We start from the raw sequence: 72,089 nt of genomic DNA on the forward strand, positions 1-72,089 counted from the left end.
GAAAATATTTCTGCTGGTTGGGGATTCTAGGATTGTGGGCATAGACTAAAAATTAGAGCCAGATCTTTCAGAAACGAAATTAGGAAGCACTTCTAGACACAAAGGGTGGTAGAAGTTTGGAACTCGCTTCTGCAAACTGTAATTGATGCTAGATCAATTGTTCATTTTAAATTGGAGATTGATAGCTTTTTGTTAAATAAAGGTATTAAGGGATATGGGCCAAAGGTATGTATATGAAGTTAGGTCGCAGATCAGCCATGATCTCATTGAATGGTGGAGGGATGCAATGGCCTACTTATGTTCCTATGTTCCTTGCCACCTATACGGTAAGTGGAGTATCAGAAGACATTTGCCTGATAATTATCATCACAGTTATGCCATGCTCCACCTCACAGTCAACAAGCTCCCCGCTGGAGTGGAACTAAACTACAGAACCAGTGGGAACCTGTTCAACCTGTGCCGTCTCCAGTCCAAAACCACCCCAACCTCTGTCGTCGAGCTACAGTACGTGGACGGCGCCTGCGTCTGCGCACATACAGAGGCTGAACTCCAGGACATAGTCGACGTATTTACTGAGGCATACGAAAGCATGGGCCTTACACTAAACATCTGTAAGACAAAGGTCCTCCACCAGCCTGTCCTCACTGCACAGCACTGCCTAGCTTGAGGCCTTGTTGCACTACAGTCTTTCAAAAGTATTTTTGCCCATGATGGACTGGCTCGCGCCCGTGTCCAGCTCCATTGACACCGGGAGTCCATTTAGTTCAACATTCAGCATTATCGGGGGACAATTCATGGTGAATGTGTGCACCCCATGTACCTCTGCCTCCTCAGTCTGAGGTTCTGGTTCGTCATGGTCCTCCGTGGATCTGTCCTCCTCTGCAACATGGTGGCTTGCAGATTTAGCCGGATTTGCAGCTCACCTGCACATACGTTGGAGGTGTCCCATTGTTCCATAGCTCTTGCAAACATACTCTTTGAATCGGCATGAATGGAAATGATGATCACCCCCGCAGCACCAACAAGGTGTTAATGGCCATGATGGTGGACTCTGAGACATCTGCGGACATGCAGCTGCAGGTATGTGTGACCTGCCCTGTACGTTACGTTCGAAAACAACATCACTTTGTTCACAGTACTTGTAGCAGCACTTGTGTGCTGAGAGATTTGCTTCGGATTGTCATTGGTGGCAATGAATGCCTGGGCTATCACTATGGCCTTACTCAAGGTTGGGGTCTCTACAGTCAAAAGTTTGCGAAGTATGGTTTCATGGCCAATGCCAAGTATGAAAAAGTCTCTGAGCATGTGCTCCAAATATCCTTCAAATTCGCAATGTCCTGCAAGGCGTCTTAGCTCGGCGACATAACTCGCCACTTCCTGGCCTTAAGACACCTTTTGTAGGTGTAGAACCGGTACCTCGGCATCAGAACGCTTTCCTTCGGGTTCAAATGCTCTTGGACCAGTGTGCATAAATCGTTGTATGATTTCTCCGTGGGTTTCGCTGGAGTGAGCAGATTCTTCATAAGGCTATACGTTGGTGCCCCACAGACGGTGAGGAGGATCGCCCTTCGTTTGGCAGCGTTCTCTTCCCCATCTCACTCATTGGCCATGAAGTATTGGTCGAGTCATCTCCCTCCAAGAATTTTTCCAGGATGCCCATTGTTCCCTGTATCTTTGGGTTTGCTATCTGTATCTCGTCACCAGTTGTTACGCATGGACAAAGAGTCAGACTGAACACTGTGAGCTCAACGTAAAATGTGACCTTAGTCTTTTATTGCAGGTCTCCAGAGTGCATCTCCAACCTGTGAGGCCTGCTTAAGTACCTGTGCTCCCAAGGGATTATGGGATCCCTTGGGATTCCAGGGGATGAGCCCTCTTGTGACTGTACAGAGTAAATACAAGTTTACACATATAACACAAAGGTTCTCCACCAGCCTGTCCTCACTGCACAGCACTCCCCCCTTGCCCCTGCCAGTCATCAAATCCCACGGCGCGGCCCTGGACACCGTGGACCACTTCCCATATCTTGGGAGCCTCCTATCAGCAAGAGCAGGCATCGGCAAGAGCCAACAGCGCCTGCAGTGCAGCCTTTGGCCGCCTGAGGAAAACAGTGTTTGAAGACCAGGCCCTCAAAACTGCCACCAAGTTCATAGACTACAGGGCTGTAGTAATATCTGCCCTCCTGTATGGCTCAGAGACATGGACCATGTACAGCAGACACTTCAAGTTGTTGGAGAAATATCACCAACGATGTCTCCACAAGATCCTACAAATAACCTGGGAGGACAGACGCACCAACATCAGCGTCCTCACCCAGGCTAACATCCCCAGCATTGAAGCACTGACCATACTCGATCAGCTCCGCTGGGCAGGCCACATAGTTTACATGCCAGAGACAAGACTCCCAAAGCAAGTGCTCTACTCGGAGCTCCTTCACAGCAAACAAGCCAAAGGTGGGCAGCAGAAACGCTACAAGGACACCCTCAAAGCCTCCCTGATAAAGTGCAACATTCCCACTGACACCTGGAAGTCCTTGGCCCAAGACCGCCCTAAGTGGAGGAAGTACATCCAATAGGGCGCTGAGCACCTCGAGTCTCAACGCCGAGACCATGTAGAAATCAAGTGTAGGCAGCGGAAAGAGCGTGCGGCAAACCAGGCCCACCCACCCCTTCCCTCAACAACTATCTGTCCCACTTGTGACAGAGTCTGTGGCTCTCATAGTGGATTGTTCGGCCACCAAAGTGTCATGTATCTTACATTATTATATATAACCGTATCCTAACATGCTATACATGACTGTAATAAGATATGACCTGTAACCACCAGCATACCTTACCACCGGGGGTGCACTTGCAAGACACAGGTATATAAGGACAGGTCTCAGGCAAGTGCAGCATTCCAGAGCTGTGAAATAAAGGTGCAGGTCCAGAGTGACCTTGACTTCACTACATGCCTCGTGTGAATCTGTACTGAGGGGACAGGACTTTACAGTGGCGACGAGTTACGGGATTGCAGAATCCACAGAATGGCGAACAACGGATCAGATGAAAAGTACAATGCAGGAGACAATTGGGAGGTCTTTATAGAAAGGCTCCAGCAAAGCTTTGTAACCAAAGACTGGTTAGGCGACGATAAGGCAGACAAGAGAAGAGCCCATCTCTTGACCAGCTGTGGCTCGAAAACATACGCTTTAATGAAGGATCTGCTGGCACCCGAGAAACCAGCAAGCAAGTCGTTTGAAGAATTAAGCACACTGGTAAGAGACCACCTGAAGCCAGCGAGCAGCCTACACATGGCTAGACACAGGTTCTACAACTACAGACACTGTGTGGGCCAGAGCATACCCGACTTAGTGGCGGAACTTCGGAGGTTGGCTAGTTTATGTGAGTTCTCCGATGAACTGAGGAGAGAAATGCTGAGAGACTTTTTCATTGAAGGAATAGGCCACGGAGGCATATTCCGAAAGCTCATAGAGACCAAGAACCTGACCTTAGAGGCAGCAGCACTGGTTGCACAGACATTCTTAGTCGGGGAAGAAGAAACGAGGTTGATTTACAATGCAGGTACGACAACTAACGAAATATCGGAACAAGAAGTTCACAGCACTAAACAAGCTGCTACCCCCACACACAGACAAAACCGGCAGAACAGGCTCTCGACAGCAGGCAGTGGCGCCAGAAGCCATCAAGGGCCACAGGAACGGCCGTTCACACCTCATCAACCCACAATGCGAGCAATCAACTACAAACTGAGAGAAGCTCAAGAGAGATCAGCTAGACGCAGCTCATTCTTTGGGAACACTTTGAACAATGGAACCGGTCTGTGCTGGAGGTGTGGGGGTGGGCACTCGTCAAGGGGATGTCGATTTCAGCAGGCTGTTTGCAGGAACTGTGAATATACAGGGCATTTGGCCCGCATGTGCAAAAAAAACGGCAGCTCGGCTAGTATACGAATCTTATGGGTTGGAAAGCGGACCAGAAGATGATGGGGACAGTACCCGGGACACCGATGTACAGCGGGTCAACACAATCAATGGCCGCTGCTCCTACAACAGGACGCCTCCTATAATGATGAGGGTCCTACTCAACGGGATACCTGTCAACATGGAGCTGGATACGGGAGCGAGTCAATCTCTCATGGGCACTCAACAATTTGAACAACTGTGGCCGCATAAAAGAGACAGACCAAAAGTCACAAGGGTCGACACCAAACTATGGACCTATACCAAAGAAATCGTACCAGTCCTCGGCAGCGCCATACTCTCTGTCACACACAAAGGGACAGTGAACCGACTTCTCCTGTGGATTGTCCCTGGAGACCCCCCAGCACTGCTGGGGAGAAGCTGGCTGGCAAAACTAAACTGGAAATGGGATGATGTCCATGCCATGTCATTAGAGGAACGGACCTCCTGCTCAACAGTTATAAAGCAATTTGAACATCTCTTTCAGCCAGGTGTGGACACTTTCAAAGGGGCCAAAGTCAAAATCTACATCACACAGGATGCTAGACCGGTCCATCACAAGGCCAGAACTGTACCCTATGTGATGAGGGAAAAGATTGAACATGAACTAGACAGGTTCTGCGGGAAGGCATTATATCACCTGTGGAATTTAGCGACTGGGCAAGTCCCATCGTCCCAGTCATGAAGCCTGATGGATCCGTACGAATCTGTGGGAACTACAAATCTACCATAAACAGAGTCTCCCGACAGGACCAGTACCCACTGCCCAGAGCAGAGGACTTATTTGCCACATTGGCTGGAGGTAAACTTTTTTCAAAACTAGACCTCACATCTGCGTACATGACGCAAGAATTGACCGAGGAATCCAAGCTACTCACCACCATCAACACACATCGAGGCCTTTTCATGTACAATCGATGCCCATTCGGCATCAGGTCGGCAGCTGCCATATTCCAGTGCAACATGGAGAGTCTGCTCAAGTCCATCCCGGGGACGGTTGTATTTCAAGACAATATACTTATCACGGGCAGGGACACTGACTCCCATCTCCGTAATTTGGAGGAAGTACTAAAGCGGTTGGATCGGGTAGGCCTACGAGTCAAGAAATCCAAGTGCCTGTTTCTCGCACCCGAGGTTGAATTTTTGGGCTGATGGAATCCGCCCAACAGAGTCCAAAACAGAAGCAATTCGCCTGGCACCCAGGCCCCGAAATGTCTCAGCACTGCGCGCCTTTCTCGGGCTACTCAATTACTTTGGGAACTTTATGCAGAACTTAAGCACGCTGCTGGAGCCTCTCCACGTGCTACTCAGGAAGGGGTGCGATTGGTTTTGGGGGGACGCCCAAGAACGCGCCTTCAATAAGGCACACAACCTTCTGTGTTCTTACAGTGTTTTGACTTTCTTTGATCCAGGTAAAAAGCTAGTTCTCTCATGCGATGCGTCAGCGTATGGGGTCGGGTGCGTTTTGCAACATGTCAATAGTGCGGACAAATTACAACCCATAGCTTATGCCTCCAGGTCACTTTCGCGGGCGGAGCGCGGGTACGGATGGTAGAGAAGGAGGCGTTCGCGTGCGTATACGGTGTCAAAAAGATACACCAATAACTTTTCGGGGCCAAGTTCGCGTTAGAAACCGACCTCAAGCCCCTCACGTCCCTCCTATCCGAGAGCAAGGCAATAAATGCCAAAGCCTCGGCGCGAATTCAACGGTGGGCACTCATGCTGGCGTCCTACGTCTATACCATAAGGCACAGACCAGGCACAGACAACTGTGCCGACGCGCTCAGCAGGCTACCCCTGGCGACCACGGAAGGGTCTGACGAACAGGACTGTGAGATAGTCATGGTAATCAATGCCTTTGAGTCCACAGGTTCGCCCATGACGGCTCGCCAAATCAGAGCTTGGACGGCCAGCAACCCCACGTTATCCTTAGTAAAAAGATGTGTCCTAACCGGTGACTGGGCAGAGGCTCGCGATGCCTGCCCCGAGGAATTAAAATCCTTTCACAGGTGCATGCATGAGCTATCACTACAAGCAGACTGCCTGATGTGGGGCAGCCGAGTAGTCATGCCTCTGCGAGGCAGAGAGGCATTTGTCCGGGAGCTCCACCGCGAGCACCCGGGAATCGTTCTCATGAAGGCCATAGCCAGATCCCACGTCTGGTGGCCTGGTATTGACACGGACTTGGAGCTCTGTGTCCGAAGGTGCACCATTTGTGCCCAACTCAGCAATGCCCCCAGGGAGGCTCCCCTGAGCCCCTGGCCCTGGCCTACCAAACCGTGGTCGCGGGTGCACATAGACTATGCGGGCCCATTCATGGGAAAAATGTTCCTCGTAGTTGTAGATGCATTTTCAAAGTGGAATGAATGCACCATTTTAAACTCGAGCACAACCTCCACCACTGTGGAGAGCCTCGCAACCATGTTTGCAACGCACGGAATCCCTGACATATTGGTCAGTGACAATGGTCCGTGCTTCATCAGCGCAGAATTCCAAGACGTTATAATTGAACACGGCATGAATCATGTCAAGACGGCACCGTTCAAGCCGGCCTCCAACGGCCAGGTGGAGAGAGCAGTGCAAATCATTGAACAAGGCATGCTTAAAATCCAAGGTCCCAACGCTGCAGGGTCACCTGCCGCGACTGCTGCTGGCATACAGATCTCGTCCACACTCATTGACTGGGATCCCCCCCGCGCAACTGTTGATGAAAAGGATTTAAAAACAAGGCTCTCATTAATCCTCCCAGACATGCACGAAATCGTTGAGGCAAAGCACCGTAAGCTGACTGAGTACCATGACAGAAATTCGAGGGGGTGATGGAATGAGATAGGGGACAAAGCGTTTGTACTAAACTATGGCAGGGGTCCCAAATGGCTTGCAGAGACCGTAACGGGCAAGGAAGGAAACAGGCTACAAATGGACAATGGCAAAACCTGCCGGAGGCATGTAGACCAAGTCAAAAGCAGATTTACCAACAACACTGCGGAACCAGAGGCAGACTACAATGTGGAACTCGCACCACACCTGGTGGACAGACAGAGGGAACAACCTGAGGAAAGGGCAATCCCAACAGACAGCCCAGGCGAGTCAACGACAATCACACCAATCGAAACAGACAGCCCAGGCAAGATACCAGCAACCATACCCAAGGAAAAACAGACACCAAGGCAAACAACTGAACCACAACTCAGACGCTCCATGCGAGAGTGTAGACCACCTGAGAGACTGAACATATAAAGACAAAAAGACCTTGGGGGAGGGTGATGTCATGTATCTTACATTATTACATATAACTGTATCCCAACATGCTATACATGACTGTAATAAGATATGACCTGTAACCACCAGCATACCTTACCACCAGGGGTACACTTGCAAGATACAGGTATATAAGGACAGGTCTCAGGCAAGTGCAGCATTCCAGAGCAGTGAAATAAAGGTGCAGGTCCAGAGTGACCTTGACTTCATGACATGCCTCATGTGAATCTGTACTGAGGGGACAGGACTTTACACAAATAACTCACTTCAGGAGTGGAAGCAAGTTTTCCTCGATTCCGAGGGACTGCCTATGATGATGATGATGATGATGATATGATGACAATTATATTGGAATTTTTACTTTGATCAATCCCTTCACTGTATAATGTTGATCATTCGCCCCTTTTAACCAAAGCTAAAACAGATTTACATAATTCCCGATTGCGTGCGAGAAGGCTGTTAGAGGAATTTCTGGGCCATGTGTTTACAAGATGTGCAATCAAATGAATTCATTGTATGCAACATTTATTAATCTGTTACATGGCCTGTGGAGAGAAATGTTGCTGCTTTGTAGGGAAGAGGCCATTGAAAATGTTATCACAGTCTAATTTACAGTGTTCCTCAGATCACCCACCCCCAGAGATTGTGCAAATGTGTGAAATTGCTCAACAAAAAGGTTTTCTGATCACCAATGTTAACAAGATACAAGCACCTGGAAATCCCATCGGGACATTCATGCCTTTCTCAATGATCGATAGAATTTTGTTGGGTAAAGGTATCAAGGGATTTGGAGCAAAGATGGGTTAATGGAGTTGAGGTACAGATCAGCCATGATCTAATTGAATGGTGGAGCAGGCTGAGGGGCTGAATGGCCAACTCTTGTTCCTATAGTCAATGGGTTTACAATCTCACTTTTGTTTGGTAATGCGTGCTCATTCTCGGAAGGGCCTTCCCTTGACATCTCTGCGGTGATCTCCATTACCATAACAAACAGTGACAGTTCATTTGTGGCACAGCTGTAACTCTATGTACTGGAAAAATAATCAATAGCTGATGGTAATAATGAAGGACATTTGTTTGCACTCGTGTGTGCTTAACATTGTCTGCGAATGGAAAACTAAATTGATCTTTGCAACCGAATTAGTCAAACATTGTGGGTTTGTTTGCATGAATCATACAATTTAATATCCTCCAGTGCTTCTACAATTCCAAGCAAGGAAAGTTCCAGTGCATAAGAACTGAAATGTTTTATTGATAAGGAATCAGTGTTGTCAGCATTGCTCAGTGATGGTACTCTGTCCTCTGAGACTGAAGGTTTAAGCCTCGCTATTGGACTTCAGCCCATAATTTAGGCCGAAACTCCGACAAAATACCAAGGAGGTGCTGCATTGCCAGAGGGGCTTGCCGGCAATTTCCTCGGGGGGCCCTCCCAATTGGCTGCTGTAACTTTGGCAGAGAATTGGCGGAAACCCTGGATAGACTAGCTTCTGCTGATCTTCCATCGCAGTTACAGTGTCCGACCAGGAAAACTTCTGAGGAAATTCCAGGCAGCTATCTTTCAGATGGAATGTTAATGATCCCATGGCAGTCCTCCTTCATGCTGGGTAACATTTCTTCCTTAACTAACACCACCACCAAAAAACAGATATTAGCTGGTCATTTATCCCAGAGATTGGCTGCTGAGGTTGCCTACGGAAGCACAGTGACCACACTTCAAAGTCGTTCCCTGTGAAACAGTTGGAGACGTTTCTGAGAGCTGTGGTAAGGTTGACTGTCAGTGTGAAATGGATTAAGAACCATTGTTTAAAAGGGGAGAAAGGGATAGACCGAGTAATTACAGGCCAGTCAGCCTAACCTGGATGGTGGGAAAATTATGGGGAAAAAATTTTTAGGGTCAGGATAAATCTTCATTTAGAAAGACATAGATTAATCAAGTACAGTCAAGTCAGCATGAACTTGTTAAGGGAAGGTTATGTCTGACAAACTTGATTGAATTTTTGAGGAGATAACGGGGAGGGTTGATGAGGGTAATGCATTTGATGTAGTGTATATGGATTTTAGCAAGGCTGTTGATAAAGTTCCACATGGCAGGTTTTTAGGACTTTGAAAGGAATTGATAGGGAAGATAAAAACTTTGTCTACTTTGTGGGGGAAGTCTAGGAGAAGAGGGACATCACCTTAAAGTCAGAGCCAGGCATTCAGGAGAGATTAGGAAATACTTCTTCACACAAAGGTTGGTAGAAATGTGGAACTCTCTCCCACAAAAACCTATAGATGCCAGCTCAACTAATAATTTCAAATCTGTGACTGATAGATCTTTGTCGACAAAGGTGTTGGGGGATATGGAACCAAGGCGGGCGGATGGAATGAAGATAGAAATCGGCCATGATCTCATTGAGGGGCTAAATAGCCTCCTCCTGTTCCTATGAGTGAAGCTTAAACACTGTCCCAACAACGCGCCTTAAACCGAAGTTCTTAAGAGCACCCAGACTGTGACATTTCCAAGTCGCACAATTGAAGGGTGTTACAGAGCTTGGGGCCCAGGCAACAGAAGACATGGCCACCAATGGTTGAGCATTTATTATCAGGGATGCTCAAGAGGGCAGAGTTAGAGGAGCGCAAACAGCACTGTGGGAGCACCTTCACCACACGGACTGCAGCAATTCAAGGCGGCGGCTCACCACCACCTTCTCGAGGGATAATTAAGGATGGGCAATAAATGCCAGTCTTGTTAATGACGCCTACATCTCGGGGTGTAGACATCTCAGGGGGATTGTGGGGCAGGAGATTACAGAGATAGGGAGGGGCGAGGGCCATGAAGGGATTTGAAAACAACCATGAGAATTTTGAAATCGAGGTGTTGCTTAACCGGGAGCCAATGTAGGTCAGCGAGCACAGGAGGTGATTGGCGAGCGGGACTTGGTGCCAATTAGGACAATCAATTCCCCCCTTAAACTCTATATTGGAGGGAGCATCATGCGGTGGCCCGGCCCGGAAATTGGCGCGGTCCCGGCCTGCAAGACCATCAGCAGGCCGGGGCCATTGGAGGGAGCAGCGTGCAGCGGCATACCACTGCAGGGAGCAGAACATGCTGCTGCAGGAGGGCGACGGCTATGAAGCCAGGTCTCTGATTGCAGTGCGGGCAGACACAGCAGGAGGGGCGAAGGAGCGGCGAGAATCCGTAGAGGGAAGTGACCGGGTCCAGGAGAGGCATGAATCTGGGGCCCAGAAGAGGCGAGGGCCCAGGGGCAGCATGGGCCAGCCCACACTGCGATATGTCTGCGTGCTCAGTCTGTCCAGCAGAGCTGGTCTCCAGTCGTCTTGGTTAATCCTTGCCATTGGACCAAGACCTAGCTCTGTCAAGCTTGTGTGGTGGCTGGTGTCATCACACGTTAAAAAAAATCCACGCACAGGCATCTTCCACCACTCAGGATGTAGTTCGAGATCTGGAATATTATTGAAACATGTGAACTCATCCCTTTTTGGCGTGGAAGCAAGTCATCTTCGATACGAGGGACTGCCTATGATGATGGCATGGCAGACTGGTCACGAAAGTAAAAGCCCATGCAATCCAAGGCAAAATGGCAATTTGGATCCAAAATTGGCTCAGAGGCAGGAAACAAAGGATACGATCGATGGGTGTTTTTTGTGACTGGAAGGCTGTTTCCAGTGGGGTTCCGCAGCGCTCAGTACTAGTTCCCTTGCTTTTTGTGGTATATATCAATGATTTAGACTTGAATGTGGGGGTATGTTAAAAAAGTTTACAGATGATACAAAAATTGGCCATGTGATTGATAATGAAGAAAGCATACTGTAGACTGCAGGAAGATATCCATGAAATGGTCAGATGGGCAGAACAGTGGCAAATGGAATTCAGTCCTGAGAAGTGTGAGATAATGCATTTGGGGAGGGCTAACAAGGCAAGGGAATACACAATAAATGGTAGGACACTGAGACATGCAGAGGAACAAAGGGACCTTGGAGTGCATGTCTACAGATCCCTGAAGGCAGCAGACGAGGTAGATAAGGTGGTTAAGAAGGCATACGGAATACTTATCTTTATTAGCTGAGGCATAGAATACAAGAGCAGGGAGGTTATGCTTGAACTGCATAAAACACTAGTTAGGCCACAGCTAGAGTACTGCGTGCAGTTCTGGTCACCACATTACAAGAAAGAGGATGTTGCCTGGACTGGAGAATTTTAACTATGAGGAAAGATTGGATAGGCTGGGGTTGTTTTCTTTGGAACAGAGGAGGCTGAGGGGAGACCTTATCGAGGTGTATAAAATTATGAGGAGCCTAGATAGGGTGGATAGGAAGGAATAATTTCCCTTAGCAGAGAGATGAATAACCAGGGGGCATAGGTTTAAAGTAGCTGGTAGGAGGTTTAGAGGGGAATTGTTTTCAGCCAGAGGGTTGTGGGGGTCTGGAACTCATTGCATGAAAGGGTGGTAGAAGCAGAAACCCTCACCACATTTAAAAAGTACCTGGATATGTACTTTGAAATGCCGTAACCTACAAGGCTTAGGACCAGTGTATGAGCTGGAATGTGGGATTAGGTTAGATAGCTCTTTGTTGGCCGGCATGGGACAATGGGCCGAAATGGTCTCCTTCTGTTCTGTAAATTTCTATGATTCTATGATTCTATGATTCTACGAGAACCAAAGTATTAACTTTATTAAAGATGGTGTAGCTCAACTATTTGGTGTGTATACATGTCAGAAATAATCAACTGCTTTTACAGTGTCAGCTATGGCTCGATGGGTAGATCTCTCACCCTTGAGTCAGAAGGTTGTGAGTTCAAGTCCCATTCCAGAGAACTGAGCACAAAATCTAGGCTGAACTCCGATGCTGTACTGAGGGAGTGCTGCACTGTCAGAGATGCCTTTTTCAGATGAGACATTGAACCAAGACTTTGTTTGCTAATCTGTACCTAAGCTCTATTTACCGGCCTTTGCTCCCTTGATAGATTTATCTATCAAACTTGTCCTCGCCAAGCTGATACCATGATCATTGAGTCCAAATGGGTCACTGTGGAGAGATGTGAGGGCCAGACTGTTCCACCTTCCCTGGAGACCATTGTTACTTGTGAGGAGAAAGGGAAAATACCCTGATCCGCCTGGCTCCACATTCAGGTAAGTATTTATAACAAACTCAGGGGGTGAAATTGCCCTGCGCCCCGATTGGGGGCGGTAACCTGCTCAGGGCAGGACTTCCTGCGCCCAGCGTGGAAGTCCCACCCCGGCCGCTGAATTGGGCACACCACCCCTCAAAGGAAGTGGATCCCTTACGCGCCGCACTTCCTGATGGGGCGGGACCAGCAGTGCAAATGGTGCGCGATCGAGAGCGCTGCGCGAATTCTGCTGATGCTCTTCAACACTCCTCAACTTCACTTAAAGGGGAGGGCCGCTGCGCACTCTACACGGCCTCTGATGGCCTCCACTGGGCCACCAGAGCAGCGAGCGACCAGGCCTATAGCCCGGCACTCAAAACAGAGAGCCGACTGCACGATGGTGGCCCCGACCACACTACGGAGCCATTCTGGGAGATGACCGGAGAGTTGCCGAAACTTGGTGAGGCCACACCTGGAGTATTGTGTACAGTTTTGGTCTCCTAACTTGAGGAAGGACATTCTTGCTATTGAGGGAGTGCAGCGAAGGTTCACCAGACTGATTCCCGGGATGGCGGGACTGACCTATCAAGAAAGATTGGATCAACTGGGCTTGTATTCACTGGAGTTCAGAAGAATGAGAGGGGACCTCATAGAAACGTTTAAAATTCTGACGGGTTTAGACAGGTTAGATGCAGAAAGAATGTTCCCAATGTTGGGGAAGTCCAGAACCAGGGGTCACAGTCTGAGGATAAGGGGTAAGCCATTTAGGACCGAGATGAGGAGAAACTTCTTCACCCAGAGAGTGGTGAACCTGTGGAATTCTCTACCACAGAAAGTAGTTGAGGCCAATTCACTAAATATATTCAAAAGGGAGTTAGATGAAGTCCTTACTACTCGGGGGATCAAGGGTTATGGCGAGAAAGCAGGAAGGGGGTACTGAAGTTTCATGTTCAGCCATGAACTCATTGAATGGCGGTGCAGGCTAGAAGGGCTGAATGGCCTGCTCCTGCACCTATTTTCTATGTTTCTATGTTTCTATGTTTAAAGATGGCGGTGCGGGATGCTGGTGATCTCCCCTTTAACTTGTGCTCTGAGAGCGGATGTCAGCCAGCTTCTGCTGACACCCGCTCGCGTCAGCGGAAAGGGGTCACCACACACGGCAATGACATCATCAATGGTTGCGCTGCGTCCCGGGGCACTGGCTCCGCAAACTCTCAGCCAATTTCCCAGGAGCCCCAGCCCCCCCCCCCCCCCCCCCCGCTGGATGAAAAATATTTTGTGCCCCGTTAGCGCCCCCCAGAGGCAATAACAGGCGTCGCATAAAGAGGCAATTTTGCCCCCTTTTTTGGTGGTGGCCTTATAAGGATTGTCTGTGAGGCCACACGCAGACCTGATTTTCCTGAATGCAGCCGGCACTGGCTGTCTCAAGGCAAACCAATATTGCAGAGGACTCCTCAAATATGCGTTAGGCCCCTTATTTGTATATGCAAAGGGTTTAATGCCTGTTTCAGGCCCTGGATGCCTAATTTTCTACCTATACCCATGTGACACATGGCACACTTTCAGCTTGTAATGAGTGCGTACTTACTGCTCGCCATATTGGAGGCTTAGCTGCCTATTTTGTGCCTGAACAACAGGCATGGCGTGTTCACATTCCTAGGCCAGAGTGTCTGAGAGCCTTGGCATGGAAGTTATAAAGAAAGAGAGTGAAATATATGGGGAGAAAGAGAATGAGAGCGAAAGTGTGTGAAAGGTGGAGAGAGTGAGAAATATACAGAACAGAAAAGAAGCACAGTAATTAATGAGAAACATGAGATCACTATGGTTTTGCCGTTAAAGTCCATTCAACAAAAAATATCTTTATATATACTGTACTTTATTGTGAATTCTGTGTTCATTATGAGGGACGTTCATGCTGGGAACACTTGTGGGGGCCCAAGTAGTCCTGGATCAGGGGTAGCAGTTTGATATGGTGTGAAGGCTCCCTCTACTCTATCTAACAAGGTGCCTCTGTTGCAGCTGCACGAGAGCATTCCCTCCTACACCATGTGACATTTCTGCACTATTCACACTTCCGGCCTCACTGGGGGAGATGGATGAGTGCATTCTCAAATAAAACATTCCAGGTGCTGTTATATTGTTGCAATATTGTCTGTGTGTGCTGATATATATTGCCCATGGTGCAGGCACGTTTTCCAATAATCCTGTTTGGAAACTCTATATAATCTTCCTACTTCATGTAATACATCACAGGGAGGGAAGCCCTTGTCGCCCGTAGAGGTTATGGGGTAGAAATTCAGGTCCGCCCAAAACGGGTCGCACCTACCGTTTTTGAAGTGTTTTTCCCGCCGTGGTGGATGGGGTGGACTCTTTTGTGAAATTCAACACTTTGTCATTTTTTTTCAGGTGGACCGGAAGTCGGTCATAATGGGGGCGGTAGTGCAGCTGTGAGCACTCCAGGGGGGCGAAAATGGAGGCGGGACGGAGTCTCCGCCACTGTCAGTCATCAGCCTGGCGCTGATGATGTCATGACACGTGTGCGTCACCACTTCCCTCCCCTTCACTTAAAGGGGAGAGCCGCTGCGAGCTCTGCGAAGATTTTAGTTCGATCCACCAGGCCACCAGGGAGGGTTTCAGCCGGGCCAGTGGCCTGGCACCCAAGAGGGGGTGCTAGGCTGCCTGTTGGCGGCCCGCCCGAACCCCAGGGGCATAATTGTCGGGTCGATCTGGAAGTCGACCGGCAGAAAAGTAAAATGGCGGCTGCGGCGGTGTGCCCTCCCCATGAATGGCCGTCACGCGGCCAAGTCCCACACACAGACAACAAGGTGCACCGACAGAAAAAGCTGTCGGGAACACTGCTCGGCGGCCCGAAGATTTTTTGTGCTGAATATCGATTGAAGTGCAGGAGATCGGCGGTGTTCCCTTTGATGACGCACTTAGGAGGGATCGGCAGCAGCCGGGAAGGAGAGGGGACCGCCGGAAAAATCACCGAGGAGAATTTCGCTAATGGCGGCCATTCGACTCCGCCACGTGGCTGCTGCTTTCCGGCGGTAAACGGCCTTTACAGGAGGCTGAATTTCGGCCCCAATATGTCTTCGTAGCTGCATATGAATAATAGGGGGTAATTTTAACACCAAAAAATGGGTGGGTTGGGGTCGGGTGGGAGGTTAAAACGTTAAAAATTGAATCTCGACCCTAACCCGCCTACTTCCGGTTTTATCGGAGGATGGGCAGCCAAACTGCCCCCAGAAAGGGGAGGCTCGGCAATTTAAATATTATAATGAGGTTAGCATGCCTCAGATTTAACCAGAATTTCAAATTTAATGTGGCTGGTCAGGTTTCTCAGGCCTCGGGGAATCTGCCAACTAAAGTAAGGCAAGGAATGCTGACCACACACCGCCCCCCGCGTCCCCTAGGCCCCAATCAATCCCTCCCTCCTCTCCATCTTTCTAGCTGCGGGTGGGAAACCAAGGTTTGAAATGCAAATCGGTTTCCCGACCAATTCTTAGCCCCCCCACCCCTCACCCCTGCTCCTAACCCACCTCCCGATTAAAATGTTGTCCACTGTGTTTCACGTATACTAGATAGAATATCCACACAGTGACAGCACTGGAATAGTTCACAACACACAGGCTAATGCAAGTCTGGTTTAAAATGTATACAAGTCCGGTCTAAAATTTCCTACATTACAACAGTGACTACACTTCAGAAGTAATTTACTGGCTTTGCAACATTCTGAGATCGTGAAAGGCCCTCGACAAAATGTAAGTCATTTACATAAAATACTCCAATACACAAGCGGAAAAGCTATTTTTTTTCTTCCAGAATTCCTTCACTCATTAATTGGGATGTTCTTGTTTTTTTTTGCCCTTCTCCATTTGCAGAACTGTTCTGTCTGAGATTAGAGTTGAAATGCATTGTTGGCAGAGGGATGGGTATCAGCCCACGGAGTATTTACTCAGCCTGAACTATCTGACTTGCTAGCGTCAGGACCTTGAAAGCTCTGCTTGTCCCCAGTGAGATCCTCTCAGACTGAGAGGGAGCAGCAAAAAATGAGATCGAGTTTTGTCCTCTCCCTGGTCTTGGTGGCTCTCTCGATCCAGTTGTCGGCATCCGATTCAACAGCACTTTGGCTCATCAACGTTTTGTTTCCACCGATAGGTCCTGAAGATGCAAACTTAATACAGAGCGAACTCCCACCCCTGGTCATCGGTAAGCAGAACTAATGGGGCATGGGCAGGGGATCAAATATTGTCAATTGTGTGATATAGTATTGGAGTGGCTGGTGTGCACCATGTTAAAAGAATCCATGCACAGGCATCTTCCACCCTTTAGTATGTAGTTCGGGACCTAGATTGTCAGGTCCCTCATTGAAACACCTGTGAACTAATCTATTTTTGGTGTGGAAGCAAGTCATCCTCGATACGAGGGACTGCCTAATACTATATATATTTTTGGAGAGACTGTACAGACACTTGCTGGCATTCAGTCAGAGGAAACTACAAACCCAACAAATCCATCTATTCGGCCCCAGGACGAGCAGGTCAGCTCCAGCCTTGCTGCTTCTTCGCTGTTAGCATTTCCGAAGTGCCAGTAAGGCCCATTCCTGCACGATTTCAGAAGGGAGGGTGTAGCAAGAGTTTTGAAAGAGGCTTACAGTTCTGAGTTATCCCACGTATTGCTTTTTGGCACTTAAACCAAAAAAACGGAATACCCTACGGGAGATGTGATGCGAAAAAATAACTCGGTAGCAGTGACCTTGTCAACTTGCCGCTGGATCGACGCGGTTTTCATTTCAATTGAAATCATGGAGTGCTGTCTATAATGGGCAGCAGTAGTTTTAGGGCTGGGCAACAAATTGAAAGTCTAGCCCACGCGTGTGTGTCGGGCATATGCCACACTCACTCGTTTTAGTGGAATTCGTGCCCTTTGTTAAGTTATAATTTATTTGGATGGTAATATTGGAATGTGGAAATTCCACAAAACTCCTGAACGGTGGCAAATGTGCAGCAGAGCAGGACTCACACCCTCCGCTTTGGCCTTCCCACGATCCCTTCTCAAATTGTGGGGACAAGTTCATGAGACAACTGAGGTATTTGCCCAGCTCCCATCGAGGCGCAGCAGTGGCACCTGCCTAATGTGCCACCGAACAGCCGGAGCCACTCCAAGAGCCTCTCTTGCCCCTGTGTAAGACTGCTAGTGTGAGGCTGGCATGAGCGGCACCTATCCTGGTGACAGAGGCCTTTCCCCATACTCCTGATTGATAAACCATGCTGTTTATAGTGAATAGATTATCCAAATTTAATTTGCTCGATTATTGGATTTGATTGTAGCAATCCCATTGTAAAGCAATCTCACATTGCTTGTCCTGATTGTGAAATGTTCAGCTGTGTAACATTTAACAATGTGGCTGAGGGAAAGTACAGTTTTTTTTAATAAAAAATTATTTTCATCATCGTGCATGTTAAGTTTTAGAGTAGAGCAATAGAGTTTTCGTGTCAGCTGTGGCTCAGTGGATAGCAACTCACCTCTGAGTCAGAAAGTTGTGGGTTCAAGTCCCACTCCAGGGACTTGAGCACATAAATCTTGGCTGATAGTCCAGTGTGCTACTGAGGGAGTGCTGCACTGTCTGAGGTGCCGTCTTTCAGATGAGATGTTAAACTGAAGCCCCGTCTGCCCTCTCAGGTGGATGTAAAAGATCCCATCGCACTATTTTGAAGAAGAGTATGGGAGTTATCCCCAGTGTCAATATTTATCCCTCAATCAACATAACAAACAAACTGATTATCTGGTCATTATCACATTACTGTTTGTGGGAGCTTGCTGTGTGCAAGTTGGTTGACATGTTCCTCACATTACGACAGTGACTACATTCCAAAAGTACTTAATTAGCTGTAAAGTGCTTTGAAATGTCCGGTAGTCGGGAAAGGCACTATATAAATATAAGTGGTTCGTTTTAGAGAAGTGCAATGTATTTAGACTTTGGACACTTTGGACTTGGTTTGAGTTGTGATTTACCCCGTAAACAGTTTATTTTCATTTGCCTGGTACTAGCCCCAATTTAGGCACTGAAGTGATCAGGATCAGTTGTTTGTCTTCAATTTGGGTACGTAATGAGTGAAAGACCTGATTATAATCTCACACATATGGTCTGGCTTCTAGTATTCTGCTACTGTTTTGAGAGCATCAGTCATGATATGATAGAGCATCAAAGATCATGGTCATTTTTATTACCTTTGTACCGACATCACACGATGTTTGCAGCGGACTTGAATGTTGTTTTTAAAAGAAATGGTGGATCAAAGTTCACGTCCTGTTAGATGTTGCAGTGGGCATGACACAGGCCGAGCTCTCACAGAGCTGCTGCTGCCATTTAAAGAGTAATGCGGCCACCAAAGGGGGAATGGCCACATTGTGGAGGGCAAAAAGTGGCTGACAGAAAAAATAAAGCTGATAGCAAAAAGTGGTTGGTACAACTTTTTGAGTGATCTGAAATTGGTGGAAACAGGAAAAAGAATCACTGATGAACTGATGGAGCAGTGCGAGAACTGAACACGGATTGCAAAATGGATGTGGTGCTGCGTGAATTGAATGAAAAGAAAAAAGAAAGACTTACATTTATATAACACCTTTCATGACCATTGGACATCCCAAAGCACTGTGTAGTCAATTAAATATTTTTGAAGCGCAGTCACTGTTGTAATGCAGCCAATTTACACACAGCAAATTCCCACAAACAACAATGTGATAATCTTTTTTTGTGCTCTTGATTGAGGGATAAATATTCGCCAGGACACCGGGGATAACTCCCCTGCTCTTCTTCGAAACAGTGCCACGGGTCTTTTCCGTCTAACTTAGTGCTGACAGGTCCTCAGTTTAATATATCATCCAAAATATAGCACTTCCAACAGTGCAGCGCTCCCTCAGTACTGCACTGAGTGTCAGCCGAGACTTTTGTGCTCAAGCCTCTGGAGTGGGATTATGAACCCACAACCTTCTAACTCAGAGGCAAGGGTGCCACCCATTGAGCCACGGCTGACACCCGTGTGAGGATGTGAGGATACTCGCTCTGTTTGGCACTCCAGGACGTCGTCCTTAGGGGACAGTAGTTTAGCATGTTAGCTTGGTGTACTTTATGCACCTGTGAGTATGCTCACAGATTTGTAGAGCTGTTGCTAATTTGTTTTATTTGCCAGTTTTAGTGTCCCCCTCCCCTTTTATAGGGGGCACTTGTAAATTATATGGTTTTAATGCCCCCCCCAAAAATCACAAAAACCCCCCCCCGAAAAAAAAAGAGGGCAGTTAATAGTGTCTGGAGTGTCCCCCAGATCGGGGGGCACTCGATCTAATGTTTATTTGTCCCCCCCCCAAAAGAGTTGTAGAGCTGTTGCATTGTGAGTGACTTCGCCAGTCACGTGATGTTCACAAGACTCAATAAAACCCCAGTCAGTTAACTCTAGATCATCCACGATGAGGTATGCAGTTGTGAGCCTAGTTGGTGAACTGGTAATGTGTAGTGTGATTGTTAAACCTTTGTTAAAATAGAAACATAGAAATTAGGTGCAGGAGCAGGCCATTCGGCCCTTCGAGCCTGCACCGTCATTCAATAAGATCATGGCTGATCATTCAACCTCAGTACCCCTTTCCTGCTTTCTCTCCATACCCCTTGATCCCTTTGGCCATAAGGGCCATCTCTAATGAAATGGCCTCAACAAATTTCTGTGGTAGAGAATTCCACAGGTTCACAACTCTCTGAGTGAAGAAGTTTCTCCTCATCTCAGTCCTAAATGGCTTACCCCTTATTCTTAGATTGGGACCCCTGGTTCTGGAACTCCCCAACATTGGGAACATTCTTCCTGCCTCTAACCTGTCCAATCCCGTCAGGATTTTATATACTTCTATGAGATCCCCTCTCATTCTTCTAAACTCCAGTGGATACAAGCCCAGTTGATCCAGTCTCTCCTCATATCTCAGTCCTGCCATCCCAGGAATCAGTCTGGTGAACCTTCACTGTACTCCCTCAAAAGCAAGAACATCCGTCCTCAGATTAGGAGACCAAAACTGAACACAATATTCTGGGTGTGGCCTCATCAAGGCTCTGTACAACTGCAGTAAGACCTCCCTGCGCCTATACTCAAATCCCCTCGCTATGAAGGCCAACACGTGGATAGAAAACTGGTTGGCAGACAGGAGGCAGAGAATCAGAATAAACGGGTCCTTTTCAGAATGGCAGGCAGTGACGAGTGGGGTGCCGCAGTGTTCAGTGCTGGGACCCCAGCTATTTACAATATACATCAATGATTTAGATGAAGGAATTGAATGTAATATCTCCAAGTTTGCAGATGACACTAAGCTGGGTAGCGGTGTGAGCTGTGAGGAGGATGCTAAGTTACCTGCTGTACCTGCATGCCAACCTTCAATGACTGATGTACCATGACACCCAGGTCTCGTTGCACCTCCCCTTTTCCTAACATGTCACCATTCAGAAGATATTCTGTCTTCCTGTTTTTGTCACCAAAGTGGATAACCTCACATTTATCCACATTATACTGCATCTGCCATGCATTTGCCCACTCACCTAACCTGTCCAAGTCACCCTGCAGTCTCTTAGCATCCTCCTCACAGCTCACACCGCTACCCAGCTTAGTGTCATCTGCAAACTTGGAGATATTACATTCAATTCCTTCATCTAAATCATTGATGTATATTGTAAATAGCTGGGGTCCCAGCACTGAACACTGCGGCACCCCACTCGTCACTGCCTGCCATTCTGAAAAGGACCCGTTTATTCTGACTCTCTGCCTCCTGTCTGCCAACCAGTTTTCTATCCACGTCAATACATTACCCCCAGTACCATGTGCTTTAATTTTGCACACTAATCTCTTGTGTGGGACCTTGTCAAAAGCCTTTTGAAAATCCAAATACACCACATCCACTGGTTCTCCTTTGTCCACTCGACTAGTTACATCCTCAAAAAACTCTAGAAGATTTGTCAAGCATGATTTCCCTTTCATAAATCCATGCTGACTTGGACCAATCCTGTCACTGCATTCCAAATGCGCTGCTATTTCATCTTTAATAATTGATTCCCAACATTTTCCCCACCACCAATGCCAGGCTAACCGGTCTATAATTCCCTGTTTTCTCTCGCCCTCCTTTTTTAAAAAGTGGTGTTACATTAGCTATCCTCCAGTCCATATGAACTGATCAAGAGTCAGTAGAATGTTGGAAAATGATCACCAATGCATCCACTATTTCTAGGGCCACTTCCTTACGTACTCTGGGATGCAGCCTATCAGGCCCTGGGGATATATCGGATTTCAATCCCATCAATTTCCCTAACCCAATTTCCTACCTAATAAGGATTTCCTTCAGTTCCTCCTTTTCGTTAGACCCTCGAACCCCTAGTATTTCCGGAAGGTTATTTATGTCTTCCTTAATGAAGACAGATCCAAAGTATTTGTTCAATTGGTCTGCCATTTCTTTGTTCCCCATTATAAATTCACCTGATTCTGACTGCAAAGGACCTACGTTGGTCTTCACTAATCTTTTTCTCTTCACATATCTATAGAAGCTTTTGCAGTCAGTTTTTATGTTCCTTGCAAGCTTCCTCTCATACTCTATTTCCCCTCCTAATTAGACCCTTTATCTTCCTCTGCTGAATTCTAAATTTCTCCCAGTCCTCAGGTTTGGTGCTTTTTCTGGCCAATTTATATGCCTCTTCCTTGGATTTAACACTATCCCTAATTTCCCTTGTTAGCCACAGTTGAGCTACCTTCCCTGTTTTATTTTTACTCCAGACAGGGATGTACAATTGTTGAAGTTCATCCATGTGATCTATAAACCAACTAGCTCTTAATAGCAATGTGTTGCTATGAATTCTTAAGCAAAGAATCCACGAAGCAAATATATTACACTTGGAAACTTCCTTAAGGTCTGACATCACTCTCTGCATCTGTCCCCAGGTTTTGTGGGCAGTGCAGCATTGACCCATTGGCCTGGATTAGTGCTGTAGACACCAGAAGCCATATACACTATCCAGTGGACAGATACAGAAGAAGTTGCCAGATCCTAAGGATGCTGTCAAGTTAAGGCTGCCCAACAGTTCCAGGTAGATGGCACAAGTATATATGCCATAATGTGTTGCCTGTCAGTCCGTTACATGTTTACCACTGGCCAATATCAAGCTTTCAGACAACTTTATAGCTTTTTCATTGCTTACCATGCATGCCCACACTCTTACAAGACACTTTTCAAACAGCAACTTATATTGTAAAAGGGCTTCACACACCAAATCATTGTAACACAACCTAGCGCCCTGATATATGGTCAGTGCAGGTTGGGCACTTGCCTGTTGTTGCTGTACAAGGAGATGCAGGGTTGCCTCAATCCCAAATACACACACTGACATCCAGCAGCCTGTCACCTCATTTACTATTCCCAATGGGAAGCACTTAGAGGGAGCATTAGCTCAAGTTCTCGAAGATGCAAAAGTTATGTTGTCATAAAGAGAAGTGTAGAAGAACAGAGGGACCTTGGCGGGTAAGTCCACAGATCCCTGAAGGTAGCACGGCCGGCAGATAAGGTGGTTAAGAAGGCATACGGAATGCTTTCCTTTATTAGCCAAGGCTTAGCATGTAAGAGCAGGAAAGTTATGTTTAAATTGTATAAAACACTAGTTGGGCCACAACTAAAGTACTGTGTAAAGTTCTGGTCACCACATTACAGGAAATATGTTATTGCACTAGAGAGGGTACAGAGGAGATTTACAGGACTGGAGAATTTTAGCTAAGAGGAAAGATTGGATTGGCTGAGGTAGATTTCTTTGGAACAGAGGAGGCTGAGGGGAGACTTAATTGAGGTGTATAAAATTATGAGGGGCCTGGATAGAATGGATAGGAAGTTCCTATTTCCCTCAGCAGAGGGGTCAATGCCAGGGGCATAGATTTAAAGTAATTGGTCGAAGGATTAGAGGGGAGTTGAGAACTTTTTTTCACCCAGACGGTGATGGGGGTCTGGAACTCACTGCCTGAAAGGGTGGTAGAGGCAGGACCCCTCACCACATTTAAACAGGACCTGGATATGCACTTGAAGTGCCGTAACCTACAGGACTATGGACAAAGAGCTGGAAAGTGCGATTAAGCTAGATTCTTTTTCAGCCGGCACAGACACGATGGGCCGAATGGCCTCCTTCTGTGCTGTCAAATTCTACGGTTCTATGATTCTCTGAAAGGGGAAACACGGCATAGAATGAGTAATGGCATCGACCCAAAACGTTAACTCTGCTTTCTCTCCACAGATGCTGCCTGACCTGCTGAGATTTCCAGCATTTTCTGTTTTTATTCCAGATTCCAGCATCAGCAGTATTTTGCTTTGTGTTGTAATGGCTTATAGATAGGTCTAATAGATTTGGTTGTGCTTTATTTAATCTTTGTCCAAAGAGTTTTCTTCTGAATAAGGTATCAGCAGATCAAATCAAATGCATGATCGTGGAATTAATGCAGAGGACATGGTGGGTGATGGTGTACAGGCCCATGTGGGTGGGCCTGCTGTGTAAAACAGCTACTGAAGCGAAGATCTTGTGTATGAAGGCCGATGGGATGAAAATCTCAATCTCAAGTCAGCTGCTTCATGCTTGGGCTAAAATTTCTGTCCAAAAAACAGGAGCGAAGGGGAGAAATTTCTCCCCCTCTGTTTCCAAAGTAAACTCTTCAACTTCCTCCCCCTTTTTATCCAAATGGAGATTTTAGGCCATCAGCTCCGGGACAATATTCAGAACTCAGTCTGTACACAGGTCAATTCTGAGAAGAAACTAAAGGGTGCCCGGTGGAATGAACGATTTAAAGATCTTTTTGTGTGTGTGCTTTGGCTGTTGGTGGCGACGCTTTCCTTTGTTCTTTTAGTAACTTGCAATGTCAAATATGTTATGATGCTTTTCTTCTATTTTAAGTTCTGAGCAGGAGCAGTTTTGGTGGCCCTGTTGGTCTGTTCCTCTTTATACAAGCGTGTATTCTTCTTGTCAGAAATGGAAGAGAAATGATCCAATTGACCGATAGTTTCTTCTGTTGTTCAGCTGTCAAAGGCTGAGGCCATTTTCTTTCCGGTACCTCTCACTGAGAGACCTGCTGCATGTTTTCTTCAGTCTGATAAACTTGAGTTCCAATTGCAATGAACAATGGGGAGTAGATTATCAACTTGCTTCCCGGGTGTAAAATGGCCATGAGAGATTGGCTTTCCGACACAGAGACCATCATCATCATCACAGGCAGTCCCTTGAAATCAAGGAAGACTTGCTTCCACTTTAAAGGTGGCTGGACAGTCCAATGCGGGAATTGCAGTCTCTATCGCAGGTGGGGCAGACAGTGATTGAAGCAAAGGGTGTGAGGGGAGCCTGGTCTGCCGCACGCTCCTTCCACTGTCTGCGCTTAATTTCTGTATGCTCTCGGCGACAAGACTCGAGGTGCTCAACGCCCTCCCGGATGCTCTTGTTCATTTTGGGCGGTCTTGGGCCAGGGATTCCCAGGTACCAGTGGGGATGTTGCACTTTATCAAGATGCAAAGACCACCTGATGTTCAATTCCATTGATGTCAATGGAGATGCAGATCGGGCGTTTTCTGTAAACAGGCAACGGCACTTTTACACCCAGGCAACAAGCTGAAAGTCTACCTCAAGGTATTGTAACTAAATGACTCGCAATAATTCTGTGGTCTTTCTGTTTTATCAAGTGCCTGGACATGTGGGCAATCGTCTGGAAGCGAAGCTGAACAAACCTTCTTTAGTCCACTGGCTCTGCATGAAGAGGAGCAATCATTATTTCACACTGTGGCTCAACATGAACATGTTCCTGCCTATTGGAATCGACTGCTGGTTAGATAATATCAGGTAGTGTAGTCTCGCCATGGCTGCCAGTCTCTTTTTTAGCAACCTGACTTTTTATTGTGTAGCCTCTCACGCCAGAAGTCACTTGTAAGTTGTGCAATTTGGGGATTTTCCAGTGCACAGTTTTCAGACCAAATTTCTGACATCTGGGAATGAACATCATGAATTTTTAAATTTAAACTAAAAGCTATGAGTGATTAGGTTTCTTTGTGAACTGAAATCTCAATGGCACGTCCATCTATCGAGTACTCGGCCAGTACAGGATTTGCATGCTGTTGATTCCTCTGGATTGGCGTTGACAGGTATCAGTGGTTCCATCGATGGGCACTCTCAGTGCTACCATGGATCAACCAACAGGAGTCACTTCTAGCCGGACCAGAACTCCCATGCATTCCTACTTTCTCATTCTCTTATACTTGCTTTATTTGCCTCTTCTTAAATGAGTGTGCCGTTATACAGGGACAATGCATCGGAGATTCATTCCATGGGCAGTCCCTTCAATAGTGGCTTGAGTCCCTTGGCCTTGTAATAGTATTCCCACCTCTGAGTCAGAAGGTCCAGTGTTTGAACCCCGCTCCAGACAGATTCGGCAAGCGAAGGCTCGGGTTCTGATTTCTGGGTTGACCCAGTGGGATACTCGTGCCCCCCAACTCCCCCCCCAGACACTGTTGTATGGGCTGTGGGAGTTCATAAAACCCTCCCACCGTATAGGACTAACCACCCTATCGGCTGGTATAAAGATGGTTATGGCCATGGAGGAGAGTTAACGTTAAGGCCTGTCAGACTGTTAATCAGCCTGCAAAACCTTCCACTACTTCACACTGTTCTCCAGGAGAAGACTGTGAAGATACGAAAACAACAACACTCTCACCTCATCACCCAATCCTGTATCAAGTCAATCTATTGGATTTAAATCTTATCTTTAAAGTGGACAATGAGATCCTGAAAGTTTGCAAAGAAATTTGACTGAAGTATTTTAAATTTTAAAAGGTTATAGAAAAGGTAGAACAGGTTTTATATATGAGAAGTAAAGTTACAATAAAAATGCGAGGGAATGGGGAAGGAATATTGGGCAGGGTGTAAAACCACCATTACACCCGATCCCATGGGCTTCCCAATGGGCGGGTTCGGTTAAAATGAACCCAACTGCCACTATGGATTCCTGGGGATTCTCCTGAACTTGGGCGGGAACCCTAGCTCAACAAGAAAACAGGATTACGGCAATGTTACGGTGGCCAATGGGAGAACCTTCAAGTAAATTCTCAGCCTATATCTCAGACTCCATTGCACCCAGAATTCCATTTGCTTAAGGGAGCATCTTTCAACTACTGAGACACCATGTCAAGACTGCTATAAAAAATAATTTTCTTCTATTAAAGATTAAAATTATAATTTGTTTAATAGAACTGAACAGAAATCAAGGAGATGGGAAAAGGATCCCATCTCACCCCAAGGAATGCTACTAATTCCTGAATTAGAGAAGTTGTGAAATCCTTGGACACACAGAGGTGGATTTTCAACTTACTGCCCAGGATCACGACTAGTGTTACAGATCGGGCGCCCATTATAAAAAAAGGTCCAATTTCCATTCATCAACGCCAGCTTAACACTCGAGTGGCAAATTGAACATTAAATAAGAAATAGAAGTAGGCCATTTGGCCCCTCAAGCCTGCTCCGCCATTTAATAAGATCATGGCTGATCTGATCATGGACTCAGCTCCACTTCCCTGTCCATTCTCCATAACCCTTCACTTCCTTATCATTCAAAAATCTGTCTTACACCTTAAATATATTCAATGACCCAGCCTCCACAGCTCTCTGGGTCAGAGAATTCCACAGATTTACGACCCTCTGAGAGAAGAAATTCCGCCTTATTTCCGTTTTAAATGGGCGGCCCCTTATTCTGAAACTGTTATATATGTAAACCTGTATTTACCTTGTACAGCCAACAGAGGGCTCATCCCCTGGAGTCCCAAGGGATCCCATAATCCTTTGGGAGCACAGGTATTTAAAGAGGCCTCACAGGTTGGAGAGGCATTCTGGAGACCTGCAATAAAAGACTAAGCTCACACTTTACTTTGAGCACACAGTGTTCAGTCTGACTCTTTCTCCATACATAACAACTGGCGATGAGATACAGATAGCGAGAATAATGGGCATCCTGGAGAAATTCTCGGAGGGAGATTATTGGGAAACTTTTGTGGAGCAACTTGACCAATACTTCGTGGCCAACAAGCTAGTAGGGGAAGAGAACGCTGCCAAACGAAGGGCGATCATCCTCACCTTCTGCGGGGAACCAACATATGGCCTCATTAAGAATCTGCTCACTCCAGCGAAACCCACAGAGAAATTGTACGACGATTTGTGCACACTGGTCCGAGAGCATTTGATCCGAAGGAAAGCGTTCTGATGGGGAGGTACCGGTTCTACACCTACAAAAGGTCTGAAGGCCAGGAAGTGGCGAGTTATGTCGCCGAGCTAAGACACCTTGCAGGACATTGCGAATTTGAAGGACATTTTGAGCACATGCTCAGAGACTTTTTCATACTTGGCATTAGCTACGAAACCATACTTCGCAAATTTTTGACTGTAGAGACCCCAACCTTGAGTAAGGCCATAGCGATAGCCCAGGCGTTCATTGCCACAAGTGACAATACGAAGCAAATCTCTCAGCACACAAGTGCTGCTACAAGTACTATGAACAAAGTGATGTTGTTTTTGAATCGTAACATACAGGGCAGGTCACACATACCTGCAGCTGAACGTCCCCAGATGTCTGAGTCCACCATCAAGGGTGATGAATACAAGGCCATTAACACCTTGTTGGCGCTGCGGGGGTGATCATCGTTTCCATTCATGCCGATTCAAAGGGTACGTTTGCAAGGGCTGTGGAACAATGGGACAATGATTGTGCAGGCGAGCTGCAAATCCTGTTAAATCTGCAAACCACCATGTTGCAGAGGAGGACAGATCCACGGAGGATCACAACGAACCAGAGCCTCAGACCGAGGAGGCAGAGGCATATGGGGTGCACACATTCACCACAAATTGTCCCCCGCTAATGCTGAATGTTGAACTAAATGGACTCCCGGTGTCAATGGAGCAGGACACGGGCATGAGCCAGTCCATCATGGGCAAAAAGACTTTCGAAAGATTGTGGTGCAACAGGGCTTCAAGGCCAGTCTTAACTCCAGTTCGCACGAAAGTAAGAACTTACACAAAAGAACTGATTCCTGTAATCGGCAGTGCTACCGTAAAGGTCACCTGCAATGGAGCACTGTACAAGCTACCACTCTGGGTGGTATTGGGCGATGGTCCCACGCTGCTCGGCAGGAGCTGGCTGGGAAAGATACGCTGGAACTGGGACGACGTCCGAGCGCTATCGCCTGCTGACGACACCTGGTGTGCCCAGGTCTTAAACAAATTTCCTTCGCTGTTCGAACTAGGCATCGGGAAATTCCAAGGAGCAAAAGTGCAGATCCACCTAATTCCGGGGGCGCGACCCATCCATCACAAGGCGAGAGCAGTACCATAGATGATGAGAGAAAGGGTAGAGATCGAGCTAGACCGGCTGCAAAGAGAGGGCATCATTTCACCGATCGAGTTCAACGAGTGGGCCAGTTCTATCATCCCAGTCCTCAAAGAAGACGGCACCATCAGAATCTGTGGCAACTACAAAGTAATCAATCATTTCTCCCTGCAGGACCAATACCCACTACCAAAGGCCAACTACTTCTTTGCAACGCTGGCGGGAGGAAAGACGTTCACGAAGCTGGATCTGACTTCAGCCTACATGATGCAGGAACTAGAGGAATCATCGAAGGCCCTCACCTGCATCAACACGCACAAAGGTCTTTTTGTTTATAACAGATGCCCGTTTGGAATCCGATCAGCGGCAGCAATATTCCAGAGAAACATGGATAGCTTACTGAAATTGGTCCCCCACACCGTGGTCTTCCAGGATGACATCTTAGTCACAGGTCGGAACACATCTGTAGAACTTGTAGGAGGTTCTTAGTCAACTCAACCACGTGGGGCTCAGGTTAAAACGCTCGAAGTGCGTTTTCCTGGTGCCTGAAGTGGAGTTCTTGGGAAGGAGGATTGCGGCGGACGGCATCAGGCCCACCAACGCAAAGATGGAGGCAATCGAGAACGCACTGAGGCCACAGAACATGACGGAGCTGCGGTCGTTTCTGGGACTCCTAAACTACTTTGGTAACTTCCTATCAGGTCTCAGCACACTGTTATAACCACTGCATGTCTTACTATGAAAAGGGGACGAATGGGTTTGGGGCAAAAGCCAAGAAAATGCCTTTGTAAAAGCAAGAAAATTGTTATGCTCAAACAAATTGCTTGTGTTGTATGAACCATGTAAGCGTTTGGTACTAGCATGTGATGCGTCGTCATATGGCGTCGGGTGTGTATTGCAACAAGCTAATGATTTCGGGCAACTGCAACTGGTTGCTTATGCATCCAGGAGGCTGTCTAAGGCTGAGAGAGCCTACAGCATGATTGAGAAAGAAGCGTTAGCGTGTGTCTATGGGGTAAAGAAAATGCATCATACCTGTTTGGGCTAAAATTCGAATTGGAAATTTACCATAAGTCACTTATATCCCTGTTCTCCGAGAGTAAAGGGATAAATACCACCGCAACGGCCTGCATCCAGAGATGGGTGTTCACGTTGTCTACATACAACTGTGCCATCCGCCACGGGCCAGGCACAGAAAACGGCGTCAATGCTCTCAGTAGACTGCCATTGCCCACCATGGGGGTGGAAATGGTGCAGCCCGCAGATCTAGCCATGGTTATGGAAGCATTTGAGAGTGAGCAATCACCCATTACTGCCTGGCAGATCAAAACCTGGACAAGCTAGGACCCATTATTATCTCTAGTCAAAAGCTGTGTGCTTTACGGGAGCTGGTCCAGTGTCCCAGTGGAAATGCAGGAAGAGATAAAGCCGTTCCAGTGGCGCAAAGATGAAATGTCTATACAAGCAGACTGCCTTCTGTGAGGCAATCGAGTAGTGGTCCCCAAGAAGGGCAGAAACACCTTCATCAATGACCTCCACAGTACCCACCCAGGCATCGTAATGATGAAAGCGATAGCCAAATCTCACGTGTGGTGGCCTGGTATGGATGTGGACTTAGAGTCCTGTGTTCACAGATGTAATACATGCTCGCAGTTGAGCAATGTACCCAGGGAGGCGCTGCTAAGTTTATGGTCTTGGCCCTCCAAACCGTGGTCTAGGGTACACGTTGACCATGCAGGCCCGTCCTTGTGGTTGTAGACGCGTATTCCAAGTGGATTGAATGTGAGATAATATCGGCTAGCACGTCCGCTGCCACTACTGAAAACTTGCGGGCCATGTTTGCCACTCACGCTTTACCCAATGTCCTGGTGAGCGACAACGGGCCATGTTTTACCAGTGCTGAGTTCAAAGAATTCATGACCAAATATGTCACATTTAAACCAGCGTCCAATGGTCAGGCAGAGAGAGCAGTGCAAACCATCAAGCAAGGCTTGAAGAGGGTAACTGAAGGCTCACTGCAAACTCGCCTATCCCGAGTCCTGCTTAGCTACTGCACGAGACCCCACTCGCTCACTGGGATCCCACCTGCTGAACTGCTCATGAAAAGAGCACTTAAGACAAGGCTCTCGATCGACATGAACAGGTAGAGAGCAGGCGGTTTCAACAAAGTGCATACCATGATAGCGCAAATGCGTCATGCGAGATTGAAATCAATGATCCTGTATTTGTATTGAATTATGGACAAGGTCCCAAGTGGCTTCCTGTCACTGTTGTGGCCAAAGAGGGGAGTAGGGTGTTTCGGGTCAAACTTTCAAATGGACTCATTCACCGGAAACACTTGGACCAAACCAAACTCAGGTTCATGGACTATCCTGATCAACCCACCTTGGACCCTACCTTTTTTGACCCCCAACATACACACCAGTGGCTACCGACACCACGGTTGACCACGAAGCAGAACCCATCATCCACAGCAGCCCAGCAGTGCCCAACACACCAGGCAGCCCAGCAAGGCCAGCTGCACATCAGCCCAGCGAGGGCCCAACAAATGATTCAACAGTACCAGCTTTCACACCGAGACGATCAACCAGGGCAAGAAGGGCCCCTGATCGACTCACATTGTAAATAGTTACACTATTGACTTTGGGTGGGGGGGGGAGTGTTGTTATATATGTAAACTTATATTTACTCTGTACAGCCACCAGAGCGCTCATCCCCTGGAGTCCCAAGGGATCCTGTAATCTCTTGGGAGCACAGGTATTTAAGGAGGCCTCACAGGTTGGAGAAGCACTCTGGTGACCTGAAATAAAAGACTACGGTCACACTTTACTTTGAGCTCACAGTGTTCCATCTGACTCTTTCTCCATACATAACAGAAACTATGCCCCCTAGTTCAAGATTCCGCCTTGATTGGAAACATCCTCTCTGCAGCTATCTTGTTGAGCCCCCTCAGTATCTTATATGTTTCAATAAGATCACCTCTTAAACTCCAATGAGTATAGGCCCAACCTGCTCAACCTTTCCTCATAAGTCAACCCATTCATCTCAGAAATCAACCTACTGAACCTTCTCTGAAATCCCTCCAATACAAGTATATCCCTCCTTAAATAAGGAGACCAAAACTGTACACAGTACTCCAGGTGTGGTCTCACCAATACCCTGTACAGTTGTAGCAAGACTTCTCTGCTTTTATACTCTATCCCCTTTGCAATAAAGGCCAACATTCCATTTGCCTTCCTGAAAATCTACTGCAATAAACCCAATGCACACAGGTCAGTTCTGTCGAGGATTGCATGCAGTTTGTTTTACTGTGTTAATGTTTCATTTGTTTTTAGCATTTGACACAATTGAATCTTTCTTAGACTTGTTTACAACCGGACATCACAGAAAACTTCCAATGCACCTGGGGTGGAGATCCGTGTTCCTGGTTTTGGGAAGACCTACTCCGTGGAATATCTGGATCCATTGAAACTGGCAGGTTTGGTTGGGAAAGCTGGCAAACGTTGTAATTTTTCTAAAGCTTCCTCTCGTAATTAATGCACCTTGAATTCTGTAACTCTGGAGTTGTACAGTGTTGCTGCAGAATAAGGGATCCACTGCAAAGAAAGAAAGGAGTTGCATTTCTATAGCGCCTTTGACGACATTAGGACATCCTAAAGTACTTTATAACCAATTAATACTTTTTGAAATGTATTCACTGTTGTAATATGGGAAACGCGGCAACCAATTTGCGCACAGCAAGCTTCCACAAACAATAATATGATAATGACCGGATAATTTGTTTAGGATTGTTAGTTCTCCTCTCTTTGTCTAAACCAGACTTTTCTAGTTCGTATATCACTCCAGAGTCAGATTTCTCATTCTTTTACTGGGTCAGCATTTACTCTCATGACCATCATTCCATTACCTTCCACGTCAGCTCTTCTCCTCCCCTCTAACATTCAGTATTCTGCGCTCATCCTCATTGTAATAGATAAAACTGCAGCTGCAGAATTAGGGCACCTTGCGCTCCCATATTGGGTACAAGCGCAGTGTATGTATATGTCCCATAGCGAACTCCCCTCTGATCATATCCCTATTGTATCTTACACCTGGGGCCTGAACTTGTTGGAAGCCAAGGCCAGCCCAAGTGCCGCCCAAACGACAGCTGATGGCCGGCGAGAGACCAGGCGGTACTTTGCCAGGAAGATCCTGGTCCCCAGGACCGCCCGACGGCCAAATAATGGCTTACGCCTTCAATCTGGGCGGCAGCAGGCGGGATCTCCCAATCTCGGTGGCAAATGCGTTCCTCGCCAAAGTGCCGCCGAGGATTGAGTCGGGCCCAGGGAGGGGGGGGGAACTCTGAAAAATAAAAATATTCACAATTTAAAAAAAACACCATAATACTTTCAGAGTACCCCATACAGGTAAAACCCTGAAAGAAATAAAATAAAAAAATGTTCACTAACCTTTTTTTGCAGGTCTTCTTACTTATTGTTGGGGTTAGACCTGCCTCTACGCAGTGGTCCTTCCCCCTGTTCCGCTGACTCCCACCCGCACCAATATGACAGCTCGGCGGGCGGGAGATCACTTACGTGACTTGGCCGCCAGAGGCCGTCAGCGGGCGGTTCCCGGCGGGACTCCCCTCCTGCCGGATGCAGACCTGGGGGGGGGATTCTGCCACCGAGGGGAGAGCGGCTAAAAAACTCGGCAGCAGCCGGAGGCAGTGGGCGGTAAGGCCACCAATTTTGGGCCCCTGATGTCTTAGGAACATAGGAACAGGAGTAGGCCATTCAGCTCCTCAAACCTGTTCCACCATTCAATTAGATCATGACTGGTCTGGATCTTGGTTCCATGTACCCGCCTTGGTTCCATATCCCTTAATATCCTTACCGAACAATAATCTATCAATCTCAATTTTGAGAATTTTTCAATTGACCCCCAGCCTCAACAGCTTTTTGAGGGAGAGAGTTCCAGATTTCAATTGCCTTTTGTCTGAAAAAGTACTTTCTGACATAACCCCTGAATGCCCTAGGTCTAATATTAAGGTTTTGCCCCCTTGTTCTGGACTTCCCCCACCAGTGGAAATAGATTCTCACTATCTTCCCTTTAAATCCTTTAATCATTTTAAACTCTTTAATTTTCCAAGCTCAAGGAATACAAGCTAAATCTATAAAACCTGTCTTCATAATTTAACCCTCCGTCATTCTAGTGAGCCCGCTCTAAGGCCAACATATCCTTCCTGAGCTATGGTGCCGATTCAGAGAAGAAAATCACGTCACCGGATGACTTTTGAATAACAAAGCCTGCCCCCTGCTCCCACAGATAACAACTCCCACTAGTAGTCATCTACACAGGAGCAACAAGGTACATGCCTCTACAAGAGTGGTCATCAAGAGGACCATGGGGATCCTACTGGCATGCTGTCACTGCTGGCCAGGTCAGGAGGGGCTCTGCAGTATGCTCCAGATCATGTAGCCTGCTGTGCCCTGCACAACATTGCCATACAAAAAGGGTTGGATTCTGACGTCACCGGGGTCGAGACCATTGGAACGACATGGAGGAGAGCATCACAATCGCCCGCATCAGAGGGCTCCTCAGTAACTGCTGCGAGGGGCATCAGATCACATCTTAGCATGGAAGTTTTATGTGTAATGCAGTCTACCTCTGACACCAGAGCCTCACCTCCTTCTCCCCCATTTATAAATAAAAGGACAATCCCTCAATCCACTACCCACCATACAACATGACAACATATCTCTTTGTCTCTACATGAACGTTTGAATAATCATCGCCTGAGTGAATAAGTTAGCACCAAATAAGTGTGCCTTTTTGTATACGACTCTAACCTCCATAAATATCAAAGCTCAATGTCAGAGGACATTCTATCATATTATAATGAAGCCCAAAATGAGCAGGTGCCACCCTACTCTTTCTGAACACTATCAGTTGCCGCAGATCCTCAGAGACTGACCTTGCAGCCTGCATGTAGGTATAATGTTCCTCGATCCTCCTCCTGTTCAGGTGAGTACCCATGCAATCTGGGCCCCACAGCTCCAAAACCAACAGGCAGCCCTCTCCACAGCCTCCATTGGGAAGGTGGCACATCCTCACCCACTTCCCACTCCTCCGGCTCCCTCGTGCTCTGTGAATCATCCGATGCCACATCCTCACTAATACTATCTAATTCCCCCCACCCCACCCCATGTGAAAATATTTGAGCTGGTCGATGTGAGTGAAGAAGCAATTGACACAGGATGCAAGTTGGTAAAGTTTGGGGGCAGTGGAAGACAAGGCAAGATATCTCTGCAGGAACTCAAGGATAGGCTAGAGTTGGACTTCATCACCTTCATCTCCCTCTTCATTATCATAGTTCACAAGGAGGATGTTGTGTCTCTGTCATTCTTCCTGCTCCTCGTCATCATCTTCCTTCTCTTGAGCTCTACGTTGCTGTGGTGGGTCTGGAGAAAAGGAGGGTAGAATCTAAGAATGGGTGAGCCTTACCACCTTGGGATTAAGGGGACAGAGAAGAGGGTGGACTATTTATAAAGGACCCGTTTATGATTTTGCTGCGGATACTGCACAGAGGGAATCTTCCCCTGACCCATCATGTGTTGCTATATACACAGTGAAATACAAACTTCGAAGATCTTCATTGAGGTGGCTTTCAGCACTGCTATTTATTAGGCCCATGTTTTGCAGTTTAGTAGGTCCATACTTTGCTCTTTATTAGGTCTATGTTCTGCTGCTTCGCCTCTGGTGTTCTCTAATACAAGGCAATACAACGCAAAACATAAGCAAGACTACAAAAGAGAAAGCCAAGCTTGAGCCAACTGTCTAATCATAATTTCAGACCCATATTCTATCATAATTTGGAACATTTTCCTTTCAGGCCATGAAGAATTTTGCTGCCCGAAGGGTAAAACTGCTGTAGAAAGGGCGCCCATTATAGAATTCCATTTAAATCCACAATGCCAGTTTTATGCCCGGACGGCAGGTTGAAAATCTACCTCACCTTTTATTAATCAGGTATATGTTGGACATGTTGGGCAGTTCCCTGTGTACAGAAACTGCTGTTTTGTTTTGACAGGATATTTGCACACGTTGGTGCAGTTCTTGGTAAATGTGGGCTATGTTCGTGATGAGACCGTTCGAGCGGCCCCTTATGACTGGAGGGTGGCAGCATGTGAGTACAGATAATGGACACCTTGTCAAGCCATTGCTCTTCCGACAAAATGCTAACCAGGTGAAAAATATTACCACTGAATTCTGAAGGTAGACTTTAGTGGCAGCTCAGCACATAATATTATAGCACAGAAGGAGGCTATTCAGCCCATCATGTCTGTGCTGGCTCTTATAAAGAGCTATCCAATTTGTTCTCCCCCACTCTTTCCCCATAGCCATGTAAATTTTTCCTGTGCAGGTAAAAGCCGATTCCCTTTTGAAAATTACGATTGAATCTGCTTCCACCATCCTTTCAGGCAGGCAGTGCATTCAATACCATAACAACTCACTGTGTTAAAAAAGGTTCTGCTCATCTTCGCTCTGGTTCTTTTGCCAATTATTTTAATTTCTGGCTGCCGACCCTCCCGCCAATGGAAACAGTGTCTCCTGTTATTATCAAATAAAAAACAATGAACTCCTTCCTTCCTCCTACCAGGTTCTAACTTAAAAAGAATGTTGAAGTTAACCTTCTGTCATTTTTTTTAATTTTCTCATCCTGTTCCTCTTCCCGTGGTCTCTCCACCGCAAACTATCGTCACTATGCCAGTCTCCTGCTTTCAGGCCTCCACCAATACCAATGCCATGAGGATTGTGTCAGAATGGAATTGGGTGACCTATTCTCTGGGGAAACAACGAAGCGATGAATCTGCTCCTGTCAATTAACTTTACAAAAAAAGTTAAGCTGAGTACAAAAAAGGAAAACTGGTTCTTGTTAGTAAATGTTCTTTTTCTCAAATTACTGATGGGACTAACTTAACCCCTGGTCTGTATCCAGCAGCAAGGATGGGACTAGTAACTCATGGGATTATACAGCACAGAAACAGGCCATTCGGTCCAACCAGTCCATGCCGGCGTTTATGCTCCACACGATCCTCCTCCCGTCTTTCCTCATCTAACTCTATCAGCGTAACCTGTTATTCACTTCTCCCTCATATGGTTATCTAGCCTCCCCTTAAATGCATCTGTACTATTCGCTTCAACCACTCCCTGTGGTGGCGAGTTCCACATTCTCACCACGCCCTGGGTAAAGAAGTTCCTTCTGAATTCCCTATTTGATTACTTGGTGACTATCTTATATTGATGGCCTCTAGTTTTGCTCTTCACAGGGTGAAAAGCCATAGACATAAACTCCGTCCTTACCAAGCCCTGAAACAGTACACTGGAGCGCTAATGTCAAGTGTTGCTGCCAATTGTAACACTTGGCACTTTCTGTTTGACAGATGAGCAAGAGGAATATTTTGACAAACTGAAGAAAATGATTGAGGAAATGCATGCGGCCTATGGCAAGCCTGTTTACCTGCTGGGCCACAGCATGGGCAATCTGTACATCTTGCACTTCCTAAACGAACAGCCGCAGGAATGGAAAGACAAATTCATTCACGGATTCATCTCGTTCGGAGCTCCGTGGGGGGGAAGCGTTAAATCTCTCGCCGCGCTTGCTTCAGGTATCAATCCTTTATGTATATTTATTCTGCTTTTAAAGTCCCATGTATGGGATGGAGCTGTAAATGAAACGATAAAACCTAAGAACTTGTTTTCTGTCATCATGCAGTTGGAAAATATGTTGTAAAAATCTGCTTTCCTAATTTCCTTTTTAATTTCATCCCTGCACTTTCTATACTCCTCTAGGGTTTCTGCAGTATTGAGTCCTCGATATCTGTCATAATCTTCCCTTTTTTTCTTTATCTTACCCTGCATGCCCCTTGACATCGAGGGGGCTCTAGATTTCTTAGTCCCACCCTTTTTCTTTAAGGGAACATACTTGCTCTGAACCCTCACTATCTGCCTCCCACTGCTCTGACACTGATTTACCTCCCAGTAGCTGTTTCCAGTCCACTTTGGCTAAATCACATCACAGTTTAGTAAAATTGACTTTTCTCAATTTAGAACTTTTGTTCCTGGTCTATCTTTGTCTTTTTCCATAACTACCCTAAATCTAACTGAATTATGATCACTACCACCAAAATGCTCTCCTACTGATACCCTTTCCAGCTGCTCAGTTCATTCCCTAAAACTAAGTCCAGAACCACCCCGTATCTTATTGGGCTTGCTACATACTGGCTAAAAAAGTTCTCCAGAATGCATTTTAAGAATTCTGCAGCCTCTGTACTTTTCACACTAATTTTATCCCAGTTAATAATAGGGTAGTTGAAATCCCCTACTATTACTGCTCTATAGTTTTTGAACTTCTCAGAAATTTGCCTAATTTTTGCTCTGTTATTTGGGGGTCTATAGCAGTATGATTGCCCTCTGTGTGTACTTCAGTTCTACCCATATCATCCCTTCTCACAGCTGTAGTTGTTTCTTTAATCAATACTGCAAACCCCCCTCCTTTTTTAACCCCCTCTCTATCCCGTCTGAAAATCCTGTAACCAGGAATGTTGAGCTGCCATTCCTGCCTTTCTTTCAGCCATGTCTCAGTACTAGCTATAATATCACATGTCTATCTGTACCCTCAGCTTATCTGCCTTATTCTCCAGACTCCTTGCATTAAAGTATATACCATTTAGCACTGCCAAGCTCCCTTGTTGTCAATTTTCTAGCCTTTGTTTCGTCTGCCTTCCAAACTCGTTTACCAATTTTCCACCTTTCATTTCCAACTTTGCTTCTCTCCCTTCTGAATCTACTATGAGGTTCCCATTCCCCTGCCAAGCTAGTTTAAACTTTCCCTAACAGCATTAGCAAATCCTCCCGAGGATATTGGTCCCGGCACTGTTGAGGTGCAACCCGTCCGACTTGTATAGGTCCCACCTCCCCCAGAAATGATCCCATTGCCTCAGGAATCTAAAGCCCTAAACACGGCAGCCAATTTGCACACAGAAAGCTCCCACAAACAGCAATGTAATAATGATCAGCTAATCAGTTTTAGTGATGTTGGTTGAGGGATAACGGAATCCAGATAGTCTTTTCTTGCTCAATAGAATGATAGAAAGCAGATTATTGCACAGATTTTCAACTTGCTGCCCAGGTGTTAAACAGATGTTGTGGATGCCCCTCCCCCACTCCCCTTCCCTTCCCCACCCCGGTTATAGAAACCACCTAATTCACATTTCCTTTGACATCAATGAAGATCGGACAGTTTCTATACTGGGCACCCGATCTACGTCAAGTTTACCCCCTGAAAATCTACTCCCTGGTGTCTTTTGTATGCAGGTACAGCAAGTAATCAGCAAGGCAAATGGACTGCTGGCCTTTATTGCAAGGGGGATAGAGTATAAAAGCAGAGAAGTCCTGCTACAAATGTACAGGGTATTGGTGAGGCCACACCTGAGAGTACTGAGTACAGTTTTGGTCTCCGTATTTAAGGAAGGATATACTTGTGTTGGAGGCTGTTCAGAGAAGGTTCACTAGGTTGATTAAAGAGATGAGGGGGTTGACTTATGAAGATAGATTGAGTAGGTTGGCACTATACTCATTGGAGTTCAGAAGAATGAGAAATGATCTTATCAAAACATATAAGATAACGAGAGGGCTCGACAAGTTGGATGCAGAGAGGATATTTCCACTCATAGGGGAAACTAAAACTCGGGGGCATAGTTTCAGAATAAGGGGCCGTCCATTTAAAACTGAGATGAGGAGGAATTTCTTCTCTCAGAGGGTTGTAAATCTATGGAATTCTCTGCCGCAGAGAGCTGTGGAGGCTGGGCCATTGAATATATTTAATGCGGAGATAGACAGATTTTTGAGCGATAAGGGAATAAAGGGTTATGGGGAGTGGGCAGGGAAGTGGAGCTGAGTTCATGATCAGATCAGCCATGATCTTATTAAATGGCGGAGCAGGTTCGAGGGGTCAAATGGCCTACTACTGCTCCTATTTCTTGTGTTCTTTCATGGCTCGAAATGAAAATGTTCCAAATACGATAGACTATATGAGTCTATAGGCAGTTGATTCAAGTTTGACTTTCCCTTCTACACCAATATCTCCTATGATGGTTCCTGTCTGTGCACATGGGGACTAACAATTATCCCGGCTTCCTTCATGTTGTTGATAACGGCTTGGCCTCCTGCTGCATTGCTTCAGATAGGCAGAAACTATTGCGCACACACCAGAAATTTGACAGGCTATTCTCACAAACCAAATTTATTTGCAAAATCAGGTCGAATTTAGAGAATACCAATGCAGAGAGAACTGGGTTTTATAACATGCAGTTTGGCCAAACCAAATTAGTAATAATACTGTGGAAGTTGAATTCCTGGAGTGTGTATGAGATGGTTTTTTAGACCAGTATGTTGAGGAGCCTACTAGGGAACAGGCTATCCTAGATTGCGTATTGTGCAATGAGAAGGGGTTAATTTAGGGAAGAGTGACCATTACATGATTGAATTCTTTATTAAGATGGAAAGTGAAGTAGTCCAATCCAAAACTAGGGTCCTAAATCTAAACAAAGAAAACTACGAAGATATGAGGAATGAATTGGCTATGATAGATTGGGAAGATTCATTAAAAGGCATGATGGTGGCTAGGCAATGGCTAACATTTAAGGAACGAATGCATGAATTCAGCAGTTATACATTCCTTTCAGGCACAAAAACACAAAAGGAAAATGGCCAACAAAAGAGGATAGTATTAGATCCAAAGAGGAGTCAAACAAGGTTGCCAGAAAAAGTAGCAAGCCTGAGAATTGGGAGCAGTTTAGAATTCAGCAAAAAGGGGCCAAGAGATTGATTAAGAGGGGAAAAATAGAGTATGAGAGTAAACTTGCAAAGAAATAAAAACCGACTAAAAAAAGTTTCTAAAAGTAAATAAAAAGAAAAAGATTAGTGAAGACAAATGTAGGTCCTTTACAGTCAGAAATGGGAGAATTTATAATGGGGAACAAGGAACAGGCAGAACAATTAAATAAATACTTTGGTTCTGTCTTCACACAAATAACGTCCCAGAAATGCTGGGGAACTAAGGGTCTAGTGAGCAAGAGGAATTAAAGGAAATGATTATTAGTAAGAAGATAGTGCTGGAGAAAGTAATGGGACTGATGGCCGAGAAATCCCCAGGGCCTGATAATCTGCATCCCAGAATACTAAAAGAGGTAGCCATGGAAAGAGTGGATACATTGGTTGTCATCTTCCAAAATTCTATAGATTATGGAACAGTTCCTGCAGATTGAAGGGTGGCAAATGTAACCCCACTAATTAAAAAAGGAGGGGGAAAGAAAACAGGGAACTACAGACGGTTAGTCTAACATCAGTAGTAGGGAAAATGCTAGAGTCTATTATAAACGTGGTAACGGCACACTTAGATAATATCAACAGGATTATAGACAAAGTCAACATGGATTTATGAAAGGAAATTCGTGTTTGACAAACCTACTAGAGTTTTTTGAGGATGTCACTGATAGAATAGATAAGGGAGAACTAGTGGATGTAGTGCATTTGGATTTTCAGAAAGCCTTTGATAAAGTCCCACATAAGAGGTTCCTGTGCAAAATTAAAGCACACAGGATTGGGGGTAATATACTGGCATGGATTGAAAATTGGTTAACTGACAGGAAACAGAGAGTAGGAATAAACGGGTCTTTTTTGACGTGGCGGGCAATGACTAGTGAGGTACCACAGGGATCAGTGCTTGGGCCTCAGCTATTCACAATATATATAAATGATTTGGATGATGGAACCAAATGTAATATTTCCAAGTTTGCTGACGACACAAAACTAGGTTGAATTGTGAGGAGGATGCAAAGACGCTGCAAGGCGATTTAGATAGGTTGAGTGAGTGGACAAAGGCATGGCAGATGCAGTATAAAGTGGATAAATATGAAGTTATCCACTTTGGTAGGAAAAACATAGAAACAAAGTATTATTTAAATGGTGATAGCTTGGGAAATGTTGATATACAAAGGGACCTGGGTGTCTTTGTACACCAGTCATTGAAAGCAAACATGCAGGTACAGCAAGCAGTTAGAAAGGCAAATGGTATGTTGGCCTTCATTGCAAGAGGATTTGAGTACAGGATCAAGGGGTACAGTTATACAGGGCCTTGATGAGACCACGCCTGGAGTATTGTGTGCAGTTTTGGTCTCCTTACCTAAGAAAGGATATACTTGCTATAGAGGGAGTGCTTCAACAGACTGATTCGTGAGATGGCAGGACTGTCGTATGAGGAGAGATTCAGGCCTGTATTCACTAAAGTTTAGAAGAATGAGAGGGGATCATTGAAACATATAAAATTCTGATGGGGTTGGATGGACTGGATGCGGGGAGGATGTTTCCCCTGGCTGGAAAGTCTAGAACAAGGGGTCACAGTCTCAGGATACGGGGTAGAAAATTTAGGACTAAGTTGAGGAGAAATTTCTTCACTCAGAGGGTGGTGAACCTGTGGAATTCTCTACCACATAAAGCTGTGGAGGCAAAGTCACTGAATATATTTAAGAAAGAGATAGATAGATTTCTAGACACATATGGCATCAAGGGTTATGGGGAGAAAGCGGGAATATGGTGTTGAGATAGAGGATCAGCCATGATTATATTGAATGGTGGTGCAGGCTTGAAGGGCCGATTGGCCTACTACTGCTCCTATTTTCTATGTTTCTATGTTTCTATGTTCACCAGATCTCTCATCCAATCCTTCTCCAGCAGTTAGAACAGACTTGTGCAATGAGAGAGAATGCTGAGAACTGGCCTAACGAATGCTGACAGTCCAATCTTCTCCTGTCCCTTGGTAACTGGTGTTAGCCATCTTCCCTGGGTAGAGAAATTCTGGTGCAATCTGTGAGCCGTATGGAACTCTTTTGATTGAACATCCTTCAGAATGCAGCAAGTATTAAACAATGTGCAGGTAGATTCTTCTTTTTGCTGCTCAATGTTTTGGGGGGGAAATGGGAAACAGATTGGGGGGCAGATTTTCAACTTGCTCCTCGGGCGTAAAGCTGGTGTTGCGGATTGGCTGCCATTATAGAATCCTCCTCATTTTCATTTCCATTCAAATCAGGGCACAAAATCGTTTTCAAAGCGACCATTTGCAACAGCGTTTAATTTATTTTCTCCAAATCCCTCCCACAGACCCTCTGGTTAATCCACACTCGAAATCTAGAACATTATGTTCACCAAGTTTAAACTTGTTTTGTTCACTGACATACAGAGCACTCACCTCACAGTCCTTGGCCTGGGCCGTGAACAGCACAGAAAGAAAATGCTATCGAGTCCAATTCAATTGGAAACTTTCAACTTTAGTGTCTCAGTGAAGTGGGGTTAAATCCTTTTATCTTTCAAGTGGCATAATTATGTTAATGAATAGTATTGGTTGCAAATGAGTTATGGTTTAATGCTACTCTCAGTGGAGGAACACTTCATTTGTGCTCAGGTAACAAAATTATAAACCTGTTTATAAAGGATTGTGCTGTACAGAGGAAATTATTGCCTCAGTTTTATCAGAAAGTTAAATAGAAGCCTGTAAGATCTGTGTTGAGGTGTTGAGATAGTAGAACAAAAGAAAACTTACATTTATATAGCACCTTTCACAACCTCAGGAAGTCCCAAAGTGCTTTACAGCCAGTGAAGTACTTTTGAAATATAGTAATTGTTGTAATGTCGGAAACATGGCAACCAATTTGCTCACAGCCAGGTCCCACAAACAGCAATGAAATAAATGACCAGATTATCTGTTTTCAGTAATGCTGATTAAGGGATACCAGGACACTGTGGGGAATTCCCCCGTTTTTAAAAAAAATAATGCCATGGGATCTTTTATATCCATCTGAGAGGGCAGATGGAACCTCGGTTTAACCTCTCAAAACTACATTTACGAGGGTGTAGCACTCCCTCAGTACTGCACTGAAGTGTCGGCCAAGCATTATGTACTCAAGTCTCAAGGAGTAGGACTTGAACCCACAATCTTCTGACTCAGAGACGAGAGTGCTACCAGAGGGTGCAGGGAAGGATACAGAGCTAAGGATGATGTAATCGATGCATTGATTGACAGGGAAGCGATGGAGGTCGGCAACATCAGGGTGACTGACATTCTGTGCAGAACAGGATGTGGGCAGCGGAGCTCTGGGTGAATTGGAGTTCATATGGTTGAAGCTCAGAAAGCCATCGAGGAGGTGTAGGAAAAGTTGTGTCTGGAGGTGACAAAGACATAGGTGAGGGTTACAACAGCAATGGGGGTGAGATTGGGGCAGAGACGGGCAATGTTTTGGAAGTGGAAGTAGATGGTCTAGGTGATGGACTGGACATAGTGATTGAAACTTGGCCCAGGGTACACCAAAATTGGATGCTATCGGGTTGAGCTTGAGTGGATTTCCAGGAACGGAATGGAATCAGGGGCTGGGACTTGGAATTCTGGAGGGAGATGACCATAGCTGAGCTGCAAGAAGTTCTGGTCCATCCACAACTTGATGCTGGATAAGCAGTTGGGCAGCGCAGCAACTGTCATGGAATGTAGGTTGGTAGTGAGAAGCTAAAGCTGGCTATCACCAGCATATATGTGAATGTTGACCCAATGCTTTACCAAGGGGAAACCTATAGACAAGGAATAGGAAAGGCCCAAGGCCCAAGGAGCACTGGAGATGACCATGTGGTCATGGGAGAAGCAGTGATTGCAAGGAAATGTGTTGGGTATTGTTGGAACAGGAGCTGGAACCATGAGAGAACAGTGCTATGGAGGTAGACCATTAAGGACAGAGGATAAAAGAGGATGGTCTGGTTGATCATGCCCAAAGCTGCAGAGAGGTCAAGGAGATAGTACACTATGGCCAGGGTCACACAGAATATTTTGACTTTTAATCTTAGCACTTACTTAGAATTACATAGGAAATACTGCACAGAAACAGACCATTCAGCCCAACTAGCATGTGCCGGTGTTTATACTACTCACGCGTCTCTTTTCTCTCATGTAATCGTCTAGTTTCCTTTTGATAGCATCTAAGATATTTGCCTCAGCCACTTCCTGTGGTAGCGATTTCCACATCCTAACCACTGCCTGAGTAAAGAAATGTCTCTTTATTTCACTATTGGATTTGTTGCCAATTATCTTGTAGTTATTGCCCTAGTTTTATATTCTCCCACAAATGGAAACATTCTCTCCGTATTTATCCTGTCCAACCCATTCATAACTTTAAACACATCGATCAGGTCTCCTCTAAGTCTTCTCTTTTCTAAAGAAAAAATCCCCAACGTGTTCAATCTTTTCTGAAAGCTGTAATCTCTCAGTTCTGGTACCATCCTCGTAAATCTTGTTTGCACCTTATCCAGTGCTTTGATGTCCTTTTTATAGTATGGAGACCAGAACGGTGCACAGTACAATGCAGCCTGACCAGGGCCTATACATGGTTAACATAACTTCACTACTTTTGAATTCTATACCCCTAGAAATAAATCCCAGTGCTTTGTTAGCATATTTAACTGCTTTGCTGACCTGCGATGCTGCTTTTAATGGTTTGTTCACCTGTATCCCTCGATTCCTTTGCTCCTCTGCCCACTTCAGTTTTTTATTTTCTAAAGTAGCATGGGCCAGATGGAAGCCAGATTGAAGGAATTGAAACAGGGAGAGGGAGGACTGGAAACTGCAGGAAATGACTGAAAACACAATCACCATTTAACCATTGTTGGCTGGGTATTACTGGTATATATTTTAATAAACCAGTATAGATTTCTTGATTTTGGAAAAGCATAAATGGATAAATATAAATACACATATATATACATGGAACATAGCTGTAGGAAGATTGTGAAGGTGAGTAACTGAAATAATAAGCTAATAGTTTCCAACTTGGCTGAGACTCTGAACTGAACCATTTAAAATGTTTACAAGTGTTACTATATGGTACCTGCTGCATGGAGTGATGTTTAGAGTTGAGACCGGTAATTTTCCACCTGGGGAGTTTGTAATGTCAGCTCAGCTACTTGAAGGCTGGTCCCAAAGCAAGAGAGAGTCTTCACCCACTGGGAGAGAGCTGGAGGATTAGCAAACCAGAGGTGCTCTATGCACTTTAAGCGTCCAGCAACTGAATAATATTGGTAGATGCAAGGGCATCTTCCGGAACTTTCAGTGAGGAGGTAGTTCCTGGCATGCGGTGTGGAGGTGGATCTAGGAGTAGCTCATGGTATGGGGGGAGGTTAGATCTGGGAGTGGTTCATGGTATGGGGGGAGGGGGAGGTAGATCTGGGAGTGGTTCATGGTATGGGGGGAGGGGGAGGTAGATCTAGGAGTGGTTCATGGTATGGGGGGAGGAGGTGGATCCAGGAGTGGTTCATGGTATGGGGGGAGGGGGAGGTAGATCTAGGAGTGGTTCATGGTATGGGGGGAGGAGGTGGATCCAGGAGTGGTTCATAGTATGGGGGTGGACCTGTCCTCACTAGCCACCTCTGTCCCCTCCCCCTGGCAATATTTACCGCCTCCAGAATAAAATCCAATCTCTTCCCTCTAGTAGCATAACATCAATGCAGCACAAATACACTTGATTGAGATATTTAAGATTATGAAAATCTGTCCAGGTGGATAGATGAGTTGAGCTAGATGGGTTTGGGTCAGCCAGGGACATGTGTGTAAGTAATGTAAGCATGGAACTAGGTTAGATGTCAGGAGTCTTTTCTTTTTGCAGTTGGCCATTGACCTTTGGAACACCTGGCTGGTTCGTGCAATGAGTGTGGATTCATTGCAAACATTCATAAGGGAGCTGGACGAGTTCCTAGTTGTGGTGGTATGACAGTTTACAAAAGATGGGTGGAAAAACAAAATATAATGCGGTCAAAGTCTATAAATAGGCAGTACTGTGGAAAATGAAATTGAATACAGGTAACTGAAAGGTATTAGACATGGGATGAGAAAAATAGGAAGCACACTGTCTAAGTGAGGTTAAAGGATATAGGAGTGTGGTTGCCGCATAGTTTGTCCATACACTGTGGGTCAGTAATGAATGAAGCTAAAAGAATGCTGTGTCTTACAGCCAGATCACGACAGTATAAATCTAAGGCTAGCATGATAAAACTTTACCATTCTATGGTCAGGCCAACTCTCAGTACTATGTTCAGTTATGGTCAGTGAGACACAAAGGAAACATTTAGCCCTGAAAGCAATGCAGGAAGAGCCATAAGGCTGATCCCTATTGGCAGACAACTACATTATGGACACAGTCTGGGAAAATTCAGACCATCCAGCATTGAAAGGAAACAGTTGATGCATTGGTGATCATTTTCCAACAGTCTATTGACTCTGGATCAGTTCCTATGGACTGGAGGGTAGCTAATGTAACACCACTTTTTAAAAAAGGAGGGAGAGAGAAAACGGGTAATTATAGACCGGTTAGCCTGACATCAGTAGTGGGGAAAATGTTGGAATCAATTATTAAAGATGAAATAACAGCGCATTTGGGAAGCAGTGACAGGATCAGTCCAAGTCAACATGGGTTTATGAAAGGGAAATCATGCTTGACAAATATTCTGGAATTTTTTGAGGATGTAACTAGTCGAGATGACAAGGGAGAACCAGTGGGTGTGGTGTATTTGGACTTTCAAAAGGCTTTTGACAAGGTCCCACACAAGAGATTGGTGTGCAAAATCAAAGCACATGGTATTGGGGGTAATGTACTGACGTGGATAGAGAATTGGTTGGCAGACAGGAGGCAGAGAGTCGGGATAAACGGGTCCTTTTCAGAACGGCAGGCAGTGACTAGTGGGGTGCCGCAAGGCTCAGTGTTGGGACCCCAGCTATTTACAATATACATTAATGATTTAGATGAAGGAATTGAGTGTAATATCTCCAAGTTTGCAGATGACACTAAACTGGGTGGCGGTGTGAGCTGTGAGGAGGACACTAAGAGGCTGCAGGGTGACTTGGACATGTTAGGTGAGTGGGCAAATGCATGGCAGATGCAGTATAATGTGGATAAATGTGAGGTTATCCACTTTGGGGGCAAAAACACGAAGGCAGAATATTATCTGAATAGTGGCAGATTAGGAAAAGAGAAGGTGCAACAAGACCTGGGTGTCATGGTTCATCAGTCATTGAAAGTTGGCATGCAGGTACAGCAGGCGGTGAAGAAGGCAAATGGTACGTTGGCCTTCATAGCTAGGGGATTTGAGTATTGGAGCAGGAGGTCTTACTGCAGTTGTACAGAACCTTGGTGAGGCCTCACCTGGAATATTGTGTTTAGTTTTGGTCTCCTAATCTGAGGAAGGACGTTCTTGCTATTGAGGGAGTGCAGCGAAGGTTCACCAGACTGATTCCCGGGATGGCTGGACTGACATATGAGGAGAGATTGGATCGACTGGGCCTTTATTCGCTGGAGTTTAGAAGGATGAGAGGGAATCTCATAGAAACATATAAAATTCTGACAGGACTGGACAGGTTAGATGTGGGAAGAATGTTCCCGATGTCCAGAACCAGGGGACACAGTCTAAGGATAAGGGGTAAGCCATTTAGGACTGAGATGAGGAGAAACTGCTTCACTCAGAGAATTGTTAATCTGTGGAATTCCCTAACGTAGAGAGTTGTTGATGCCAGTTCATTGGATATATTCAAGAGTGAGTTAGATGTAGCCCTTACAGCTAAAGGGATCAAGGGGAATGGAGAGAAAGCAGGAAAGGGGTACTGAGGTGAATGATCAGTCATGATTTTATTGAATGGTGGTGCAGGCTCGAAGGGCCGAATGGCCTACTCCTGCACCTATTTTCTATGTTTCTATGTTTCTATGATCTTATTGAATGGCGGTGCAGGCTCGAGGGGCCGAATGGCCTACTCCTGCTCCTATTTCTTATGTTCTTATGTTCGTATGTTCTTATCCAACCGGCAGAAAGTGGAAGTGTAGTTAGCTTTGTGAAGACCTTCTGTTAGCTAGTGTTCTGCAATAGTAATTATGGCTGTTAAAATAAAAAGGGTCTGAAATGCCCCACACCCCAATTGGGGGTGATAAACTTCCGGGCCAGGACTTTTATCGCCCTGTCTCCGGCAAGACACTTTTCACCTGGGAGAGAGGGACGTTACCGCTCCCGGGAAATTGCAGAGTTTGCAGAGGTGCCGCAATATCAGCACCACGCCCCATGGTTAGCACTCCGGGCGCGGTGACACCCTCACCGCCCCACACCGACCCCTTAACGTCCCATGGGGGAAATTGCCCGCAGGCCGCGAGACTGGCGGACATCAGCTCTTGGGGCGCTCCTTAAAGGAGAGGGTGCCAGCTCCCCGGGCTGCCATCTTTTTTTGTCTGCTGACTGTTGGGCTGGCTCAACGATAGTAACCCTAGCGTGGTCCAAGCCGCTGTCGTGCAGCCTGGCATGCCATCTTGGGTGTGGGCTGCAGGCCCAGTCGCCGCTGCCCTTCAGCACCCCAATGGCGCCCCAATTACCACGCGTGTGATTGCACCCCACTTCCTTTGAGGGGCGGTAATGGCAATTCCAAACCGTAGAATGTCCCGGCCCCAGAAGATAATCAGGGCGTAGGGCAATTTCAACCCCTTTATACTTTAATAATTGGGTCCGTACTTCTTTGCAGTTTTATGCTTTTCTTTTCCTTTTGGAATAGATAAAAATTCTTTAATTCAGAATGAAGGGACCGTGTGTGTGGTGTCCATGTGTGTGGTGTGCGTATATGTGGGTAAGTGTGTGGGGTGCGTTGATGTGTGGGGTGCATTTGTGTGTGGGATGTGCTTTAGTGTGGAGTGCATGTGCGTGGGGTCCGTATGTTTAGAGTGCAGCTGTGGGTACGTGTGTGGGGTATGTTTGTGTGTGGTGTATGTGGTCCATGTGTGTGTGTAGTCCATGTGTGTGCTGTGCATGTGTGGGGTGCGTGTGCGTATCCAATCTTCTGACACACCAGCGAGTTCACACTGGGGAGGGACTGTTCACCTGCTCAGTGAATGAGAAGCGATTCATTAATTCATCCAGTTGGAGGCACGTGATCCACGTCTAAATAGAGGCGGGAGAACGTGATCCATCTTCCCATCTAGACCACCTTTTCGCCCCCGAACCCACCACCCCTTCAGACCTGGATCACGTTCCTCTCGCATCCCTATTGTTCTCTCCATGCTCTAATCCTCCTGAGTACCTGGAATGACCTGTCACATAGGTTAGTGGAATGAAAAATTTGGCAATCATTCAAAAGATAGTGAGATACTCTGATGGGTTTCTGTGGAAGGATGAGCTGAATGGGGCGGATGGAGGAATAGTCTCCCTCATCTGTACATACCTTTCTGATCTTCTGATCACCAAGAAAGTGCGGTGAGATGTTTATAGATTTCCTAAGACCAATTTCATAAACATAAACCTTAAGAGGGAAGAGAAAACAAATGGAGCGAAATACTTTCCGTGAAAAGGACTCTTCACTCCCTATCTTTTATCATTAAAGAGAAAGGAGATTTCAAGTTTGTGTTTTTCTTCTTCAATACCCATTTACAGGGGACAACTATGGCCTCAGTCTTGACCACCTGAAGATACGGGAGCAGCAACGAATGACGACAACCAGCACATGGCTTCTTCCCAGCAAACGTTCCTGGCCAGCAGACCACGTCTTCATCTCCACCCCGACCTACAACTACACGCACGGTGACTACAGGAAGTTCTTCACTGATATAGGATATGAAGAGGGCTGGTTCAAGTGGCAACACAGCAAAGGTCTTCTGTCTGATCTGCCTCCACCGAGGGTGGAAATGTACTGTATGTATGGAGCTGGAATCCCAACACCAGTGACTTATATATACGATGAAGGCTTTCCTTCCAGGCAACCAGTAGAGATTGTCTATGGCGATGGTGACAACACTGTTAGTATGAAAAGCTTGTCTCTGTGTCGAGAATGGAAGAAGCAGCAGACGCAGAAGGTTCATGTTATAGAATTTCCTGGCTCACGTCATTTAGACACGATTTATGACATTCATGCTTTAGAGGTCATTCAAGGTATAGTGTTAGGAAATTATTCTGAACAACAACACAATTCCAGAAATTAGATGTGGTTTTCTCAGTGATGGGACACCCCCTGATTCACACAGCAAAAATCTTAGATTTCCAACCCTGCCTTTCAACTGGAATGGGCTTCTCTGAGGGGGTACAAAGCCCTTTTCATTGTAATAACTGCACCCACTGCTAGATTCACTGCCACCTTTGGCTGTTTATATACAGGCATTGTGAACTTGCAAGCTACAAGTTCAGTGATGACCATGTCTGCTTAAATGGGCTTTACACGAGGTGTTCTTTCATTTAAGAAATGTAAGCTTAGAAATCAGCAGGGATATTAGCAAGGAAATGCTTAACCAGTTCATCCGGCAGGTCTCTGTATGTTATCTTATATAGAGGCGTTAACCCATTTAAAATAACATATCACATTAACACCTCTTTAACATTCTAGAGTAATGTCACACAAGCGAGTTAAATGTTTGTCTGCTAATATCACCAAGGGTAATTTCTAGAAAGCTCTAGAAAGTTACAGCCTCAGTGAATAGGCTTAATTCAGAGAACGGTCATTTTGTTTAATTGTGATTTTGTTGTTTAAAAAATAAAGTATTCCCAATCCTGAAGAAGATGAATGAGTTCACAGGCAAGCTTTGACTTGTCCATCACAACTTGTCCATATTCGGGGTAAGCATTGTCAGATCGCAGACAAACCACTAGAGGGCACACTTTGAAAAACATCCAAGAGGGAGTGAGCTGCTGTCAGTCCTGTGTGGAAAAGGAATTTGAAATGTTTAAATGTTGAAACATTTCAAAAACTAATGTTTAATGTTGCAGATTTAACTTTTTTTAAAAATGTTTTAATTGTTATATTTTAATGAAAGATTTAACTGGTACAAATGAAGCTGCTGAAGCAGCAATGAAGCTAATCAGGATAGCAGTGGGTGCAGTTATTACAATGAAAAGGCCTTTGTCCCTCCTCAGAGAAGCTCATTCCAGTCTAAAGGCATAGCTTGGAAATCTAAGGTTTATGCTGTCTGGATTAGCTCCTTGCCCCATCCTAAATGATGACATGTGCACACCTCTGTGATTTAAAAGCTGTGGAATCCCTTTATCATGGGTCCATATTGGAATTGAAAACTAAATGTATTTTGTGTAAATGTTAAATCATCTATAAAATGAAAAGTATTGCATCCAACACATGTCCATCATGCCACAACTTTCAGCGGTGTCACGTGTCAGTAGAATGAAAAACATGCACTGGGTTAGACACTGGCCTCTGACCTCTAAAACTCAAGGCCAGATCTCTCCCAACCTCATTAGTTTGTTGGCTGTAAAGGTCCCTCTGTGAAATGAGTTTGGACAATCTCAATCCCATTAGTTAGTGGGCACAGAATGGTGCCTAATTCAGCCCGGACCTGATATTCTCGCTCGGAGAGGCCACAGGATGGCTGGTGTGCAAAATGTCACACTGGTGCAGTCAAAGCCACTTTTCTCAGGTAGGGAATTCAGCAAAGTTTTGGGGCAGTGCAGTGCATCATTCTCTATCGGGCTGCGCTACACCTGACCTGGAAGAACCATGAGCAAAATCTCACTCTACAATGCTTAAGTAGGTAAATAAATAAAGCTGGGAGTTTTACAAAGTCTAACTTTGTTTAGTTTTGAAAGCCAGAAGTAGTGAATAAAGCTGGGCGGCAAAGGAGTCTAACCTACTAAAATAGATGCTGGTTCTGTGGATCCTGTGGAACATTCTAGGTTTAATGGATATTCTTGGAACTGGGTGTGTGATTACACTGAATAAGCCGCATTTTTTGTACTGTTCAAGTGACAAGTCGGGGGTGGGTTGCTGGGTTGTGCACATGGATGAGAGGTATACATCCCCGCTGAAAATATATTTCCTGTCCTAATATCGCCGCCTTTAGCTTGGTGTCAATATTTGTCTTGTGACTAAAAGATTGGTCAAAGAGGTAAGTTTTAAGGAGGGTTTTAAAGGATGGAGAGGGTGAAAGCTGAATAGGTTTGGGAGGGAACTCCAGAGGTTATGGCCAAGACAGCTGAAGACACGGCCACCAATGCTGAATCAATTGGAGCAACGATTCACAAAGGACCAGATTTACACACACAAATACAAAGCGACATAATAACTATCTGCATGTAATATGGGCGAGCAGCTCCTGATATTTACTATCACCTGATTAGGCTATTTTATAGTAAAAATCAGAAAACATAGTAAAGTTTAGTTTGTTTTTTGCTTATTTACATTTTTGCTGCTTTCGCAATTATATCTGCAACAGTAATTAGATTATTTAAGGAGAAATTTTGGATAAAACATTTTGAAATTCAAGGGTTGCATTCAGAACCTTCTTTAAACTAGAATAATAGTACAAACAGTCCTTTTATAATTTTCTATCTGTTGATATGAATAATTACCTTTGGGTAGTGAGTATTGTAATGTATGCACCTGTGAGTATGCTCACAGATTTGTACAGCTGTTGCGATCCCGTCCGAACTGACCCCGGCCTGGACGGAATCCCTCATCAGCATCAAGCCCTGAAGCCTCCCTTGGGAGCTGGTGCCTCACAACTAGAGCCGTCTTCGGGAAATCCCCTCCGTGCCTTTCAGTTTTGCGGGGAGGGGATTCCTGTACGGGCTGCTCTTGCATACTCTGTGCCATCCTCGCCTGCCATCCGGACATGCCATAGCGCACCATCTTGCCGTCCGGAGGAGGCGGGGGTCCCCAATGGAGTGCTCTCTACGCGGGAGTCCTCCCTTTAATTATTGGGGACTTGGCCTGGAGGATGGTGCATGGAGTAGCCCCGTGTAATAAGTTTTTAAGTCGGTTCACGGACTCCCAGGCCGCCTGCGGTCTAGAGGAGTCCGTGTTCCACGTTTTTACTGAATGTGCGAGGTTGCAGCCCCTATTCCATTATTTGAAGGGGCTGCTCCTCAAATTCTGGTTGCACTTCAGTCCCACACTCCTGATCTTAGGCCATCCTGTGCGGAGGGGAACGGGCAGGTCGGAAGGACTCCTCGTGGGACTGCTCCTGGGCATGGCCAAGGAGGCCATCAGCCAGTCCAGGCAGCGGGCGGTCGAGAGGGTCGTTCAACCCAACTGCCTGCCTCTCTTCCGCGGTTATATCCGAGCCAGGGTGTCCACCGGTACACTCGCGGCCTTCTGCGAGAGGTGGGCGCCGGAGGGACTGGAGTGCATCATCACCCTGGCAACCAAATTTTAATTTGATTTTAAATGTCAAATGTTTAATTTGTTTAAGTTGTCGGTTTTAGTACCCCCCCCCCACCCCCCACCTTTTCGCCAGGGGACACTTGTATAATTTGTGGTTTTAGTGCCGTCAAAAAAAGAAGGAAAAAAAGGGGTCACTTGAAAAGTGTTTGGAGTGTGCCCCCCCCTTTAATCAGGGGGCACTTGATTATTAGTTTACAACAAAAGCGTTGTACAGCTGTTGCGACCCCGTCCAAACTGACCCCGTCCGGACGGAATTCCTCATTCACACCAAGCCCTGAAGCCTCCCTCGGGAGCCGGTGCCTCACAACTTGAGCCGTCTCTGGGAAATCCCCTCCGTGCCTTTCAGTTCTGCGCGGAGGGAATTTCTGTACGGGCTGCTCTTACGCACTCTCCACGTTGCCATCCTCGTGTGCCGTCCGGACACGCCATGGCGCATCTGGAGGAGGCGGGGGTCCCCCATGGAGTGCTCTCTACGCGGGGGTCCTCCCTTTATTTATTGATGACTTGGCCTGGAGGGTGTTGCACGGGGCAGTCCTGTGCAATAAGTTTTTAAGTCGGTTCACGGCCTCCCAGGCCGCCTGTAATTTCTGCGGTCTGGAAGAGTCCGTGTTCCATGTTTATGTGGAGTGTGTCAGGTTGCAGCCCCTCTTCCAATATTTGAAGGAGCTGCTCCTCAAATTCTTGTTGCATTTCAGTCCCACGCTTCTGATCGTTGGGCACCCTGTGCATCCATGGTGCACCATCTTGCCGTCCGGAGGAGGCGGGGGTCCTCAATGGAATGCTCTCTACGCGGGAGTCCTCCCTTTATTTATTGGGGACTTGTTCTGGAGGGTGTTGCACGGAGCAGTCCCGTGCAATCGGTTTTTAGTCAGTTCATGGACTCCCAGGCCACCTGTAATTTCTGCGGTCTGGAGGAGTCCGTGTTCCATATATACACAGAGTGAAGGAGGTTGCAGCCCTTGGTCCACTATTTGAAGGGGCTGCTCCTCGATTTTTGGCTGCACCACAGTCCCACGCTCCTCAACTTTGGGCACCCGGTGCGGAGGGGAGCGGTTAAGTCGGAGGGCCTCCTCATTGGACTGTTCCTGGGCCTCGCCAAGGAGGCCATTAACAGGTCCAGGCAGAGGGCGGTCGAGGGGGTCGTTCAGCCCGACTGCCTGCTTCTCTTCTGCGGCTCCGTTCGCGCCAAGGTGTCCCTGGAGAGAGAGCACGCAGTGTGCACCGGTACGCATGCAGCCTTCCGCAAGAGGGACTGGAGTGCATCATTACAGCAGGGAACATAATTTTTATTTGATTTTTTAAGGTTCCCTTAAAGTTTATTTGTTAATTTGTGGGTTCTGGTGCCTTTACCAAAGGGAGCACTTGGCTTAAAGTTATAATTTTAAATAGTTGTAGAGCTGAGCATTATGAGTGGCTTAGCCAGTCACGTGATGTTCACAAGACTCAATAAAATCCCAGTTAGTTGGGTCTAGGTCATCCATGATGAGGCATGCAGTTGCTCGCCTAGTGGATGAACTGGTACTACAGTGAGACCCTGTGAGAGGAAGAAGAGAAGCTGCCTGCCTGCAACTAGTCACGTGGATGAACTGGTGGTGCTACAACAACAGAGAGATAGTGAGTGTCTGTGAGAGGAGGAAGAGGCCTGCTGCCACTACAACAGAGCTGCCTGGAGAGAGGAGGAGAGCAAGCACTGCAGACTCTGTTACAGAGTTTCAGAGAGGAGAAAGGAGGAAGCTACCATAGCAGAAAAACACCATCATCTGTGTGGAAGGAGGGAGAGCCATTTCCAACATCTACAGGTGGATGTTTTTGGTGTACTCTCCACAAAAGAATTTGATTTGTAGGTAGGGCGGGGGGGGGGGGGGGGGGCGGAGGTGAAGGTGAGTATGTGGGGTTCTTGTGGATAACACATGCCACTAAAAAAAACCCTCCCCCATTGTCTGGCCCGGGACAGCTCGAGATGCCTGGGTGAAGCCTTATTTTCTAATTGTACCGTTCTGACCTGGTGGAGGACTGTGCCTGGATGGTTCCAGCCACCCCGGGCGAAGACATCTTCTCCCCCGCCAGAAGAGCATCCGAATAGACTTTTGTTTATCATCGGAGAGTGCAACCCTGCGAGCACCCACCACCGTGAGGGGTGACCCTGCCCTTGCAGCCTCCCTCCCCTCCTTTGTCCCCCCTCCATCCTCCCTTGGCCCCCCTCCTCCCCTCAAAGGAGTAGGCCTCTCTCTAAGAGAACATTGCCCATGGATTTACAACAATGTACAGGTAATCCCCACGATAAAATATTTTGTGCAGTTTTGGGTTGATTTATTGCTTTCTTACATTAGAAATGTTACTTCTACCTGCAACTTTTCAACTGGGGAAAAATTCAAGATGACGACGTGTAAGATTTCTAAATCTCTCTGGGCTTACATTTGACAGTGAGACGATTCTCTTTAAAACAATTGGAACAGTTTATTAAAAATAAACACATGCATTTAACAGCAGTCGTCAAATATCCTACAGATCTACCTTAGTTACAACAGAGATACAATGAGGTTATAATAAAGAGTGATATCCGTTACGTCCCTTTGGCTGGCTGGTTTGAACACACTGCTTGCTGTTTCAGCTGGTCTTAAAAAGGAATGTCTTCTCGTGCCGTGTGTCCAAGAGAGGGAGCAACCTGTGTGGCTTGAGTTTTTAAATCCCTTAAGTCCATTGTCCTCATGATTGGACCTTGGCTCCAGGGCAGCTCCTATTGGCTCTCCTCACACATATGGCTGTCTGGAGGCCAATACACAAAAGCCATGCGACATCTCTGCGGGCTCTGTGGGTAGGCATTTTGTTTCAACACTAACAGGCCTTTCCGTATAATCTACATTTTTAACAGTTATACATACACCTAATCAATTTTAATCATTAATAAACACATTTATTCTTACAAACTCCCCACCTTGAGGGGGAAATATCCTTATTGACCCCTCGTATATCATAAACATTAAAGGGGGGAGGAAGAAAAGTGGGTGGCCTGACTTGGTCCCCATCTCGTAAGGAGTAGGGGATTTAATAACAGTCCGATAACATCTCCAGCGGAGACTCTCTCCTTCCCGTATCTTCAGTGCACCGTTGCTTCTCGAAGCACATTGATGATTGATGATGTTCGTGAGTCATGCTGCAGCTTCCGCTTCTCCATCTTCGGTCTTTGGCCAGTGTCGTCCTGACAATCGTGAGGATCTGTAACATGGTCTGTGGGAAACAAGATCAATGCAGTATTTACTCTTTGGCAGTTTTTAACTGATTAATGTGAAATCACTTCTTGTACTTAACGCCCTTTTTTCCCGGTAACTGAATCAAATAAACCACGAGGTTCAATCGGTCTATAATCTTATGCGGTCCCCACCACCTGGGCTCAAAGGCAGCTTCTTTTTCCCATAATTTGGAATCATTAATGAGTCCCCCACCTTGTATTCAAAGGGACGTACTTTCTTGTCAAAGTATCTTTTAATTTGTCTTTTTGACTTCCCCAATTTGGTGGCCACAGATCACACCGATCAGATCAATCGATTTATCACTTGTTCCAGCCACTTGGAACTACATGTTTTCATTGTCAGGGGACTCAGCCCTGTTAGTGTTAGCTGGCCTGGTGTACTCATGAGCCTCCCTGTCATGGCCTGATATGGGGAGACCCCTGTTGTTCTATGAGGTGTGGACCTCATTGCCATTAAGCACATTGGCAGCATGTTAGCCCATTGAGTGGGGTGGTCCGCGCACAATTTAAAAAAATATTAACTTGAGGGTCCTGTTCCCTCTTTCGACCCCTCCGGACAACTGGGGGTGGTGAGCAATATGTAATTTGTGTTTTATCCTCAACATTTCCTGCAGGTGGGTAAAAATGTTACCGGTAAAGTGTGAACCTTGATTGCTGTCCACTTGTACTGGTACTCCCCACCTACAAAACACATGATTCAATAGTGTTTTGGCTGCTGTGGTCGCGGTGTTGGAGCAGCAGGGAATGCTTTGATCCATTTAGTGAATTGATCCAGCACCACTAGGGCATGCTGAAAATTGCCTTGCGTCTGTGGAAGTGGCCCAATGAAGTCCACCTGGAGGTGAGTCCATGGCCCTTGAGGTGGGGGTGCGTTTTGAAGCAAGGCTCGGTTAGTGCATGCAGGAGGATTGTGTTGCAGGCACGGTAGGCATCGTGCCACGTATTGGTCGATTGTTTCCCTCATGGAAGGCCACCAAGCTGTGGCTGCTACCTTGTAGAAGGTTACCAAGGCCGAATAGTGCCCTGCTGTGGGGTGGGAGTGAAAGAGGGAGAGCAGTTTCTGACCCACCTCTGGTGGAACACACATCACCGGGCAGGCGTTTGGCTTTCTTTTGAACATCAGCAACTGCTCATCTGAGTTAGGGGCAGTGGCTAGAATGGTGTTGGGAGCCCAGGCTGTTGGTTGAGGAATGGTTCTGCCTTCCTCGGGTGCCAGGCGCTTACAACAGCATATGACCAGTATTGCTGCTGCAGGGATTTTAAATCTAGGTGATCTGTTGGGGAGGCCTTGCTAATAGCATTTCAGGGCTCAACAACTATATCCTCTATCTCCCCATCAATCGCAGCATCCTTGGTTGCTCTGTCTGCTCTGGAATTTCCCTCACTATGTGGACCCCCTTTTCTATGGGCTGCTACCTTTCCTATAAAGCAGGGCTGGGATCGCTGTTTAAGGTATGACCAGAGCAGGTGTAACCAGGGCCCATGGACCAGGGCCTTACCGTCTATCATACAATAGTCATTTTTGTGGTATAGGGGCAAGGAGAGCATGGTGTTTATAGCATAGGCACTATCAGACCAAATATTCATCTGAGGTTTCTTTTACAGCAGTTAGAAGTGTGGCGGTTTCTGCATATTGTGAAGACTGTTTGTTGTATCTTCGCTGGATGGTTCTTTCTGGCAATACCACAGTATATCCAGTGTGAGGGGATCCTTCAATGTGACATGAGGACCCATCGATGTAGACATCTGGGGCACCCTATATGGGTTCTTTCCGCACAGGATGGGTCTCAAAGTTAATCAGGGGTAACGGACATTCATGCGGGTCCCCCTCATAGATCAGAAATTGTGGCAGCAAGGTGGTGGGTTTGGAAATGGTATCAATGTCTCTTTCAATAAATTCCAATATCCATTTGCTGAGGCGCTTTGAGGAAACTAGCGAATCTCCAGGTTTCATCAGTAGTTTCAGAGGTATGTGTCCGCTGTGCAGGATTGTAGCCTGTAACCCAGTAATAAAAGTAAAATGATGTACCGACCAGAAGATGGCCAGTAGGTGGTGCTCACACGCGGTATACGTCTTTTCTGCCCCCTGCAGGATTCGAGACACATATGCAATGGGCTGTAGTCGATCACCTCGCATTTGGCACAGAACTGCAGTGAGGCTTTGCTCTGTGGCCCCGCCCTCAAATGGAAGGGCTGTGTGGGGTCAGGAGGGATCAGACATGCGACCTGTATCACTGCAGCTTTTAATTTAGCCACAGACTGGGTGTGGGTATCAGTTCATGCCAGGCGTATGTCATCACCCTGCAGTTTTATTAAATCATACAGGGGCTTTGCACACTCTGCAAAGCCTGGGATAAAGTTCCTTTGGTACCTCACCAAACCCAAGAATGATCATAGGACTGTTTTCGAAGTGGGTAATGGCAATCGCTGTATTATCTCCATCTTGTGAGAGTCAGGGAATGATCCCTCTGGAGAATTGGACACTCCTAGAAAGGTGACCCCTTCTTTTACTAATTGAGCCTTACAGGGATTCACCTTTAGTCCCGCCTGAGCCAACAATGTCAAAAGTTCGTGTAAAGGGGACAGATGCTCCTCCATGCTGTCGGTTGCCAGCAGTAGGTCATCTACATACTGCAACAAGCAGGTAGGGCGGGAAAAGTCTTTTAAAATTGCATTCTTTTGTGGAATATCGTGGGGGCATTGTGGAACTCCTGAGGCAAGCATGTCCAGGTGTAGCTCTGGTCCTCAAATGTGAATGCAAATTTGTACTGGTCTTTCCCTTTAACAGGGATACTCCAGAATCCATTGGCGATGTCGAGGGTCGAGAAGTACTTGGAACCAGCAGGAATTTGAGATAATATGGTGGGAGTTTCTCTTACTACCGGTGAGCAGGCTAGTGTTACAGAATTTAACTTTCTGTAATCAATAGTCAGTCGCCAGCTGCTATCAGGCTTTTTAACTGGCCATGCGGGTGAATTGGTCGTGAAAGTGTCTGTCCAAAGAACACCCTGCTCGACTAGGGATTTTATGGTGTCTCGGATGTAAGGGTGACTCTCCCTTGGGATGGGGTACTGTTTAGTGAATGAGCGGGGTGGGGGGTGGGGTCCCTCAATAGATTCCTCGTCTGCCATTTTTACACAGTCATGCTTGCATGTGGCAAACACCGCTAGGTGTTCCCGAATTAATTTCGTCACAGCTTCATTTTCGTTCCCTGGAGCATCATACTCACATGGCTTTTAATAGCAAAAACTGAGTGAGCATCTGTAATTTCTATCACTCCTGCCTTATCTCCCAATCCCATCCAAACACAGTCCTGATTATAACATATCCCCGCCCCATACTGATCCAACACATCAGTCCCTAAAATTTCCCTTCCGTCGAGGGTGATCATCAGCATAGGTGCTGGGACCTTACAGGTGAGACCTCCCAACTGAAGTTCAGTGGCCTTCTCTGTATACGCGGTGGTTGTATCACCGTTAAACCCTTTAAGGGCCATACAATCTCTGCCCACCACAGCATGGCGTTCAGGGTATGGGGTGTGGATGATGGTAACGGCTGAGCCAGTATCTATAAGCATAATCTGCTGTCTGCCCCCTTTTGAGACACCAAGGACTACTGGTCTCCCGCTACCATCACATCGGAACCCCACTTCCGACCAATCTTTGGGGGCCGAACCCAGTCATAGAGTCAATCCTTGAATGGGTCCCTCTAATGAGCGTGCATTGTCGGTTACGTGCACCGGTAAATGATTTTGCATCTTCCCTGTGGCAATTTGGGTTTGTATGAGGGTTATCAATTGATCCAATCGCTGATCTGTCCCAGAGGGCTTGGATTCGTCCCTCGGGAGGTATTTATGCGTTGCAACATGTTTCGGTGCTGGTCTGGGTCTGCTGCAGTCTTTTGCTAAGTGGTCTACCTTCTTACAATTAAAGCACTGTCCCTTAAAGGGGTAGTTTCGAGATCCCTCCACCATTGACACTGGTTTATTTGCAGTGGGTGGTGACTTCCCCTTTAACTGATCTTTTACCATCTTCCAGGCTATTTGAGCGTTAGTCTCTATATCTGTCCACTGATTGGTGGGCCTCATGGCTATTCCCAGGGTGGTTTTAACTAAAGGGTGGAGTTGGGTCAGGAACATCGATTTAAATTGTTGCTGATTCTTTCTTACTGTAGCATTTGCGGGTACCTGGTTCTGCGTACGTGGATAGATATCATACAGGCGATTACTGAAGGATCTAGGGATCTCTTCTGGGCACTGCTCGGTCTGATTAAGCAGAGCCACTAAGTTCAAGTTTTGGATTCCTAAATGGTTTAGGATCTCGGTCATGAGTACATCGGCCGCTGCGGCAGCCTGGAGGACTGCTTCTGGCAGATTATCTTTTCGGGAAGTGGAACGGGCCAAGAGGAGGACTCGTGTTAAGTCTCTCTCTTCCAACTCGGGGTGACTCCTCCTGAAATTTGCCCACCTCCTATTAACTTCCAGTGGGTCGTCCCCATCATTAATGGGCCCCAACTCGTGGCTACATGCCATGGCATTAACGCCAGATATGGGCCGTGAGTCGGTATGGTTACGGGTGATGTTGCCTTGCGCATTACATCGTGAAGAAGTGGTTACTACGGCTACGATTGGCTCTTGTGTCCCCAAGGTATCCCATTCTACACCACTCTCCTGGGGATTATACTGCCTTCCTCTTCCCAATCTGTTTCCCCCTTTCCCCCTTCTGCTGTCTCTGTTATGGCTCCCCGTGTTGCTGCGGATACCAGGGCCTGCTGCTCCCCTAACTTACTTTTTAGTCTCGCTATTTCTAGTTGGCACTGGGAGTGATCTGCCTCCCTATGTGGCTTCTTAATGACTTCTCTTAATGCACCTCTAGCATCTTCTATCTCTTGCTGGAGCCTCAAGTTTTCCCATTTATATTTTTTAACTCTTTCATTTGTTTTTATTTGCCACAACCACGGCTGCGGTGGCATTTAAGTTTGAGAGACTTTGTTGTTGTAGCAGTGAAGCTGCCTGTTCGGCCCCTCTTTCTAATTGCTTAATACTGTGGTTTAAGTGGCCAATTTCTTGTCTTAAATGCTGTATTTCTCCCTCTTTTAACTGCTTCACAAGTTGGAGACCTTCTTCCTTTTGTTGCTTTATACCTTCAATCTCTCTTTCTTTTAATTGAATCTCTTTTAGTTGCAATTATTTAAAATCTTGTATCACTTTGGCATCTTGCCTCATTAAGTCCTCATCTCTCCTGGCACAATAAAAAGCGTTAAACGCCACAAGACTGTTTGCCCGTTTTGATCTCAGCTCTCCCCTATCTACCCTCTCCTGTATAAGTTTCACCATCTCCCCAAATGACGCAGGTCTACCCTCGTGCTGTGCCTGTGCCCTTAGCTCTTCTGTGTCTTGTATCGGTTTGGACAATCTCTCCTGATAAACTAGCTCAACATTACTTTTTATTATTGGCTTTCTGTCCATGACTGATCCCTTCATCCTGTGTCTTTTTGAATATAACTACTGGTGGGTCCCCACTTAAACAGTTACAACTATCGAGACAATTGCTCCCCTAAGACGCAACTCCCGATCAGTTCAATTGTTTCAATTATAATCGCAATACAGGTTAGAATCACAACTCCCAAGTTTCCAATTGTTCAAAAGAATCATCAAAAAGCTGTCTCGCCAGTTGCCCGCATTCTCCACTAATTTTGTAAGATTTCTAAATTTCTCTGGGCTTATATTTGACAGTGAGACGATTCTCCTTAAAACAATTGGAACAGTTTATTAAAAACACACACATGCATTTAACAGCAGTCATCAAATATCCTACAGATCTACCTTAGTTACAACAGAGATGCAATGAGGTTATAATAAAGAGTGATATACGTTACGTCCCTTTGGCTGGCTGGTTTGAACACAGGGCTTGCTGTTTCATCTGGTCTTAAAAAGGAATGTCTTCTCGTGCCGTGTGTCCAAAAGAGAGAGCAACCTGTGTGGCTTGAGTTTTTAAATCCCTTAAGCCCATTGTCCCTCCGAAAGCCTCATGATTGGATCTTGGCTCCAGGGCGGCTCCTTATTGGCTGTCCTCACACATGTGGCTGTCTGGAGGCCAATACACAAAAGCCATGCGGCATCTCTGTGGGCTCTGTGGGCATTTTGTTTCAACACTAACAGGCCTTTTCGTATAATCTACATTTTTAACATTTATATATACACATAATCAATTTTAATCATTAATAAACACTTTTATACTTACAGGTGGCAGTTCCAGCTATCATCACAAATCTTTTTCAATTAGTGGTAGCTGTTCTCTGTGGTAGCTCGTTGTTTTTGATTGCCATTTTTTTATTTATAGGTTTCTTTGCCAGCTTTAGCATGATTGTTTTCAATTGTTGATGAGAATGGTGCCTACCTATTCAGCTGAAATTTGTTGTTGTTTTATGAGCCAATCAGCAAGACATTTGCATATACGGTGTGACATTGAAGTGTGATAATAGGAAGTGTGCTGAAAATGCGTGCCACTTTTAAACAGACACTTTTGGGTCCTCATTCTGATCTTTTATCAGATGTGGAAAACTAAACAATATCACATAAAATATACTATTCCTTGTAGTGCGGTGGTGAACGTACCCAGGGCCTGAAATGTAGGCCAACCTCGCTGTGCCCGTTGTCTGCCCAAAACCCACCTCAAACCTTCCTGTCTAAACATAATCAGGTCAGAATGAGCATATGTAAATAGGGTATGCAATTAAATTATCTGTAACGAATAGGTGAGCAGTTTTACATCACAGCCCCTCAGATGAACTTGTTTCTTGTTTATGAAAAAATGTCACTTTCATTCCTAGTTTTATGACTACATATTAAAGACATCTTTACCTTTCCAAAATGGCACAAATTCTACAATGTTAATTGGAGAGGGGTGGATGGGGGAGGGGCTCGGTCAGTGCAGGTTGGCTAAGGGCAGCAAATAAACTGGAATCAACTGAGAGTCCTGACCCTCACACCACTGAGCAGGACAACGTGTGATTATGGATTCATAGAAAATAGATTCAATTATGTTTGCAGGGTTTGCATTTATTTTTGCTGAAACTAATCTGAAATTCTCATGTGCCTCGAAACATAAACTTTATTGTGGAACTGAATCAGCTTTGCCGAACTCCAGAAAGGTTTGTTGCTGATGCAGGTCTTGTTATTTTTAGATTGCTGATTTTGCATTATCGGCAACGTAAGCAAGCCAGCTGCTGCTGGTGAAAGGCCGGGCAATGAAAATGACATCAGAGCAATTTTAGCAGGTGCTAAACGGTACATCTAGCGGTGCTCTGGGGGCATGACCCCCTCAGAATATTTTCAATTTTGATATTTTATTTGGTGCTGTAATGTATTTGCTTCTTGGGTTCTTTGCTTCAAAATTCAAAGCAATTACTATTAAGAACCAATTGGTTTAGTAGCAAAAGATTTAACAATCACACTACACATTACCAGTTCATCCACTAGGCTCACAATTGCATACCGCATCGTGGGTCCCCTGAACCCAACTGGCTGGGGTTTTATTGAGTCTTGTGAACATCATGGAACTGGCCAAGCCACTCCCAACTCAACAGCTCTTCAACTATTTTTGTAAAACTTTAAAACAAATGCCCCCTTATTAAAGGGGCACTAGAGCCAACAAATTAACCAAAAAAACTTTTTAAACAATAAACGGTCAACTTAAATTTTTTTTGCCAGGGGTGATGATGCACCCCAGTCCCTCCGGTGACCACCTCTTGCGGAAGGCCGCGAGCATACCGGTGGACACCATGTGCTTCATCTCCAGGGACACCCTGGTGTGAATGTACCCACGGAAGAGAGGCAGGGAGTCAGACTGATCGGCCCCCTCGACCGCCCGCTGCCTGGACTGGTTAGTGGCCCCCTTGGCCAGTCCCTGGAGCAATCCTACGAGGAGGCCCTCCGAGCTGCTCGTTCCCCTCTGAACAGGATGCCCAAAGATCAGGAGCGTGCGACTGAAGTGCAGCCAAAATTTGAGGGGCAGTACCTTCAAATAATGGAATAGGGGCTGCAACCTCACATATTCAACATAAACACGGTCTCCTCCAGGCTGCAGAAATTACAGGCGACCTGGGAGTCCATGAACCGACTTAAAAACATATTGCACGGGATTGCCTCATGCAACAGTCTCCAGGCCAAGTCCTCAATAAATAAAAGGGAGGACTCCCATGTAGAGAGCACTCCATTGGGGACCCCTGCCTCCTCCGGACATCCAGATGGTGTCAACAGCTCTACAACTATTTTGGTGCAAAACAATAAATCAAGTGCCCCTTTTTAAGGGGCACTAAAACCAATAAATTAAATTTTCATCATCATCATCATAGGCAGTCCCTTGCAATCGAGGAAGATTTCCTTCCTCTCTAAAATTGAGTTCTTAGGTGACTGAACAGTCCAATACGGGAATTACAGTCTCTGTCGCGGGTGGGACAGACAGTCGTTGAAGGAAAGGGTGGGTGGGGAGTCTGGTTTGCCGCATGCTCCTTCTGCTGTCTGCGCTTGTTTTCTGCATGCTCTCGGCGACAACACTCGAGGTGCTCAGCGCCCTCCCGGATGCTCATCCTCCACTTAGGGCGGTCTTTGGCCAGGGACTCCCAGGTGTCAGTGGGGATGTTGCATTTTATCAAGGAGGCTTTGAGGGTGTCTGTTATATATATGTGGATGTGTATTTACTCTGTACAGCCACCAGAGAGCTCATCCCCTGGAGTCCCAAGGGATCACATAATCCCTTGGGAACACAGGTATTTAAGGAGGCTTCACAGGTTAGAGAGGCACTCTGGAGACCTGCAATAAAAGACTAAGGTCACACTTTATTTTGAGCTCACAGTGTTCAGTCTGACTCTTTCTCCATACACAACAACTGGCGACGAGATACAGATAGTGAACCCAAAGATGGAGAGAACAGTGGGTATACTGGAGAAATTTTCGGAGGGAGGTGATTGGGAAACTCTTGTGGAGTGACTCGACCAATACTTCGTGGCCAATGAGCTAGATGGGGAAGAGAGCGCTGCCAAATGAAGGGCGATCCTCCTCACCGTCTGTAGGGCACCAACGTATGGCCTCATGAAGAATCTGCTCACTCCCGCGAAACGCACGGAGAAATCGTATGATGATTTGTGCACACTGGACCGAGAGCATTTGAACCCGAAGGAAAGCGTTCTGATGGCGAGGTACCAGTTCGACACCTACAAAAGATCTGAAGACCAGGAAGTGACGAGTTATGTCACCGAGCTAAGACGCCTTGCAGGACATTGTGAATTAGAAGGGCATTTGGAGCACATGCTCAGAAACTTTTTCATACTTAGCAATGGCCACGAAACCATACTTCGCAAACTTTTGACTGCAGAGACCCCAACCTTGAGTAAGGCCATAGCGATAGCCCAGGCGTTCATTGCCACAAGTGACAATACGAAGCAAATCTCTCAGCACACAAGTGCTGCTACAAGTACTGTGAACAAAGTGATGTTGTTTTCAAATTGTAACGTACAGGGCAGGTCACACATACCTGCACTGCACGTCCGCAGATATCTCAGAGTCCACCATCAAGGGTGATGAATGCAAGGCCATTAACACCTTGTTGGTGTTGCGGGGGTGATCATCGTTTCCATTCATGCTGATTCAAAGAGTACGTTTGCAAGGGCTGTGGAACAATGGGACACCTCGAACGAGTGTGCAGGCAAGCTGCAAAACCTGTTAAACCTGCAAATCACCATGTTGCAGAGGAGGACAGATCCACGGAGGATCACAATGAACCAGAGCCTCAGATAGAGGAGGCAGAGGTACATGGGGTGCACACATTCACCACGAATTGTCCCCCGATAATGCTGAATGTTGAACTAAATGGACTCCCGGTGTCAATGGAGCTGGACACGGGCGCGAGCCAGTCCATCATGGGCAAAAAGACTTTCGATAGGTTGTGGTGCAACAAGGCCTCAAGGCCAGTCTTAACTCCAGTTCGCACGAAACTAAGAACTTACACGAAAGAACTGATTCCTATAATCGGCAGTGCTACTGTAAAGGTCTCCTACGATAGAGCGGTGCATAAGCTACCACTCTGGGTGGTACTGGGCGATGGTCCCATGCTGCTCGTCAGGAGCTGGCTGGGAAAGATACGCTGGAACGGGGACAACGTCCGAGCGCTGTCGTCCGCTGATGACACTTCGTGTGCCCAGGGCTTAAACAAATTTCCTTCGCTGTTCGAACCAGACATCGGGAAATTCCAAGGAGCAAAAGTGCAGATCCACCTAATTCGGGGGCGCAACCCATCCATCACAAGGCGAGAGCAGTACTGTACATGATGAAAGGGTAGAAATTGAGCTAGACCGGTTACTAAAGAGGGCATTATTTCACCGATCGAGTTCAGCGAGTGGGTCAGTCCTATTGTCCCAGCCCTCAAGGGAGACGGCACCATCGGAATCTGTGATGATTACAAAGTAACTATCAATCGTTTCTCCCTGCAGGACCAATACCCACTACCAAAGGCCGACGACCTCTTTGCAACGCTGGCGGGAGGAAAGATGTTCACGAAGCTGGATCTGACTTCAGCCCTCATGACGCAGGAACTGGAGGAATCATTGAAGGGCCTCACCTGCATCAACACACACAAAGGTCTTTTTGTTTAGAACAGATGCCCGTTTGGAATCTGATCAGCGGCGGCGATATTCCAGAGAAACATGGAAAGTTTACTGAAGTCAGTCCCGCACACCGTGGTCTTCCAGGACGACATCTTGGTCACAGATTGGAACAGAGTTGAGCACCTGCAGAACCTGGAGGAGGTTCTTAGTCGACTCAACCACGTGGGGCTCAGGTTAAAATGCCTGAAGTGGAGTTCTTGGGAAGGAGGATTGCGGCGGACGGAATCAGGCCCACCAACGCCAAGACGGAGGCAATTGAGAAAGCACTGAGGCTACAGAACGTGATGGAGCTGCGGTCGTTTATGGGACTCCTGAACTACTTTGGTAACTTCTTACCAGTTCTCAGCACACTGCTAGAACCACTACATGTTTTACTACAAAAAGGGGATGAATGGGTTTGGGGCAAAAGCCAAGAAAATGCCTTTGTAAAAGCCAGAAAATTGTTATGCTCAAACAAATTGCTTGTGTTGTATGATCCATATAAGCGTTTGGTACTAGCATGTGATGTGTCGTCATATGGCGTCGGGTGTGTATTGCAACAAGCTAATGATTTTGGGAAACAGCAACCGGTTGCTAATGCATCCAGGAGTCTGTCTAAGGCTGAGAGAGCCTACAGCATGATTGAGAAAGAAGTGTTAGCGTGTGTCTATGGGGTAAAGAAAATACCTGTTGGGCTAAAGTTCGAATTGGAAACTGACCATAAGCCACTTATATCCCTGTTTTCTGAGAGTAAAGGGATAAATACCAACACATTGGCCCGCATCTAGAGATGGGCACTCATGTTGTCCACATACAACTACACCATCCGCCACAGGCCAGGCACAGAAAAATACGCTGATGCTCTCAGTAGGTTGCCATTGCCCACCACAGGAGTGGAAATGGTGCAGCCCTCAGATCTAGCCATGGTTATGGAAGCACTTGAGAGTGAGCAATCACCCATCACTGCCTGGCAGATCAAAACCTGGACAAGCCAGGATCCCATAGTATCTCTAGTCAAAAGCTGTGTGCTTCACGGGAGCTGGTCCAGTGTCCCAGTGGAAATGCAGGAAGAGATAAAGCCATTCCAGCGGTGCAAAGATGAAATGTCTTTACAGGCAGACTGCCTTCTGTGAGGCAATCGAGTAGTGGTCCCCAAGAAGGGCAGAGACACCTTCATCAATGACCTCAACAGTATTCACCCAGGCACGTGTAGTGGCCCGGTATCGATGCGGACTTAGAGTCCTGCGTTCACAGATGTAATACATGCTCGCTGTTAAGCAATGCACCCAGGGAGGCGCCGCTAAGTTTATGGTCTTGGCCTTCCGAACCATGGTCGAGGGTACACGTCGATGATGCAGGGCCGTTCTTGGGTAAAATGTTCCATGTGGTTGTAGACGTGTACTCCAAGTGGATTGTGTTGTGTATCTATAAAGCATGCACTCGCATGTTCCGCCACCAGGGAGCTCACCCCCCTGAAGTCCCAAGGGATCCCAGCATCCCTTGGGAGCACTGTATATAAGCCTGTTTCTCACTCTGGAGTGTCTTATTAGAGACTGAGGTCACTGTTACTTTAACCTCCCTGTGTGCAGCATCATGTGTGTTAGGAACACAATAGATTGAATGTGAGATAATGTCGGCTAGCACGTCCGCTGCCACCACTGAAAGCCTGCGGGCCATGTTTGCCCCACACGGCTTACCCGATGTCCTGGTGTGCGACAACGGGCCATGTTTTACCAGTGCAGAGTTCAAAGAATTCATAACCCATAATGGGATCAAACATGTCACATCTGCCCCATTTAAACCAGCGTCCAATGGTCAGGCAGAGAGAGCAGTGCAAATTATCAAGCAAGGCTTGAAGAGGGTAACTGAAGGCTCACTGCAGACTCGCCTATCCCGAGTCCTGCTTAGCTACCACACGAGACCCCACTCACTCACTGGGATCCCACCTGCTGAACTGCTCATGAAAAGAGCACTTAAGACAAGGCTCTCGTTAGTTCACCCTGATCTACATGAACAGGTAGAGAGTAGGCAGCTTCAACAAAGTGCATACCATGATAGCGCAAATGTGTCACGCGAGATTGAAATCAACGATCTTGTATTTGTATTAAATTATGGACATGGTCCCAAGTGGCTTCCCGGCACTGTCATGGCCAAAGAGCGGAGCAGGGTGTTTCGGGTCAAACTTTCAAATGTACTCATTCACCAGAAACACTTGGACCAAATGAAACTCAGATTCACAGACTATCCTGAGCAACCCACCTGGGACCCTACCTTTTTTGATCCCCCAACATACACACCAGTGGCAACTGGCACCACGGTTGACCACGAAGCAGAACCCATCATCCACAGCAGCCCACCAGGCAGCCCAACAAGGCCAGCTGCACAGCAGCCCAGTGAGGGCCCAACAAATGATTCAACAACACCAGCTTTCACACCGAGACAATCAACCAGGGCAAGAAGGGCCCCAGATTGACTCACATTGTAAATAGTTACACTATTGACTTTGGGGGAAGAGTGTTGTTATAAATGTGGATGTGTATTTACTCTGTACAGCCACCAGAGTCCCATGGCATCCCATAATCCCTTGGGAGCACAGGTATTTAAGGAGGCTTCACAGGTTGGAGAGGCACTCTGGAGACCTGCAATAAAAGACTAAGGTCACACTTTGAGCTCACAGTGCTCAATCTGACTCTTTCTCCATACACAACAGTGTCCTTGAATCATTTCCTCTGCCCACCTGGGGCTCACTTGCCGTGTGGAAGTTCCAAGTAGAGTGCTTGCTTTGGGAGTCTCGTGTAAGGCATGCGAACAATGTGGTCCGCCCAACAGAGCTGGTTGAGTGTGGTCAGTGCTGCGATGCTGGGGATGAATGAGGACACTAATGTTGGTGCATCTGTCCTCCCAGGGAATTTACAGGATTGTGCTGAGACAACACTGGTGGTATTTCTCCAGCGATTTGAGGTATCTACTGTCATGTATTCAACTGTCATTGTAATCCATGTATAAACTGACCTAAGTTGTACACCATGAGAACATTGACCACTAGTTGGTGAACATGTGGGAGACACTCCTAATCTGGACTTTCAGGTATAAAAGGAGAAGCTCCATCCATCTTCTCCACTTCAGTGCTGGAATTAAGGTTGCTGGTCACAGAGTGACCTTCTCTCTGGTATGGGCCTCATGTGCATTTGTACTGTATAATAAGGACATATTATTGGTGACGAGAAACTGGGATTTAAACCACGCGAGCATGGCCACTAGCAGCACAGACGAGAGGTACTGTGTTGGTGATGATTGGGATGATTTTTTTGAGAGACTACAGCAAAGTATTATCACTAAGGAATGGCTGGGACAGGATTCGGCCGACAAACGCAGAGCTCATGTCCTGACGGTTTGTGGATCCAGGACGTACTCCCTGATGAAGGACCTTCTAGTGCCAGAGAAGCCGGCGGACAAGACTTTTGAAGTGCTCAGTAAGTTGATCGGGAAACACTTTAAACCGGCGAGCAGCATGCACATGGCAAGACACCGGTTTTACACGCACCGGCGGCGAGAAGGGCAAAGCGTTCCAGACTTCGTGCAGACCTCTGGCGAGCCTATGTAAGTTCCCAGATGCATGCAGAGCGGAGATGCTGCGAGACTTTTTTTATTGAGGGCATCGGGCAAGCTGGGGTTTTCAGGAAACTGATTGAGACCAAAGACTTGACCCTGGAAACGGCGGCTTTGAAGGTCCAGACATTTATCTCAGGGGAGGAAGAGACCAGAATGATGTTTGACAAAAATCTTGGCTTAAATGCAGCAAATGGACAAGGAGTCAACATTGTTAACGTGGCATACAGTTCTCTAGGCAGACAAGGGCAATCGGACATGCCCGAGCATGTAGTCGAATCCAAAGGGGGAATTCAACAGAGAAAATGGCTAGCTGAACAGCGATTCATGCCATCGCAAGCGACAATGCGGCCAGTAATGGGGCCATCAGCACCTATCAATGGTGCGTTTAAGGACAGTTACAGAGACAGTCAGAAACGATCGACTGGTAATGGACCTTTTGTTTCCAACAACAAGGGCTCATGTTGGAGGTGTGGAGCAAACACACAGCCAGAGCTTGCAGGTATCAGCAATATACCTGCAGAAATTGCAACATCAGTGGTCACTTGGCGCGTATGTGCAGGAAGCCTGCAGCCAGGTTGATGTAC

General features: G+C 46.4%; 1 protein-coding gene across 1 annotated transcript; it reads left to right on the top strand.

Moving 5' to 3' along the window:
- The first annotated feature begins 15,341 nt into the window (after positions 1–15,341).
- Positions 15,342–59,750, top strand: lcat (lecithin-cholesterol acyltransferase). Its single transcript, XM_070896828.1, has 9 exons — positions 15,342–15,385; positions 15,752–15,780; positions 16,464–16,547; positions 25,062–25,218; positions 32,107–32,222; positions 35,814–35,909; positions 37,168–37,392; positions 50,273–50,774; positions 59,705–59,750. The coding sequence occupies exons 1-9, from the start codon at positions 15,342–15,344 to the stop codon at positions 59,748–59,750; spliced, it is 1,299 nt and encodes a 432-aa protein (XP_070752929.1).
- The last annotated feature ends 12,339 nt before the right edge of the window (positions 59,751–72,089 follow it).

This window comes from Pristiophorus japonicus, chromosome 13 (assembly GCF_044704955.1).
Source record: "Pristiophorus japonicus isolate sPriJap1 chromosome 13, sPriJap1.hap1, whole genome shotgun sequence".
Classification (NCBI taxonomy): domain Eukaryota; kingdom Metazoa; phylum Chordata; class Chondrichthyes; family Pristiophoridae; genus Pristiophorus; species Pristiophorus japonicus.

What these genes read in the sequence shown, in the direction of transcription:
- lcat (XM_070896828.1), top strand. Translation starts at nt 15,342, where the DNA reads ATGGCGGCCATTCGACTCCGCCACGTGGCTGCTGCTTTCCGGCG. An exon ending in TGCTGGTTAGATAATATCAG is followed by an intron (nt 25,219 to 32,106) that starts GTAGTGTAGTCT and finishes AATCTTTCTTAG; the next exon opens with ACTTGTTTACAACCGGACAT. An exon ending in GGATCCATTGAAACTGGCAG is followed by an intron (nt 32,223 to 35,813) that starts GTTTGGTTGGGA and finishes TTGTTTTGACAG; the next exon opens with GATATTTGCACACGTTGGTG.